This window comes from Physcomitrium patens, chromosome 7 (genome assembly GCF_059467195.1).
Source record: "Physcomitrium patens ecotype Gransden chromosome 7, ASM5946719v1, whole genome shotgun sequence".
Lineage (NCBI taxonomy): Eukaryota > Viridiplantae > Streptophyta > Bryopsida > Funariales > Funariaceae > Physcomitrium > Physcomitrium patens.
Genome location: NC_143416.1, coordinates 2,679,087 through 2,740,657, shown reverse-complemented (window position 1 = coordinate 2,740,657; position 61,571 = coordinate 2,679,087). Strand labels below are relative to the sequence as shown.

General features: G+C 31.5%; 6 protein-coding genes across 24 annotated transcripts; 2 read left to right on the top strand and 4 right to left on the bottom strand.

Annotated features, from left to right (window-relative positions):
- Positions 1-6,415: 6,415 nt before the first annotated feature.
- LOC112284815 (gamma carbonic anhydrase 2, mitochondrial) lies at positions 6,416-8,932 on the bottom strand. The gene is made up of 5 exons (XM_024525083.2): positions 8,726-8,932; positions 7,981-8,124; positions 7,288-7,413; positions 6,948-7,099; positions 6,416-6,791 (listed from the first exon to the last, which is right to left on the bottom strand). Exons 1-5 carry the CDS (start codon positions 8,838-8,840, stop codon positions 6,522-6,524), a joined length of 807 nt encoding a protein of 268 aa, XP_024380851.1. The 5' UTR covers positions 8,841-8,932; the 3' UTR covers positions 6,416-6,521.
- Positions 8,933-9,190: 258 nt separating this feature from the next.
- On the top strand, positions 9,191-13,831 carry LOC112284813 (uncharacterized). 11 transcript variants are annotated; one of them, XR_016504066.1, is made up of 12 exons: positions 9,191-9,818; positions 9,947-10,003; positions 10,171-10,230; positions 10,485-10,553; positions 10,847-10,939; positions 11,096-11,200; positions 11,534-11,611; positions 11,700-11,834; positions 11,992-12,097; positions 12,214-12,411; positions 12,569-12,687; positions 12,959-13,831. XR_016504066.1 is itself a non-coding variant. In XM_024525074.3 (11 exons), exons 1-10 carry the CDS (start codon positions 9,600-9,602, stop codon positions 12,405-12,407), a joined length of 1,140 nt encoding a protein of 379 aa, XP_024380842.1. In that variant the 5' UTR covers positions 9,191-9,599; the 3' UTR covers positions 12,408-12,411; positions 12,959-13,831. The 11 variants fall into 11 exon arrangements, 7 of the variants coding, with proteins under 7 accessions (XP_024380842.1, XP_090107820.1, XP_024380841.1 ...); XR_016504065.1 differs by having other exon boundaries at positions 11,522-11,611; XR_016504064.1 differs by having other exon boundaries at positions 10,473-10,553.
- LOC112284814 (glutathione S-transferase TCHQD) lies at positions 12,418-14,938 on the bottom strand. Of its 9 annotated transcripts, none has more exons than XM_073535231.2 (5): positions 14,803-14,938; positions 14,451-14,477; positions 14,123-14,230; positions 13,634-13,767; positions 12,574-13,519 (listed from the first exon to the last, which is right to left on the bottom strand). In XM_073535231.2, exons 2-5 carry the CDS (start codon positions 14,472-14,474, stop codon positions 12,931-12,933), a joined length of 855 nt encoding a protein of 284 aa, XP_073391332.1. In that variant the 5' UTR covers positions 14,475-14,477; positions 14,803-14,938; the 3' UTR covers positions 12,574-12,930. The 9 variants fall into 9 exon arrangements, with proteins under 9 accessions (XP_090107821.1, XP_073391332.1, XP_073391337.1 ...); XM_073535236.2 differs by having other exon boundaries at positions 13,634-13,781; positions 14,158-14,230; XM_090251695.1 differs by lacking the exons at positions 14,123-14,230; positions 14,451-14,477; positions 14,803-14,938 and adding exons at positions 12,418-12,514; positions 13,899-14,078 and having other exon boundaries at positions 12,898-13,519.
- A 1,724-nt stretch (positions 14,939-16,662) lies between these two features.
- Positions 16,663-19,892, top strand: LOC112284775 (SUN domain-containing protein 2). The gene is made up of 3 exons (XM_024525000.3): positions 16,663-17,771; positions 18,099-18,683; positions 19,063-19,892. The coding sequence occupies exons 1-3, from the start codon at positions 17,166-17,168 to the stop codon at positions 19,357-19,359; spliced, it is 1,488 nt and encodes a 495-aa protein (XP_024380768.1). The 5' UTR covers positions 16,663-17,165; the 3' UTR covers positions 19,360-19,892.
- Positions 19,893-20,433: 541 nt separating this feature from the next.
- On the bottom strand, positions 20,434-23,777 carry LOC112284777 (uncharacterized). Its single transcript, XM_024525001.3, has 7 exons — positions 23,149-23,777; positions 22,791-22,880; positions 22,349-22,429; positions 21,786-21,917; positions 21,448-21,669; positions 21,124-21,216; positions 20,434-20,871 (listed from the first exon to the last, which is right to left on the bottom strand). Exons 1-7 carry the CDS (start codon positions 23,488-23,490, stop codon positions 20,710-20,712), a joined length of 1,122 nt encoding a protein of 373 aa, XP_024380769.1. The 5' UTR covers positions 23,491-23,777; the 3' UTR covers positions 20,434-20,709.
- A 32,523-nt stretch (positions 23,778-56,300) lies between these two features.
- On the bottom strand, positions 56,301-59,898 carry LOC112285131 (uncharacterized). The gene is made up of 4 exons (XM_024525694.3): positions 59,207-59,898; positions 57,985-59,080; positions 57,245-57,739; positions 56,301-57,078 (listed from the first exon to the last, which is right to left on the bottom strand). Exons 1-4 carry the CDS (start codon positions 59,597-59,599, stop codon positions 56,552-56,554), a joined length of 2,511 nt encoding a protein of 836 aa, XP_024381462.1. The 5' UTR covers positions 59,600-59,898; the 3' UTR covers positions 56,301-56,551.
- Positions 59,899-61,571: the final 1,673 nt, after the last annotated feature.

Genomic DNA, 61,571 nt, shown 5'->3' with positions numbered 1-61,571 from the left:
CTATAATAAAGTAAAAATTTAAAATATTAAACATTTTTATGAACTTTCATGTAAGAAATTTACATAAAAATACTAAAAATATAAAATTTATTAATTGAAATAATCACAAAATTTCTTTTGATTTATTTCTTTATGATTTTATATAAGATTCTAATTTAATTGTATAAATTTAATTTAAATTCCTATTAATATTAGTTTTTTTTCATTAGCTATTCTAAAATCTTATATTTATCAAAACTCCATACACATTTTTTTTTAAAATTAAAAAAATACTAATATATGAATCTATTGTAACAAATCAAATAGAAATATAATTAAGGATTTTATACATACTATAAATAAAAAATAATAGTTTTAAAAGACCACTTTTACTTGTTTCTTATAGTGCCAATATATGCTTACTTATAACTATGCATTCTAAATTTTTATCATTCTATTAAAGAATTCAAACTTGACACTTCTGTACAATCTAACAATTGAAATTTAGCACCTAATATTTTTAGGATTACTCAAAATATTAAATCCAAAATATCATCGTTTAAACTTTATTACCATCTTTAAGTTTGTGAAGTATCACTTAATATTTTAGTGACATATGAAGTGATAAGAAGTCAACTTAACATGTCGAATTAATATTCTATGTCCATCTTTTTTCCTCTTTTGTACTATTTATTATGTCTCTGAAGAAGTATCCAATCCTTATAGATAGTGGCAAAGGAGGTCATTTTGGAATAAATGGATATGCATCAATGGTCAACTAGCTAGAAGATTAAACAAAATTTTAAAAGTTGGACAATTTGAGCAAGACAAAGGTATGTGGGAAGAAAAAAAATCAAGGCTAAAGCTTTAGTGCAATTGGCTATTCAGGTGAATAATACATCAAAGGGCAAATTAAACTTTTTTTTTGGTCAATATGCTGAATTGACTATATATTTTTAAGGCAAAATTTATAGCTACATATGACTAATCAATTGCTATTGGCAATGTGATCTATGATAAAAATTGGAAGTGAGGTATATGCATAATGGTTGCAAAGTTTAAAGACATATGTCTACTTAAAAAAAAGATATATGCTTCATACAAAATGAGGCCAAATATGATGTCTTTGTGCAAGAAAAACTCTACCATGATAATAGATTTAATATTACTAATGCCATTGCAAGATTCTATGGTAATATCAATGATCAATTTATGAAGTTTGTTGGTCAATTTGAATTTACTACTTGAAGAATTACTACTTGAGGATGCTTGGGAGGCTTTACTACAAAACAAATTTGATAAATTAGAGAAGGATGTATAAGGTGGAGCATAATTTCTTACTCCCTTCTATTTCTCCCTAGTTTCCTTCTATTTTACTAGCATTGCCTTTTGTAAGATGTCCATTACTTGGCAACACCATCACCTTCACCCCAAATAAGAGGAGTCATCTACTTGTTTTGGAGTGAGAAAGAAAATATTTGAAGGAGTGTTGTACAATAGCCAATACATTTGCAAAGTCATTGGAATTAAAAATTATTATAATGATAGAATGCTTGCCTCTACTTAAATAAGATAATGAGATAATTGAGGCTTGTTTAAAAAAAGAATTGGAAATGAAGGAGATTATAAAAAAAAAAAAAGATGACATTTGAAAGAGAGAAATTTATTGTAGAACAAGAAGAAAAAGAAGTGATTTAAAAACGTAATAGAAAAGACAAGTTCTTTAATCTAATCTAGTTTCAATTAATTCAAGGATAAAATATGTAGAAAATAGAACAAGTTATAGCCCTCGTAAAAAAAATATATAAATAAAAAATTAGTTTATGACTTCAATTATAGTTTACATTTCATGTCTTAAATTTTAAGATTTGTATTACAAGGTTGCACTATTGTCAATGCTAAAACTTGTTGTGTTGGCCTAGATTTGATTGCACTAGATTAGTATGGAGAGAGTTGAGAAAGCCTAGAATGTGAGGTTTTAGAAGCATTGGATTTTTGAGGTGGCATCCTTGTAAGTTGCTACATAAGAAAAGAAAACTTGATAGATTCTATCATATAAATTGAAATAATATATTGCATTTCTTACAAAAAAATTAGTCTTATAAAATTCTTATATTTTATTATATTTTATTTCTTACAAAATAATTGATCTTACAAACTAACAAATCTTACAATATTATCAATCTTATAAAATTATGGCACTTAGAGACTTTCTTGTATAAAATCCAAAATTAAAAAATAAATAAATAAAAATGGAATCCTTGTGATTCTATTATGGCTAGATTTAAACTAACTTACTTGGCTTAAGAAATAACTATTCTTGCTACAAAGACTTAAAAAACTAGAATTTGACTCTACTAAAATTAAACACTTGAAGAACGCAATCTGCCTAAGTGAGATATATCTTAGGAGTCAAAACTTTTTGAATTGCATAAAATTTTATTGTTCCTCTATGCAATGAAGTTACTAATACAAACTACAAATCTTGTCTAAAAAAATTGGTGCTATTCCTTGAACTCTCTTCTGATATAGAAGCCTTGATCTATGACAAAGTAAGTTGGAACATATTCCTATGACAAAGTTGCTTCCATTAAAGGCTAGTAATTACATTTACACTTCATTGCAATGTCTTTTATTTCACATCACCCTGTAGAATCTATAAGACAAGAGAAGGTATTTTGGAATAGTGTATTGCAAACCTGATGAAGAGCGATAGATAAAAGCCACAATGCATTATTTTATTTTTTTTACTTAAACAATATTCAAAGAATACTTCATATAATTAATTTTGATAGCTCAAGATCCTAAATCCTAAACCTAATGGAAATCTATTAATCTCAATTATGTATTAGTAAAACATCCAATGTATAATTGTATACTGCAACTTTGTTCCAATCTATTTTTTTTAAAAGAGAATCGCCCATTTCAACATATCAACAAATTTTTTTGATGGCTTTTAGCTAATCCTAGTAAATTTAGCCATCCATACATTACCCAAATTGGCAAACATGTTATGCAAAATATAACAAGCAAAAATCCAATCTACAATAAAATTCATATCTATTGTTTAATTCAATTGGATATGGATTTCTTTGAGTAAAGTCCATATTTCTTTTAGAATTCCAATGTAATGTTTATTTATAATCCTCACTTTAGCCAAATAATAATTGAATTCCTTGTTGATCAACCATTTGGTGGCTAGAGACTTATAGCTACGAATAACTGTCTAACTCATATTAGAGGCCAAATCTACTAGCAAGTACTATCCAAGATCAAAGTATTTTTTTGGGATTTTTGAATATCCCCATCTTCTTAAATACTATTGTATTTGCACAAGATCTAGGCCAATCAATGATTAGACCAATGATACAATAATCAAAGTCATAAACAACTTGTGCATTGACTCAATATTTCTTCTTCTTATCAAAAAATGCATCTTTGTCATTTTTAGAGAGCTAACTCAAGGAGAATTGTGTCCTATTGATAAGTCCAATACAATGTTCAAACCATAAAAGACTAAAAGATTGGCTAATTTGAAGCCTTTGGGCAATATTTGGCCACTGTAAATATTGCTCTTTGAATAAAAGAATGGCTTAAATCACATAATTTGTAAAGAGACACATTCTATTATTGCCAACATCTTAGGCTCTTTTCAATCTTCTAATAATAGCTCTATTCTTATTTGATCTAAGATGCTTGAGTACTATTGCCAATTGCCAAGTAATATTAGTTTGTGAATAATGGTTATTGTTTTTAAAAATGGGGTGGTCTTTGATGGTTGAAAGCACCATCTAAAAGCCTTGCCGCATTGTTCTTGCCGTTTGGCAAAACTAGCTATCAGATTCATTCATAAAATAATTCAAAACTCAATTGCATGATTTGGATATAATATTTTGAGTAAGCATCAAATTAAAGTTGTTAATTGCTTTGTGAACCACTTCAAGTTTGTCTACATCATTGAATTCAAAGAAGTCGTCTTGAAACTTGTTGTCAATTTCTTAGTATTATTCTTCAAACAATTCATCAAATTCCTCATCAATTACAAAAGTGGTCAACATTTCTAAATCTTGGAGGATCTGCTATTTTTTGGAGTGCCATAGCATGGTAACATTGCAATGTGAAATGGAATCAAAGAGGTTTAGGATTTGCTATTTTTCAAAGCATAGAAGCAAGGTGAAGTTGTAGTATAGTATGGAATCAAAGATGATTAGGATTTGCTATTTTTTTGAAGCGCAAAGGCATAGTAAATTAGCAATGTGGTATGGAATCAAAGATAGAAGAGTTTTGAGGCAAGCGACAAGGTTTTTGACATTTCATTTGTCTCTCTTTTGATATTTCGATTTTAAAATCATCCACTTTATAAAGTGGGTAATTTGGTGAAGTATCAAGTAATATTTTGAAATATCACAAGATACTCCAAGATCTCATCACAAGTAAAAAAATCAAGTTTGATCATCATTATTGGTTATATTTGCAAAACAAATTTAGTATTTTTAAAATTTGTCTTATTTTTTAATAGAATTACTTTTTGGTTAAATACTTAACAAAAAGTGGTATCATATTTTAATTGTATTAGATTATAAATGAAAATGTTATATAATATCAATATAACAATTCCTAAGACTTAGTAATATTACATGTATTTTAGGGTGGTTAAAATTAGATTTGATTTAGAATCAATATAACCACTAATTCCAAGACAAAATTATTATGCAATAAAATTCAAATATCTTAACCACCATCTATTTTATTTTTTTAATTAAGGTATTAAATATATTTTTTTATTATCAAAGAATATAAAATATAAAATATAATAATTAGCTAAAAATATTTAATTACTAAAAAAAATTATTAACTATCTAAAAAAAATTTAATTTTAATTCTTGTAATAAAATAAAAGCATGACAAGCTAATAAAAAATAACTTGTAAAAGTATTTATATTACTTTGAACTAGAATAAACATCTTATAAATGTCACCAAAGCCAAAAATTAGAAACTATCCTAAATAATTATTCTAATTTTATTTTATTTATGTAAAATAATATATATTTTTAATGTATATACTTACTTTTATAATATATATTACAACCTACTAGAGTTAGACAAGTCCTTCAAAAGATGCATTCACAAATAGTAGATGGCTACTTTGTATAAAATATACAAAATGCAAAAGCTTGAAAGCAAATTATTTGTAACTAACTATGTACAAACAAAATATGTGATTATTGTTGTACAAGTAATAATTGCCCTACTTTATGAAGGATAGCACAAATAGGATTTATTTCTATGGTAACAATTTTGTTAACTAAATTATTTATGAAGTAGAAGCTTAATTCTATTATATATATCAATTATGCAACAAGATAAATTCAAGTTTAATTTATTAATAAAAATTTTAATAGATTGTCAAAAAGATTGTTTAAGAAGAATGAGAAAAATTGGGCTAAATAGCATAAAATTAACAATTGCCCAAAAATTCCTACATAATTTAATTGCAAAATTAGATATTTTGACTTACAAATATAATCTAAATCAACAAATTTTTGCACAATTTTTACCAAAACAAGCAAAAGAGGGGAATAAAAATATATATATATATATATATATATATATATATATATAATAAATAAATAACTCACTTAATTTAGTGTTGGCATAAAACCACATTGTTTTTAAATTAACACACCTCATGTTTTAAAACAATTAACATCAACAACAAATTCATTGGATATACAAGTAGAAAACAAGTGCCTCACAGATACACAAAGTGAACAAAATAAGTCATATATAAATGAAACATCTGTTTCTCTTCTACACCTCCTTTAGGTATCTAACACTACAAGCATTAAGCGATTACAACTTTTACTGAAACCCTAAAATTCTCAATTTCATTTCCAATTTCTGCACACAGCACACATTTGCATTTAAAAAAGTGACATCAAACAAGTGACATTCAAACGCTCCCGTAGGAAACCTAATTTCAAAACATTATGTATCACATAACAAAATACACCATTTTCACATCTATGTCACTTCTGCTTCACATTGTGTAATGAGAGAAAATCCGGCCACGAAGCAAGGTCATACACAGACAATTGAGATACATCAAAAAAAGTTATGAAGTGTTAAGACACGTATAAAAATTCAAGAAGTAAACAATGCTGTTTTCATGTAACAAAATACTGAAATAATATCTCCGAATAAACGATCCCTCGCGATGTGAGGAATTCAAGTGGGGGTAATTCGAATCGAGGACGTAAAACACAGTCAAAGAAACACAAAACTTCACACGAAAAGGAGCTGCTTATCTTCCGCCTGATCATATTGTTGTACAAAAAGCCATTTGGGTTAGATCTCGAAAAGGATGCAATTTAGTAACAAACAGATTCATTTCTGGCACTGAAGTTAGGAACCTTTCCAAACCAACACCAGCGATTATCAAGGAAGTACGCATTTGGGTCAAAGTTTTATTAACGACCACGGAACACTTCCACTCGAAGAGAAGAGAACAAATAAAACTATGATAACTGACACGACAAAATTAATGGGGACCCTTGGAGATCATTTTGTTGGGGAAATGAATCTCTGGTCTCTTAGAGCGGACGATACCCAGGTGGGAATCGTAGTCATCAGACTGAATTTCCCACTTTCTTCTCAGAGCCTTGTCAGCCTCGATCTCTCCAGCAGTTTTCCGATTCTCCGAAGCGTGAACTTCCGCCAAATCCATGTAAAGAATGGCATTTTCTGAAAGGGATGATCGCTCCTCATCCGTGAGCTCCCTCAAAAACTTAGCAGGACTTCCTGCCCATATCTATAATCATCAAATAATCCACACACATGAAGTTACACAGATATCTTCCACTTTCAAAGTAAAAAATATTTCGAGACTTCCGACATGAAGAATCCAGACGCATTCGTGCACTGAGTCATTTTCGAATCCAATATAATTAAAAGGTGGTTAACTGACCTGGCCAGAAGGAACGCGAGTCCTTTGTGTGACTACGGAACCAGCCGCCACCATGGCACCTTTCTCCACAACAGCTCCGTCTAGAATAGTAGAGCCCATACCAACAAACGACTCGTCCTCAACAGTACACGCATGAAGTACAGAATTGTGCCCTGCAAGCCAACTTACACAATGTGATTGATGCATGCTTACCAACTGTCAATTCCACCTCAAAGAAATATAGCAGCGCAGACAAGAAGGCTTAAACCAACTTTACTCCGATTACAAACTAGACACCACATAAGTGGGAAATATAAAAGTACATGGAAGCATAAGAAGCACTTGTAGAACGCTGACTTACCAATAGTGACCCTATTGCCGATTACAGTAGGCTCAACATTGCCACTTACGTTGGTTTTGGCTACATGTACTACAGTATTGTCCTGAATATTCGTCTCTGATCCCACTTTGATATGATGAACATCACCTGCCACATAGTCACACCTTCGTATGTAGGTAAGGGGTGAAAACCAACACGCGAGAATGATGTCCCACATTAAGACGACTGGAACTACCATACAAAGTCCCAGTCTCGAATGGTTAGGGACCTAAATTATACGGCTTTCTTCTTCTTGAACTAAGGACTCTACGAAATTAACTTACAGTTCACGTCATATTAAGAAATAAACTGTGTGCTACATGTAATCTGTCAGATAACCAGCAAGAGTAACACTGTGTGAGCCAAATCTATGAGATGAGGATTCTAGCAGATGAGCACTGATTGAAATCTAAAGCAGTGTGTAACGACGGTATACACACGTGTTCAGCTCTGCTAGGATATACTAGGTTCACAGAAGCTGGCACCACCATTATCATCCTCTGAAAACTCCATTTAACATCTTCGAATCAAGAATGTGAGCATTTTCCATTCAAGGATAGTATCGCATGTATATGCTGACACTAAGATAACTACGATGTTTGAAAATGATTCAGCCTTGTGATACTGCCTCATAGCTTGAGAAACACACGGAGGATGGACGAATTAACTTCTTACCTCGTAGAACACATCCGTACCAAACTGACGACTGCTTTCCAATTTCCACTTCACCAACAACAGAAGCACCGGGGGCCACGAATGCGGATTCCTCAATGACAGGCTTCTTGTCAAATATGCTTAAAACGGTTTGATGCTTGGAAACTGCAGATCATATTTGTAGCAGCAAAACGCGTTATCAAACGTATAGGTCAACTGTATCCTAACCCAACTCATGCAAAGTTCACATAATAACAAAAAAACATACAAGTATAAAACAAGTTACATTCCGCAACCCGAACACTTCACGAACAGTGTGGACCAGCTCTCTGGCCCATATGCTAAAGACTGGATTTGAATCGGATGCCCATTTTCCCATGGTTTAACCAAAGAAGGAACTAACGAACGTTGCCCTAGGGAAAGGCATGTTCTGATCACATAAGAGCAAAGTTATATATATATTTTTTAAAAATTGCCCTCTCAACGGAACGATGAAGAAATTCAGCTGAAATTGGTTTCAGCCCCAATGCCATAATCCACACACCAATTGAAAGAAGCGGTAAACTAGACCCTCTAAAGCCTCACTCTACCCACTTGCCACGCATTTGCAAAATCAAACTACACCTGGATCACCTTCCGAGTCTGCACTAAAAAGAGGAACAACCCATTCCCTAATTACCACCACCGACTCCCACCCGATCAATGCCGCACCTGCAATCCAAGATCTCGAATCCAATCCAGAGACCTAGCCATGGGAATCTCTTACCCTCATCTTTGAACGTGTTGCCGCCTTGCAAGCGTGAACCGAGACGATCTAGAGCTTGGCCGGTGGTGCGCGCAGCCTTGCCCAGAGAGAAGACCACTCGACCCAGTGTCCCCATTGTGCCTCGCAGTTGTCGATGGTGTTGTGACGAATCTACAATCTCCTACCTCTCCGTCTCTCAGCAAATCCAACCCCCAGATCGGCGAGCTCGGTCCAAACCCTAATGCACCGAACCACTAACTAGCTCTTAGTTCGCCTTAGGGGACCCAGCCGGTGCTTGGGTCCAAGTCGACGAATGTCATCCGTATTTTCGATGAATGTTATTGTGTGTGTCTTTTTTCACATGTATAGTTTCGTTCAGTCTTCGTCCTCCGTCGAAGACGACGGAGTTCTTCGTTCATGATTTCTCGTTCGCCGGAGCTCCTCCATCCCGCGGTGATCGCCCCTTGTCGCAGAGAAATGGCGAATTCAAATCTTGTTGTTACTTTCCCTGCACAAATTCGGCAGTTGCGTCCCTCTAGCGACCCTTCTACTCCTTCAAAACCCCATCCCATCTGCTTTTTTCTTAAAGGAATTCTGCATTAGTTGATGGTTGTCGCCTCCATTTTTTTCCTCTTCTTTGGTGATGGCAAGTTGAGGAACAAATTTTAAGGGCTGTTTTTGTCAAGCGGGAGAGGGGCATGGGTGGAATATGCACGTCTGTGTGGTGAGGTGGTGTTGAATTAGAGCTCTGTGTGTGTTGTCGTCGTCGGAGGTGTTTCCTTGTTTGAAATGAAGCCAAACATGATGGATTGCTGTTGGTTGATATGATTTATTGTGGCGATAAGCAAAGGTATCCAGTTAACATTGTCATAAAAACCTTGTCAAAAACATCGCTATGATGAAGGCCTTAGAGGTCGACGGTGCATTAGGTCATGATCCTTCCCAAAAGGTTACACAAGAGATGCTTCGGGAAAAGAAGGATCACATGGAGGAGGTGGTTCCGCTTCAGGATCTGATTGCTCCGCTGGATTCAATGCCCCCTGTGGAATTTGCCTTTGCTTATGGCTCTGGAGTTTTTGCTCAATCCCGGCATGCGCGTGGGAGTTCAACTGATGTAAGCATTCAAGAAAACGTGTCTCAGACGCAAATTCGAATTAATTAGTTTATTAGAGTCTCAGATGCTCTTTAAATTTTTCATCTATTTGATTGTTGTGATGCCATGGTTGAGGATGGTATGGTTAGGCACCAATGGTTGACTATATTTTGGGAGTTTCTTCTCCGGCAGATTGGCATTCCAAGGCAAGAATGCATTGTTTTTCTCTTCTTTTTAATTTTAATTTTTGAAAGTAAAAATTCATGAACTGTTTTATCCCAAATTTTTATATATATATATGTTATTTTGGAGCTGGTTCAGCACACGAGTGACTGGAAGCTGAGTGTGGGGACTGTATTTGACGATTGGGCAGAATTTGGACAAAAATCCTCATCATTACGCTTCATGGCTGTCTTGGTTTGGTGGCAGAGCGGTATGTACATAAATTCCCTGTTTGAATGTTATTGAATTTTCATTGCTGTGCAGTTGATCGATGTATATTATTAAGTCGAATGAACACTCTTATTTTCTGTTGCAAGCCTTAATAATAGGAACTAGAATTCTTCTAATGTTATTGCAATACTATCACCTCTTAACTGTTGCAGTAGTCGCAGTAATCAGAAGAGAAAAGCAGTGATATATTGAAACTGCGTTCCTTTAATGGATGGCTGAAAGGGTCATGCGCAGATGAGCAATGTTGCTGAGAGTATGGGAGCGGGTGTCCATTTTAATGCATTTGTGCCGTGGAAAACAAAGGTACGCATCTGACTTTTGGAGAATATGTACCTGCCTAGCACATATTCCGAGAATTCTGTTAGTCTCTAGTTCATACCTGTTACATATTGTCCCGTAAAAGACAACCTGGTGGGTTTGTTCTTGTTCTGATCTCGTTAAACCTGAAACCCGTGGTCACACACTGATTCTTTCCTGCTGAATTTGGCTCTATTAGTTGGACTAAATTTAATTTGATTTACATCTGGTTGTAAGTGCATTTACTGCTGAGAATCAAATGTAACCGTGTCTAAACTGAATGGAACAATTGTATGCAGAAAATAAAGTATGGAGTGATCAGTGTTGATAATCTTGTGAAGGATGTTTACACATGGCAAAGACTATACATTGGTGGACGATTGCAGAAACCGGTGCGTGGGTTTATTATGAAGGAGAAGGGTCACTTGATCTTGTAGCATATAATTAGGTCAACTTATTGCTCTCGCTTCTTTTGATGCGAAGGAAACCCCCTTATTTTTGCTAGTATTCCTGCAATGATTGATACTTGCGGTGGAACATAATATCAGGTGCGTTTGTTGGTGGATCGGATTCATGGAGAAGAAATGAACCGCAAGAATTTGCAAGCCGCCCTGACAGCTGCTCTGCTTTTACTGCCAACCGAGTTTACTGAGGTATCGTAGTAAGCTTCATGTTTGCCAACTAGGCCACGTCATACTGACATCCAATAGAACTGTGAATTCTTCGTCGCAATTTGAACTGGACAACGTTAACAATAAATGGAGAGTTCTTGATTGTTGAGTTTTAGAAATAAGCGAACATCAATACTCAACTTAAAATTATCTAGTTTTATATGAAATCTAAGTGAATGGTGATCTCTATAGCGTTCCCAAGCAGTGCCCAATGTAAATGAGCGACCGTGTCGCTGTGTAATTTCTACTGTTGGAACTTGCTGTCATTTGCAGTTAAATTGGTGTTCAGCCTGTCTATGAAAGTGGTGTTTGCAGGAGGATTTGTATGCCACTATATGTGGACTTTCGTACATGGGTGATGTGCGCATGCTTTTTGCTGAAGACAGGCATAAGGTAAAGATCTCAATTTCTGTCTTATCCATGTATCCTGTTGTTCACGATCAACACCAACATCATATTAATGCGCTGTTTTTGCGTACAGGTTCGGAAGATAGTCCAGGGCAGTTCCACTCGATTTCACGAACTGTACAGAGATTCAATAAATACTTATGCGTCCCGGGAAATACTGCATTCTCCACCACAATTTTCACCTGATCTAAAGGCAAGATTTAAACAGGTTAGCGTCTGCATCGCAATTTGTTCATAAGAGACTTGTAAACCATATCTTCGGGCAACGCACGCGTAGAGTGTTTTGCATACATGCACAATCATTGTTCTACCCGCAGATAGCGTAATTCTGAGAGTTTTCAACAAACTTGCTTTGTCCTGCGCAGGCTAATAGGATATCCACAAAGTATGAGTTGTTGAGTTCACTCCCTGCTTGTGTAATGCAACGACTAGCTCGGCAAACAGGCACTCAGTATGATTCCAGCGTACTTGGTGAGCAGAACATAGATGTCATGGCGATAGCTAACATAAGAACAGAACAAAGACTTGTTTTTGTGTTTTTTTGTCTTGAATGTGGATGATCATTCTAAAATCAATTCTCCGTGCAGCAAATATGGCTATTGCCGAGGCAGTCGTAAATTCCAAGGAGGGCCACACCAAATTAGTCACTCGGGCAGTGAGCAGCATCGTGCGGACTTCAAGTTTCAGGCAAGTGCTTTCAGGAGTTTTAGCCGCTGGAGGTGTGAACACAGTTCGATACGTGGGGAGGAAAATAGCCAAGGCTTGGCAGTCGCGACAATAAAGTCGTAAACTTCTTTGACTGAATCTCAAATTTCCATACGACTTCTGTAATTGCAATCAAACCCACAACTGGATTTGAAGTACAACCTGTATTCATTGTAATTGTACCTGAGGGAAATGATGTAGAACAGGATAAGTGCTCACTCTAGCATATGTTACCAGATGGAGGAGTTTAGGCGTGAATCGAATTTCTTCTGTGGATTTAACTCGTCTCAATGTGCTGGACTCCGTTGGTATCCAGCACTGACTATGGTGCCTCGCAAGTAGCCATGATGTTCAAGGTTGTTGCACTTATTGCCGTTTATGTCCTTACCGACTAAAACTAGTGAGGGAATTACACCTTCTCTACAGTGCTCTCCACCGCACATTGGATTGGACTTTCAGTGTAATGTATCCACCAGCAAACTTGAGAGCGATTCAGCAAGGCTGCAACTTAAAAATCAGAAACACTCTACAGTGTCATTATCAATGGACAATTTAAGAGTGCTTACTTCACTTGCGATTGGCTCCTGATCAGCTGATTCCTAGTACCTCCTCGTGAAATTTGTCCAGAAAACTTTGAGCAACGCAGGCAAGACTACCCACATGGTTCCCAAGCTGGTGTCCGAAATGCCGAACACTTTCTTGTAGCTGGACCGGGTTTTCAAGTCCTGGTAGTATGTCCGGATGTGGGGGCGTGAATTCAGGTATTCTTGATCTTTTTTGGTGGAAAACAGGCGGTACACTACTGGCGTGAAGATGACATCTGCAACGGAATATTGATTTCCTGCCAAAAACTTGAAATTCCTCAGCCGCATCTCGGCCTCGTCCAACAGGGCCACTAGCTGCGCCATGTTGGCGTTCACTGTTTCGGCATCGTCTACTTCCCGTAGAACTTGTTTCATAGAGACGACCTTTTTCCTGTACACATCTGCCAGGTCGGGGAACCGTTGCGCATACGACTCAGCTGTTTTGATTTTGAACTTGGTGACGTACCTGAACATCCCGCGGGCAGGGCTGTTGAACATGGCGAAGAGGTTGCCGTCCCAGGCATTTACTTTGGTCAGCCACTCCGATACAAAAGTGCGGTCTACTGCATCACCTCCGAGAGACGACCCCTGACGATCCGCCCACCTGTTAATCAATGCAACGTCCAACACTACTTGACAAATCTGAATCACGGCCGCAGATTAATATAGGGATGAAGGAGCTGGTGAGTCAAGCTTACACAAACTACTTATAACTTACTTGACTATGTCCAGAGACTCGGTGAGTATCTCCTCCTTAGTCACTAGCGTCGGGCTCCAGCCGTGAGGGTTTAGCCTCATGTAGCCTGGCGTTAGAGATTGGCCATTGAAGATGTCGATATGTTTCTCTGTGTACTGCATTTGCAACACTGTTGAACTGCTGAATGCTGAGGATTCATCGTCTCTTTCTTGCATTTAATTACTTGCAGTTTGCCTAAATAGATCAATTCTCAATTATGGTTCCAGAGCAAATTTACCGTCCTTACCGTCAAGCTTTTCTCTTCTAAAGCAAGTTTGACTTTCGCTGGGTTGAATGCAAGAGGGTAATTGTAGAACTCGGGTATTTCTACTACAATATTCATCGCCATAGAGCCTGCAAACGACCACGCTCTCCAATGTCCAAACTTGATTGTTCGAATGCAACATTCGGCAATTGCAGTAGTCATTCCTATTTAAATTAGTGCAGGACGGATGCAGGGAAGGATCTTACCCTGTGAATTGGTTGCATTGGTAAAGAGGGATTACAGTGCGGTCCGATGTTGTGGCAGCAATTCAACAGATGATAGCTCAGTCGAATGAAGCTACTTGTCACCCGCTCCTGCATCATGTCTATCCATTTTGCGGCCCCGTCTTAAAGAAATGACTTGGATCGCATACGAAATCCTAAAGCAGGCTAAGAAGAATCTACACAATTTACCAAATTCTATGATCATTTTTTTCGATAGATTGATATGGCTGTTACTACAATGGGACTTCCGATGCAATATATTAAATAAACGAACAGAACGTCAACAATCCGATAGATGGGTTCATCTTACTTTTTGCAATTGCGTTAAATTCATCACCTGTCAATGAAGCAGAACAGAATAAACCTGTCAGTGTTGCGCACAACAGTGACAAAACTCGGCGAGTACACAATCACATTTGGAGCAGTCTCGGACTGACTGCGAGTTCAAGTCCTGTTGTATTTTTAATATCTAATTGATTTATCTCCTGTGAACGCTACGAAGATGCAAGAGGGACGAAAGGGGGAGAAGCGGTCGACAAAGGTGACGTCTCCTGAATCCATTAACGACTTGGAGAATCTGACGCAGTTGCATGGATTCTCATCCTTATTCAAACCATCATAAAGCTCATTGACTGGCATATTGCGACGCTTGCAAGCCATACTTGTTTCGATCTCTGGCTCTACGATGAAGAAGACCAATCGAACCAAGTGATACAGATCGTCACCCAAGTAGCAAAAAAAAACTGCTCGCCACCAACATTGATTAACCTCATCCACCAATCTACTGCAATCCAACGCATCGACAAGGTATCCATCATAATGAGCAAATTCTATTTCTTTTCAAACCCTAAAAATGTTGCGAACCATTTCATCCACAATATGTCAACATCTTAGATGCACTATTTGTGTAACATTCGTAGTCAGGCAACGGTCTTATCTATTTATTTGTTTGTTTGTTTTTATTTTTATGTCTCTTGTTTTCTTTTTCTTTTTCTTTTTATCGTTTAGTTACAATACTATTATTTTTACAATACACTGTTACATACAATAAGTAAATATACATACATATATATAGATATATAGATATATATGCACATAACCTTTGTGATGTATGTTTCATTCATATGTCAACCATGTTATATTCATAAAATTTTTGGTTTGTAAAATATGGTCCATATGGTTGTTTGTATGCTGTTAGTGATGTGACTTGTGATGTGTAAGTTAATATCAATCACATCATAGAAGAATGATGATCAACAAAGTAAGTAGAAAAGAGGTTGAAATTTTAACTCATGAAATACTTGGGGCAATTGTTTTGTGCTGAGCAATGGATAAATTGACAACATGGTTTTTTCAAAGTCGTACAGAATTGTTCAATTGATTTGGCAGTTACATTTGGGCATCCCACCAAGTACATGGAGAGAGGATTATACCCTCTTTACTATGATAAAATGCAAATTTACCCTATCTCCTTCGCTTTTTCTTTTCTATTTTATTATTCTAATAACTGTAAAAACATATATTTGTGTTTCCTACTTTTTAAATTCGTTTTTTAATCCTATTTACCTTAATTACTTATTCATAATAATAAGTATTGCACATGTCACGACCTAATCCTCTTTGAACAAATTTATAATTTGTTTTTCAAAAGATTTAGTAGTAACCAATTTATTTTATCACCAAAATTTTCACGAGAGAAAATCTGTAATAATTTTCATGTATATATATATATATATATATATATATGTGTTGATGATGTGGTAAACTGTAGAAGTTAAAATATGCCAAATTTTAGCATTTCAAATTAAAAGTTAGTGTTATTTTTTTTAATGATTTAAAAGTTAGTGTTAGGAATTCTCAAAAGATTTAAAAGTTGTGATCTCTCACATTCTCAAATAAATATAAAAACTCTTCAATTAATATTTTGTGAGCACATTATTCTGCTGTAAATGCATTTTACTTTTTATAACATGTCAAATTGATTATATTTTAACTGTTAACTGCAACTGTTACAGCGCACATGTTTTGCGACGCAGAGAGAGAGTGAGAGAGAGAGAGATGGAGAAGCGCCACAGAGAGGCTTGGCACATTCTTTGGACACAACCCAGAAGTTCAGACCACAATGAAAGAAGTTAAAAAGTTGGCATGTTTATTTTTTTGAAATCATACAAAAACATTAAAATAAACTTCTCTATAGAAAATAAGTGGATGACAACTGAATGGACAATCTGGGGGCTCTCAAATAAAAATCATTTTCCCCCTTTCGGATAGAATGTTAGAGTGACGCAGTGTCAACTACAAAGACTTCAACCAGAGAATCAACACCCCATTCAATAAATAAAAGAAAGAAAAGAAATACATACACATACAGACACGGGCTTGGGGTGTCCATGGACACATGGACACCGGCTTCGCCCACAACCGTCCAATGGCCCATTCCCACGGAATTCCGCAGCAAGATGCGGGTTCTATAGCCGCGGGCGAAGCCGGGGCGGAGGGGAAGGGAGGGGGTGCTGGTGCCGAGTGGTGGGTTTGAACGTTGCGGAGAATTCCGAGAGGATCGGTTGCGCGGAGGAAGTGGAGAAGTGGAACTGCCTTTGGCAAGGACAGGTGAAAGAAAGAAAGAAAGAAAGAAAGAACGAAGAAGAAGAAGAAGGAGAAGAGGAAGAAGGAGAAGAGGAAGAAGGAGAGGAAGACGAAGCAGGTTGCAGGCTTTTGTGTGGAGATTGGGCGAGGGATTGCAGTAGGGTTTCATGTGAGAGCTTCGAAGTTGAATGACCCAGGAAATGGTGTACCTGGGAGGAGAGTGTGTGAACCGCATTGACTGCGGTTGAAAGTCGTGTAGGTTTAGTGCGCTCTGAAATTGGGGAAGACAGGGAGAGGGTAGTTACGGCATTAGGTTAGCGAAGGTGTTGCACTTGGTTTTGGTAGCTGAGATTGGGATTGGCAATCTCTGCAAGCTTTTGGCTTAAAGTTTTTTTATTCAAATTTTAGGAGGGTTGTGTCAAGAGCGTTACAGCTCAAAATGTCAGCGGCAACTGTACCATCAACTACTACCGGTAATGCGCTCTCCGGGGGTGCAGCGCCTGAGAGAGTGGCCACCAAGCCCCGGAAGAGGACCACGCCAGCGTCGAAAGTGGCGTCAGAGGCCACCGAAGCACCCCTCCTTGCCGCTACACACGCCTCTGCTGTTACGCGTGCAAGACGAGCTCGAGAGCCTAGAACGAGTTTGGAAGAGGTTGCGATGGCATTTCCAACTCGGGACGCCAATGGTTTACACGACGACGACGTAGCCGCTGGTGTGACTCATGAAAATAATACTCCTCCCCTGACCCCTACGACAAAGAAACCTTCATGTGTTGTTGACACTGCGTCCGACAAAGCTTCGCCCTCAAAGCATAAGATATCGAAGCCCGCGATCCCGAAGGGCAAAGTGAAGAAGAAGACGTCGCTATGGGCCACGATGGGCCATTTATTTTCTCCCTCCTATTTACTCCTTTTTCTGGCCGTTGGTGTGGGGGCAGCTGTTTGGTCTCTTCGGCCCAAGGCAGCACTACCCGAGTGGTATGCTTCCTCTAATGAAGTTGGGAAATTGGAGGAGTTTATGACCAAGACAACGAAATGGATACAGGTTAGTCGATACTCGCTTCGTACTTATTTTGTTTTCTTCTGAAATTCGAAATGTTGGAGTCAATCCATCTTTGTCTTTTGTTTCTACACCTCTTTTCCTGTTACGCGGACTGGTGTTTTCATCTGGAGAAGAGTTATTTTCTTCAAATCGTGGAGCCAATGCAGAGCCACTCTTTTTGTTTCTCAAGGATTTTTCGTAGTTTTGATCTCCATCTTTCCTGCATGTCGGATGTATGCGTTTCAAAATGAAATATCCTTCGCTTTGCACAGGTTAAACAGGAAAAGCGGTTATTTAATATACAGTTGCGTGCAATTTATGTATTTGTAGGTACAACTAGAAGTTCTTGACATGAAAATCGAGAAAGGATCAAATGATTTACGAAACGAATTTAAAGAGAAACTCGACTCTCAAGTGGCAGAAATGGAATCTGGAGTGAAGGATTTGAAGGCCCAAGTTGACCGGCTCTATCAAGGCGGAGGTCCATTGAATCGTGACGAAGTCATTGAGCTTGTGAAAAAGTTCATGGAGCACCGTGCCTCTGATAGCACCGGTAAATCGTTCAGTCTAGAAGACGTCCGGTCTATTGCACGGAAAATAGTGATGAGTGAGGTTGAGAAGCATGCTGCGGATGGAATCGGGCGGACTGACTACGCTCTGGCCAGTGGGGGTGGACGTGTAGTGGATCATTCAGAGGGAGTGTTTCTGGGGCGAGGTCGACAGTTGTTCAGCATGGTGTTTAGCAGCATCCTTACAGGGGAGGCTAGGAAGCATCCACTAGCGCAGAAAGTACTAGAGCCCAGTTTTGGTGAACCAGGCGAGTGCTTGCCTTTGAAGGGAAGTAACGTTTTTGTGGAGATCTCTCTTCGGACAGCCATTCTTCCTGATGCAGTTACTCTTGAGCATGTCTCTAAGGTAAGACATTACGAGAATCCTCTGTTTACGATACGTCTTGCTACCACGTTGTGAGAATTTTGCCATGGCGACGGAGGGTTTTGCGTAGGTTGTATCGTCGGTTTATCCGGGTATCATGTCGTATCGAGTCGAGCTTGTTGACCGTATCCACGATAGTTGGGGTATATTTTGGTTCACTTGTACGGTGTGCGGTCATAGACATGGGACGGGAATATCAATTAGTGTGGGAGTGTAAAATTACTTAGGTTTCTTCTAGTTAATGGGCTTACACCCGAGTGTAGTTATGAAGCACTTAAACGATGACTGCTGATATGGTTCTGTGCAGTACAAATGTCGAGCTTGATTAACATATATTGACACATGACCGTGTGTGCTACAGAGTGTGGCTTACGATTTGTCCAGCGCACCTAAAGAGTTCCAACTCTATGGTTGGCGTGAGGCTCGACCAGCTGATCGAAGTGCTCAACCTTCACCAGTGCACAGGCTGCTAGGGCAGTTTGTTTACAAAACGGATGGCCCTAGCAATATTCAGACGTTTCATCTTTCTAAAGAAGATGTTGGTGATGAACCGATAAACATGGTCCGACTCCATGTATTATCCAATTACGGAAGTACCCTTCATACTTGTATATACCGAGTCCGTGTTCATGGTGTAGATCCTCAGGGAACTCTATAAAGAAGTTGATGCAAAGTCACAACACTTGTAGGTTTTTCTCGTCATGTGTACAAGTACATTTTTCAAGATTACCAAGGTAACAGATGATGGAGTGGATTTCCTAAGCGTTTTCTTGTGATGACAAGGGAGCATTTGCGGTACTGGCCTTTTGCTGCAGCAGAGGTAACGTGTTTTTACATCATCGACCAAGTTACGGTGACACGAGCATGGTGGCTACCCGTGTCAATCGAGCCTCGACTCATCGCTTTAGTTAGGCTAGTTGTCCACGATGCTGCTTTGCTGTAGAATTCTTAAGGCTCGACTGATTAGAGCGAGACGGTTGATGCCGAATGTGTACGATAAGGATAACACTGTCTCGAGGATTAAATTCCATGTGTCCTTCTCGAGATTAAACCCCCAGTGGGGCAACACGGTTGCTTTGTGAATTGGCGTTGATCCTTCACAGGCTTCCATGAGAGTGATAGTTCTCCAAGGCTGTGATGTGGCACCTTTAGAAACTGTGAATCATAATCGAAACCATCAGTATGCTGTGAGTGTTGTTGAATGGTTGCTTTCAATTCGCAAAAACAGAACCGTGCCACATTTGACATCATGTAACACGTGAATATTTTTTGTCGCATTCCATTTAGCCCCTAGCCGAAGAGCCCTCAAATCAATGCATTAAGCTGCAGTTTGTAGGTTATTGCATGTTCAGATGGTATCTACTGCACTGTTAACACCCAGGATGGTAATATAGTGATGTACCTGCAAAACCTCATCTTTGATAGTGTATAGTGGACGTTTAGGGATCAGTGACAGTAAGGAGAAACCAAAAGTGCAGGCAAGTATGCAATATGATAAATGAAGGTGGATGTGATCATTTCGTTTCATCTATCGTGAGGTGAAATAGATAAGGATTTTCTAAAAATAGAAATACATGTTTTAAGACCAGTTCTCGTCAGGGTTATCCTACAGGCCGCGAAATTGGGACACACGACCAAAATGGCAGTTGAGTCGCCTGAGTGGCAGTTGGAACGAGTCAAGAAAGATTGAAATTGCCAACTAACCATACAACAGATCACTGCTAGACAAAGATAAATAATCGGCAAAGGCCAAACACTTACATCTGTGAAAACGTCGTTAAGCCACAAGTCATTTTGTCACAGTTTGAAAATATCACTAAGCCAAATGTTCCCAATAGATTCGTACTCCAGTTGTATCAAATTCTAAATAAACAATGATACCTAGCACTACGGAATATAATTTCTGAACGTGATAAATTTTCATTTGCAATACACTAGTCTACATCTCGGACATTGATGGCAGATGGATGCTCTACGTAACCCCAACTACCACAATTTCGTTGCTGATTTACAAACTCTCTCCAGGTGGCAGCTCAGCGAGCTTGGGAGGCATACCCAGGACCCGTTCCATGTCATATCGAACTTCAATATTTCGGATGCTGTAACCCACCACCATTAGCCAGTAAAGTATCCTTGCCAATTCAGCTGCAGTAGTTTGTGTAGCTGCCCTCTGTTCAATACATGATACCACACAGAAGGCATGAGAAACCGAAGTCTCCGCTGCATGAAGAAATTAATTGCATATGCTAGGGTTACAGTCGTTCTCCTCTGAAAAGGGGCGCTCCACAATTACAAATATAAACTGGGTTCGATAATACCTTGTCCCTACACGTCGTCCATTACACTCTCTAACAGAAGACTTATTAAACCTACTGACTCAATATGACACCCAAAAGCAGGATGAGAGAATGTATTGCGGAACCTTGAGCTTGTCTGGTTCAGCAACTCCAATCAAACGTGCTACAAAAGTATTCATCGCCTCAAGAGCATCTTCGCCGGCACTAGATGTCAACTCCTGAACGTACAAACCAAAAGTTAGTTACCTGGCAATCAACTGGAGTCTACGCTTGACAAATTCCATTACCAAGAACACTGGACATGTTCCAGTGCCTTGTACACGAGGACAGGGTTGGAGGTGCCACTAATACTCTGATCGATTACAGATAATCCATTCAGTATATACGAAATGAAAATCACCCAACAAATCTAAAGAGACCAACATTAATGAGTGTTATTGGCTCGTCACCTGCAGGTTCTGAGGCTGTAGTGATTTCAAGTACTCCAAAAGTTCGTTTTTGCCACGCCCTCTCAGTTCAAGCTGCTTCCTCAGCTCCTCGACTTCGTTTTCAAGCAACTCGATGTACTCAACTGCATCCACCCGCTCTGGAATTTCTTCATCTTTACGCCATCTCACCACCTCTCCACTCACTGTTGATTTTTGAGTCCCGGGTGCATATCTAGAGTCAGACTGAACAACAAGTCACTGAGTTAACCTACTGCATAAGTAGCAAACATTCACATATCAGCAGCATGATGCGGCATCATAATACAACATTGCATCAACAAATCGTAAAAATAACTCACTGTAACATTGCTTGTAACTGGAAGAGCGGCCAGGCTCAAGCTCTGTTGCAATTCTAGTCGATACTGAGCGTTCCTGAACATGTATCCAGTCATCATCACGCTGTACATGAGCTGCGCTAGGTTCTCAGCTATCTGCACAATGTTTCAAAATACAGTAAACTCCTGTTAGTACCAGATTAAGCTAACACTCCATGTGACGGCGTATAAAACTGCTCTTCAGGCTTACCATACATATCTGATTTTACTATTATCCTCAACAAAGCATGTCGTAAAAACTTCGTCCTCAGGACAATAAGTTGGAGACCAAGTACATAATGAATGACAACCAGTAGTAGATTCTGATGTAGTATTAGCTTTGTACTTCTGAAGATATATAGCCTGAATCGATAAATTAGATGGTCAACCATCGGCATAAACTTGTAGCTTTTTAAAAGGATGTACTATTCATGACTCGTTCCTCTTAACCTTAAACAACTATTACAGAAGACTTTATAGCAAAATATATCCATTTCACTCGAAAGCTTAGAGAATGTAAGGTGATAGTCATGGAGTACGAAGCTTACTGTCGAGACATGAATATCAAAAAACTGCGGTGGAAGAGTACCCAGCATATTGGTCACGGTTTGACGCATGGCTTCTACTACCTGCCGGCAACTCAAAAGATAAATACTACACATGTGACTTGTCGGCATTTTAGCATACGCTTCGCAAAGTGCAATCAGCCGTTTAAACCTCCTTCAGTTTACCAGAATTTCCACTTTCCAGCCATTCTCTCGTGAAAAGACATGAAATCCTCAGATGGAGCCTAATGTTACAGTAGAATACACAGAAAGCTGCAATTATCTACTTCAACTGCAGACTTAAGAATAAACCCTACCCAAAGCATCACAAGAAAAACATGACGAAAATAAGCACAGCCAAACAGGAAACAGCAATAGAACCACGTAAGACTCGGCGCCAAGTAACCGCTTCGGCCCGAAAAGCCACGAAGCAAAAATGATCTACCTGAGCAGGAGCTTTCTGAACGAAGCGCTCCATAAATTCTGGTTGCACATTCTTCACATACTCCTGCAGCATGTCTCTCCGGCTTTTGTACTGCAACGGTTTCACAAATTTAAAACCCTCAACTCCGACAGGCCCAAAATAGCCCTCCCAATAACCATACACTCAAAACCCCGCTATGATAATTCAACACATTGTCTTAAAAAAAAAAAACCCTCGAAACCACTCCACTGGTCACGAATCCGAGTGCGGAAATTCCTTAAACTCACACAAATTCCTCCAATCCTCTCCGCTCCCCCAATTTCAATAAACCCCGAGATTCCAAAATTGTTCAAAAAACTCCTACGATACCAACACTCACAGCGGAATCTACATTCGCAGCCGCATCACTCTCCACAGACGCCACCTCGTCGCTGCTCTCCGCATCCCCATTCCCGCTGCTGTCGCTGCCTCCTCCACTCGCGACAGCGCTCACCAACAACACCTTCCGCTTCGGCTTCGGCGACACCAGGGGCAATCTCAACAAACCACCCGCGGCCACAGCGCAATTCCGCCCGCGCCCCTGCGCCCGCCACCGTCGCCGCATGCACAACCCGGAGGACAACGCGAGCCCTGCATTGGGGTGCACTGTCGCGGCGGGCACGAGGTGGCCCGAGCTCCCGGGCGCGACCATGGCCTGCAAATTCAGCGACATAGCCACCATCTCTCTCGCTGTCAATCTCAGTCAGTGTCGCTCTCCCTCTGCCTCCCCGTCTCTCTCCCAATGCACCCTCCGAGTTCAGAGTTCAGAGTTCGGCGATGTGAGCTTTTACTGGGCAAATGTGGCTGCGTCTCTCTCTCTCTCTCTCTCTGTCCCAATTGCAAAGGGAGGAGAGCTCCGGCGATGGGAACGGGTCCCGAGCGATGGACAAATCTTGGTCCCGCTTCACTCCACTTGGCTTCATTGCCTTCTTCCTCTTTGATTGTTTTCTGTGGCGTCTTCACAACGTTGGTGGTGGACGACGAAGGATAAGGGAAAGGAGAAGGAGACGGTATTTAAACCCTAATTTGTGGCATTTTAAACACGACTTTTGGACAAATGAATGAATGGGATTCCTCTTATCCCATGGAGTCCTTTTTTGGATTGTACTTGAGATCCACCATACATGGCAAATTTAAAATTTTGTTTAATTTTTTTGTGCACAATTTTTTTTTGTTGTGACATCTTCCAATTATATATGAAAAATTCAAAATTAATTATTGTTGATTACACGTATTTCTACAAGTCTCTTGGTCTAAACTTATATGTATATGTACATATATATATATATATATATATATATATATATAATATCTGAGCAATCATTAAATTTTTATCATATATATATATATATATATATATAGTAAATTACTCATTTGTTTTCTTTGAGCTTAAATATCTATCTAATACAAGTCATGTGATGAATTGATTCTCCTTGCAAGGAAAAGAAGATAACAATGAAATGGAGTTATTAAGATTATTGAACAAAAGGATAGGAGTAGAATCTAAATATGAAGTATCAAGAGACATGATTAACAAAAATTATATTAAGATGTCATTTTCTTGCATAGACTTAGATTTGCCTACAAAATTAGACTCATACAACATAATTCCATCAAGTTGTTATAGTATAAAAACTAATTTAGAAGTTGGTTTTACAAAGTTTTTCTAAATCAATTGTAGGTACTATTTCAACCAATATTAAATTTTTATTTGATGCAAATGCTATTAACAAATTTAAAGTAAAAAAAATGGAAGACTTCCACACAAGTAATAATAGGAATATTTTCTTAGGCATACTATGCTTGAAACTATTTGAGTTTTGTATACCATTCTTATTCAATTTCATATTGTAATCTTATCCATATGTGATAATTTAGGTAATATAATCATTTTTTTATGTAAATGCAATCATACTTATGTACATGTAACTTCTATGCTTTTAATTATTGTCATTCTTTGTGAATGTGTTATGCATAGAAATACATATAAAAGTGGCAAATATTGGTGTTGGATTTGAAGAACACATTTCTTTTTTAGAACATTTCTTTTTTGGATTATTTGGAGATAGTTTTGCAATTTTAAAATTTTGGATTTTTCTTGACAATATGTTTACAATCGTAGTAAAAGGAGAAGAAAAAAAAATACTTAAAAAGAAATTCTAATTACTATCTTTTGAAATTTCTTAGTATCAATTAATTGTAAATATTCCTACCTAATCATATTGTTATGTGTATAAATACAAAACTTATATTAGGTATAAATTTTTTTTAAATACATGTTTAAAAAAGAAATCTAAATCGATCTTATAAAAAAAAAATATTAAAAAAACATGTATATGAAAACCTAAATTAATAACAAAAGTTTTTATTTTTATTTTTTATTTTTTATTTTTTATTTTAAATTTTATGTAATTTGTATACCAATCTTAAAATCACTTTGAACTTTGAATAAGTTAGAGTAACCATTTATCTAATTTTAAAATACATCTATAGCTATTGTATAATAATTCTAATTATTCTTATGTCCACAACATACTTTTTATAATAAAAATTAAAAAATTATTTTTTAAGAATTTCTAATAATTTTTAAAATTAATCATAACATGATTTTTTATAAAAATAAAGAAACAAGCATAAGAATGCAATATTTAAATATTTAATCTTAAGATCTTAAAACATTGTATATTCCTTTTACTTTAGTTCTTTGTATATATCAAAGAATTAATACTTTTGGTCTTATGGATCAAGTATAAGTAGAACCATTTACTAAAATAACAAATGTAAAACTAATATATGTTAAATACTTCTATTAATTGTATTACTATTAAATTAAAATTAAAATTTTGTCATTAATCTCTATTATTTTAAAATTTATAATAAGTTGCACTAAGTACTTCTATTAAAATAAATCTGAACATTTAAAGTATGACTCTTTAAGATGGAAATCTACATATACTCAAAAATCATAAGTACTTAATGTTCACTATTAATGAATCTACATCTTATATTCTATGATATCTAATATTTCTTTCCATGTTATAATATATATACATATATATTTTTAATCCTTGTAGCATCCATTTCCACCTACTCCATTCTTGATACAATCTTGATAACCTAACAAATCTCAATCATATCTTTGTTATTTTTTTCGATATTCAATATACTTTATTTATTTCCATAATCTTCTTTATTAATAAAATTCATTCTAATCATCTCTTTAAAAAAACATAATATAATACATTATTATATTCAATTTATCTACTTATTTATTCTTATACTTAATATTTTTCAAATTTATCAATTATTAAATATTCATTTATTTAATTTGAGCTCAATTATGCAATTAAAAAATAAAAAATAAAAAATTTATATAATTACATATATAAAATATAATATAATATTCTATAATATGATAAATTATAGATCTTTAATTAAAATCAAACTATTAAACAACCTAAATCACAACAATTTTTAAAAGTACCAACTTATTTTTTTAAATTGCTTTTATGTATTGGATGCTTATAAAAAATAAATTAATATGATAATAGAATATAAAAATTGAAAAATTGTGATTTTTCGGAATAGTAGTTAGAACATTAAATAAAAAATATTATACAATGACATAATTAAAGGATAAAAATAACTAATAATAAGAAGATCTTAAAAAATAATGTAGTAATTATACTTATATAAGTTAAACATACATGATCATTTTATTCTATTTGTTAGTAGTTTCTAAGTATATTTTTATCCTTACAAAGAAAAATCAATAATGTAAACCTTAATCAAATTATTTGGAAATACTTCTGAAATTCATTATCAAATTTATATTTAGATAAATAAAAAATTTGAGACCATTTAATTAATTTAGTACTAATTTTAGTATTTAAAAAATTCATATAGAAATAAATCATTTTAATTTTATTATATTTTATAAGATGATGTAATTCATTTAGAAATAATGTCAAATTTAAAGAACAATTTAAACTAAGATGAATCAAAGATGTAATTTTTTTCTATTTATATAGAAATGATATCAAAATTTGACAATAATTTATTCTAATATGAATAAAAGATATAAGATTTCTTAATGTTTTGATAATGACGTCAAATATAAGTAAAAATTTAAACTAAGCTAAGTCAAAGATGTATGGTTTTCTAATTTATGTAACAATAATTAAGCTTGAATATTATTTTAAATTAATATAAATCAAAGTTAAGGTATTTTTTGATTCTTTTGGCAATAATGTCAAACTTGAAAAATTATTCATATTAAAATGAGTCAAAGAACCAATAATTTTTTTAATTTATTTGGAAATTATGTCAATTCTGAATAATCTTTTATACTACAATAAGCCAAAGATGTAAGATTTCCCAATTCGTTTAATAATGAATTCAACCTTGAACAATTATTTATATTGAGATGAGTTAAATATGTAAGATTTCCTAATTCATTTGGAAATGATGTCAAATTTGAAAATTCTTATAAAATAAGTTCTAATAATGCAAAAAATTTAGAATAAAATATTTAAAATTTTTCTTGTAAAACTATAAGTTTTGAAGTGCAAGAAATTTTTATATTCTAATTTATTTATTTATTTATTTAATTAAGTAGCATCTTTATTGCTATCTTTAAAAGATCTTTATAGAATTATATTTAAATTTTAATATTTGGAAAAAAAAGATTGTTTATTATATTTGACTAGTATAATAACCATTCTTAATCTTTCAATTAAATTTGTTAGTGTATTCTCATTAACATCATACTTCATCAACCAAAGAAAGACAACAAATTTTTTTTAGTATTCTTAAACATGATTTTTTGATTGCAATAAAATACTCCTTTCAATTATAATACAACAATATAAAACTAAATAGTAGTTTAGAATATCTTAATATATCTTTTTATTAAATTATTATAAAATAAATATATTTTAATACATCAATATCTTTAAAAATATATGATGTAAGCTATATAATATAAATATATGTCTATACATATTGATTTGTTTTAGAATATTAATTTCAAACTCTTTATATAAACTAGAATCAAGTAAAATACCTTTTTTGTAAATTTATGAATTGGCTCAATCTTCATATTCTAAATTTGTATTTCATTATATTAATTTTTAATTTCAACTATCTTTTGGCCCATGTCTTGTTAATTGACCAGGAATATCTATATTTCCACCAATTTTATTGTCATTAATAATTTTTAAGTTAATGTATCTAATATAGAATTTACATCTTCTACTAAATTCTTTTTAATATTGGTCTACATTTGTAACACTCTTTCTTTCAACATACCAATCAAATACATATCAATATAAAAATATAACATATGCCCAAGAAGATGTTTTTTTCCTAACATCAATTTATGACATTCTAAAGTTAATTAATTTAACAAAAGTATATGGAATGATCTTGTTTATAAGTTTGTTTTATATAATATTAACTAGATATTTTTAAGCTTTAGATCACACTAAGCAATTTGTATATTTTGCAAATAATATATACTTCTTGAAATTTAATCTATAATATAAAATAAATATTATTAATAATTTTTTCTCTAATATATTCCTTAAGCTTGTTTGTTTTTATTTTGTAACTAAGTAAAATATTCTATTTGTATTAACTTCAATATTATTTGAAACATCTTTTAAAACACAAAAATATTTGTTGAGGTTGAAATGACTCAATCTACTAAAAATTCTTACTTCTTTATCAAAATATACATTAAATGTAATATTGATGTTTTTAGTTGTACTTAAAAATGCCAACTACCCTCAATTTATAAACTTTTGTAGAAATTCATCTATTGATGTATTCTATAATTTTTAGACTTCATATTTCAAATAAAACTTTTGCAACATTTAGTCCTCTATCTTATATGCAATGCAAGTCCTTCCATCTTTGTAAAAGTTGTTTAATTATTCTAATACTTTGAAAATGCTCTTTTGCATTGTATCTAAGACAAGAGCTTAAAAAATAATAATAAACAAGTGAGATGTATCTCAAAAAAAAGTAGCAAAAAGAGAATGAAGAAGTATATATATTTAAAAAAAAAAATGGAATGATTATTGTCAAAAATAAGAAGATTCTTATAACTAGATTAGAAGCAAAAAATGTATTGATAAGAATGAGATAGGCCTTACTCTAGTGTCTATATATACTATCTAATTAGGAGCTACATTGTAGTGTTCTACAAAACTTCAAATATATGTTGAACTTGCAAAACATGTATCCAATTTTGTAAGACAAGTTTCCTATATCTGTATCACATGGTCAACTTCAATTTTATCAAAATTTTTAATATTAGAAATAATTGATAAAGCTCTTTAAATTTCTTTTAAAAAATAATCAATAATATATATATATATATTTTTTAATATTATAATAAGTTTTTAAATTCCAAAATAATTTTTAAAAATTTTCTATATTATTTAATTTAAATATAGATTATTTACATCAATTTTGTTGACCACATTATATACAAATAGTAAATAAATTTTAATCACTATAAGAATGAATTTAATAAGTATAAATTTATATATAAAATTATTATTTTTATAATTTTATAATTATTAAAGTATTTCTATATTATAATCAAGATTTTCCTAAAACTTAATACATTAATTTTTATTGAGTATATCTTTTACCTTCAATAAGTCTTCTATTTATTTAGTATATACTTCATATTATCTTCAAAAATCTCCAACAATATCTAGAATTTGAACTATAATATCAATATCTTTAATATAACTATTACAATCATTCAAAAATAATAATTTTTTTAATACTAGAAATAACTAAAAAAAATAAAAATTTATATATACTTTAGAAAGAAGTTTAAAAAATAGACCATGATAAGATAATGATAAATATTCAAAATCTATACTATAATGATATTAATATTCTTTTAAACTACACTTTAAAATATTTTTTTATATATTTTTTAATTTATCATATATTCTATGTTTTTTTTGGTTTTTAATTTTTTTTTTAAAAATATCTATCACATTTATAATAATTTTTTTCTAATATTTTACAAAGTTTTAAATATAATACATGTAATAAATTAAAAAAATAAATCAAAGTAATAATCATACATACTTAAATTAAAATAATAATTCTATTTTATTTAAATAAAATATCTAAAAATTATAATAATACATCATTTTTTGATGCATTTATAATAAATCTATAGAATTACAATCATATTTAATATCAAATTAATTGAGAATAATACTTTCAAATTTAATTTATATAATTGATGTATTACATGAATATGCTTAAATTACTATTTTTTTAAAAATAGATTTATGTACCTCTTTTACAAAAATTCAATTTACTTATATTTCACACCAAAGCTATATCCAATAATATAAACTTATTAATTTTAAAATTTGGTGTTTAAATGGCTACAAATAAAAAACTCCAATTTTAAATAAGGCTTTGGAAAACCTCCTTCAAGCTTATTAGACATGACTTTTAGTAAATAAGATTTAAATGTTTTATTATTCATCTCCATCAATCCACATAAATGGTCTACCTATCTTTTTTTTTTATTTCAAGGTCGTTTTTCTAATTTTTTATTTAATAAGACTTATATGGTATGTATTCCAAATACAAAATATAAGAAATAAATTAGACTTTCAAAAACCACTAATATCTAACAAAGATGACTCTAAATATGTAAAAATTATTATCAATATAAAATAAACTTTAAAAGTCATTATTAAAAATAAATAAGCTTATATAAACCTTAATAATAGCTCTTTTAAATAAACTCTTTAATAAGTAATCATCTTATCATATTTTGTAAATTATCATGAAGATTTATAGTAACTCAAAAAACTATTTCAATGTTAACATATTTTGGAAAGAATGGTGTATTACAGATGAATTGTAGTGAATAATGATATGAGATTTTTATAGCAAATAAAATATTATTTTATAGCTACCAAATGAGTCAAAATTGAAAAGAATCCATTAAATAATTGTTGAGCTATGATCAATCTAATTTGAAACAATATTGAAACATTTTTTTGAGTGAGGTATTCAATTATATATCAATACTTTATAAGACCTCATTTGGCCTTGATAATTGCTTTTGACCTCATAGGCATACTTTCTATTAACTTTTGGCACAAAATTACTGAAATATTATTTCATTCTGCAGCTATTTTTTCCTATAATTTCTAAACTCTATTTGGTAATTCCCAAACTCCCTTTGGTTTTATCTTCGAAGTGTTGAATTAGCATTTGAAATGCTCCCAAAGATATTTAAGGGAATTAAGATCAAGATACTGAGCAAGCCAATCTATTACTTTAATTCCATGATGATCAAACTACTTCCATGCTAGTTTTGAGTTATACTTGGGTTTGTTATCTTGCTGAAAAATCACCTCTTCTTTAAAAAATACCAGATTCTTCAATGCTAAGAAGCAAGTTTTTTTCAAGAATTTCCACAAATTGCTTGGCATCCATCTTTCCTCTAATCTTTGCCATCCTTTCAACCCTATTCCATCTCCTATAACTTCATACTATCATATTTCCACCCCCATGCTTGATTCTTTCCTGGATCTTCTTATCAAGCAAGGATTGATTCTTTTGTTTCTACACCCACTTTTTGCCATTTGATCCAAATCTATTGATGTTTTTGTCATTTGACCAAATAATTTTTTTTTTAATCTTTTATAGTCCATTTCTTGTATTTTAGAGCAAAATCCAAGTATTATTTTCAATGGCAAGTTGATAATAGAGTTTTTTTTTTTTTTTTTTTCTTCACCATGACTTTCATATTCCATTTTTTGAGAACATTTCAAATAATTTGGATTGACTTAGGATTATTAATAATATTGTTAAGACATTTAACAACCTCAACAATATTTTTAGCCTTTTTAGTATTGATTTGGCAAATGATCGTTCTTTCATTCACTACAATGAGTGAAATAGAACCAATCTATCTCAAGTGTTTAAGACTCTTTTAATCCATAGCAATATAAAATCTCATCATAAAGTAAGATAAAATAGGCTATAATAAAATTGAAAAGAACTAAATAGAATAGAAGACAAAAGAAAAAATTGAGCAATTGGAATTAGAATAAAACAAAATAAAATAGAAAGATATAAATCCAAATTTTATTTAGAAAAAAGGTCCTAAGCCATACCTAACCAAATGCCTCAAAAGGCCTTAGCTAATCTTATTTATACTTTGTTCTAGCACCCTAGAATTTCTAGAATGTTCCTAAATAATAGATTTTATTTATATAACTGTCCTAAATTCCATCTAAAAGGTTCCATAGTAGACCCTATCTAGATAACCACCCTAAGCCATTTCTAGAAGGTTCTATAGTATGTTCCATTTAAATAATTGCCTTAAGTTCTTTTATAATTTTTTATAGTTGATCCTACATAATCTACTAACCTAGCCCTAATTCTAGAAACTTCCATAATTTTTCAAATATGGTTCCAATTATCTATTTCTATGTATCATCAATTCAATTATCTTATCTATACCCTATTATAATGAGCTTCTTTGATCTATCTAATTTAAGGTTCTTTCTATTAAAAGTGATCTTTTTTGCTAGTCTTAAGATAATAGCATTATTGTAGCAAAGTTCAAAAGCAATTTGGCCATAAGTTTTTTGAAAATAAAAAAGATCAAAGGTGATGTTGTTTTGGAGAAAGCAAGGAATGGGTCTTATAGTTATTTAAGGAATTGCCAAGGACATAAGAATCTAACAAAGAAATATATTAAGATTAAAGTCAAAGAATGAAATTGATGGCAAAAGTGGTTCCAAAGACCCTTATTTATAATATAATGAAGGTTATAGAAGTCTATGGTATTTTCTATAGAAGTTTCTAGAATTAAAAAGAAGCTTCTAAAAGTCTAAAGAGGCTTTTAGAAGCCTATGGAACTTTCTAAAAGATTGTGAAAGATTTTTATAAGTATTTAAAAGATTCAAGAAATTTATAGAAGATTTTAGAAGGTCTTAGAATGTGGTAATTTGAAATATGTACATTCCAAAAATTATAATTAAGAATGGTATTTTTATAGGTACTAACGAACATTAATGATGTCATTTGATTAGTAATATTATTGTCATAGTAAATCTGATGACAATAGAATGCTATAGTATTGAATAATTGATAGAATCCAAAAATTAGACCCTACATTCAAAAAATTGTTTTAATACTATTCCAAATTAGATTGATCATAGCTCCATAACTATCAAATGGATACTTTTTAACTTAGGCTCATTTGATAGCTATAAAGGAGTGTTTTATTTGTTATACAAACCACGTGTCATTATTCACTATAATTCATCTATAATACACCATTCTTTCTAAAAATATATCAACATTGAAACAATATTTTGAGTCACTATACAAGGATTTATAATAAAATAAATCTATTAGAAAATAAAAAAATCTCTTATTTTTGCAACTATGATTTTTTTTTCTAAAATAAATATATATTCTTATTAAATTTAAAATCTCTTTACTTATATGTATGTATGTATATATATATATATATATATATATATATATTAGACCAAAGTCTTATAACTTTTTTAATAAATATGGTTTAAAAAAAAATATCAAATCTTATAAATGGTGTTATTAGAAATAATATCTTTTTTTTTACTACTATGATATACAATAGGAATAACTAAAACACCATGAATTAGTATAGCTACTATTAAAGCATCAAAAACTATAAATTTTCCATAATTCAACAGAATGTTTTCATAGAAAGAAAGATTTTAGTAAATATCATGAATTTTAATAAAAAAATTATAATAAATTTAATAAAAATAAAAAATATTATAATAAAATATAAAATATAGTAGTGTATTTTAAATATTTTATATTTTTAAGTTTTATTATAGACTTATAAGCAAAATATCTAATAATATTATATTTGAATATATTAAATAATAATTAATATAAATAAGTTAATGATGGAAATTAAATAATATATATGTACATCATGTATAAAATTAATGATGTTTTATGGTTTTTAGAAGTTGGTAAAAAGAAAATTAAAATATGTAACAAAGATAATATAATTATAATTAATAAAAATTATATTAAAAATAATTATTAAAATTTTATCTATAATTTTTTTTTATATGATTATATATATTTATCATTATAAAATATTATATATATATATATATATATATATATATATATATATATATATATATAAGCATGTTTATATGGTCGTCAAATATATTTAAAAATATTTTTAAGAATATTAATAACAACCAAATGTATAGATGATTGTTGCATATTAGAGTTGGATATTACTATTAGCTTTGAAAATCTATACATCAATCTAGTTCTATTTTAAAATTATAATATTAAAAAAAATTATAGAAAATTATAAAATATATTTTACTTTTGGTTTATAATATACTTCAATTAATATTGGAGTATTTTTTATAATATACTTCCATATTGTTCCATATAACCAAATACATCTTACTTTTGGTTTATAATACACTCTAACTAATATTGTTCCATATAACCAAACATAATTTTCAACAAAACCTATAGCTCCCAAAAAACATTTGACATAATTAGTTTGAAATCAAAGCTATATAATTATTAGCAAATGTTTGCATTAAAATATAAACATAAAAATGACTCAAAGAATGCTTTTTAAGGATTCATGTAACTTAATTATCAATTCCTAATAATTTGATTTATAAACAATAGTCACAGAAAGAATCAACTCTAAGAGCAAGAAGAATGTAGAGAGATACACAAACAAGATGTATAGCAATCCCATATGGTACAGTTAATTTATGGTGATTTAATTAGAGGGATCTTCTTAAGAATTTTTAGAAGTCCAATAAGACTACAAACAAGTAGTACTTATGAGTTTTTATTTATTTATTTATTTATTTTTGAAAGCTACATTATGATTCTTTTCTCAAGATTGTTTCTTGAAATAAAAAAATATATTTTTCTTTTAGGCAAGAACTAGTATATTGTAAAGAAATGCATTAGTGAGAAAAGATGTGCTTGTAGCAATATTTTAGATTATAAAATTTTTGTCTGCTTCTATCTTTTTTAGTTTTAGTTTTACTATCAACACCTTGTTTTTTTCATAAATTTATGTTTTTCACATGCTATTGAAACTTTTGCACAATTTGGATATGATTAAACTTGCAAGGTACTTACTAAGGCTGAGTTGTCTACAAGAAGTGTGAGTGTAAAATTTACTCCTCAACTCAATTACAAGATGGCATCAATTAAAAATTGCTTGTTATGGGTGGTGTGAAGTGGAAGTATCAAGAATAAGAATAAAATAATCAAAACACAAAATAAGTGGAAGACGTGCAATCAAAAAATTGTATACTATAAAACTAATCACGAACTGTTTATTGAGTTTTTATCCAATAAAAAAATAAAAATATTTTTAAAAAATTTTATTTTTTTTTATCTTTTCAATGGTATAAGAAACATGTAAATCCGATTTACTATGACTAAGTTATGAAGGTTTAATAATAATAAGTAGATAAATAAAAAGTTAAGTAAATAATTTTTACTTCAAGGATAGCTTACTTAAGAGATCAAGAGTTTGAGCCTCACCAAGGCTCATAAGTAGTGTATATAGGTGTCTAAGAGAGGCCAGAAGGCCTTAGTCTTATATTCATAACTACCTTCAAGGTGCTACAACCCATATGGAACTTGTGCACCTCTCTTTTTATAAAGACTACATTAGCTACTCGTCATCCTATTTTCTACTAGTAAAACCAATAATTTTGTATTTTTGACTTTACTATAGTATTTAAAAACACACAATTAGCTTAAGAACCTCATGTGGCCTTCAAATCTTACTCCATTTCTTCATAATGGCTTCCGAAGTGGTAAAATTTATTTTTATCAAAGTCTTGAAGATTGCTCTAAAACTTCTTAAAAAGTTCTAAATAAATTCTAAAAATTTCTATAATTTGATTTTGTAATAGTGAGTTGGTGAGGTTATCTAAATTATGATTTGGATTTTTTGTTTTTTTTGTTTTTTTTGTCTTTTTTTTTGGATTTTAAATAATATTTTATAATTATTGCTAATAAATTATTAGGATTAAAGAAAGGATTATTAGAGTTTTATAGAAATGATTTTTTTTAATATTTGTAGGGCTTATTAATCTTTATTAGGATTATAATGTAGATTTAGGATATTTGTTTTAAGATTTTTTAGGATTTGTTTTTAGATATAAGGTTTATTATTAGAAGATTTGTATACTATTCATATAAGGTTTAGTAGTTGTAAGAGATTATTTAGGATTTATTTAAGTATAGGATTTGCTACCTAAGATTGTGAAGTTTGGATGAAATAAAGACAAGATAGTATTATCATGGACATATGCATATAAGCCAGTAATTACATATATAAATAGATAGAAGTAAGTAAAAATAGATAAAAATAAGTTAATTCTATAATATTTGATATGGAAGCTTTTTAGAAGCTTTATAGATGCTTCTTTGACTTTATAGGGTTCTTTAATTGACTTTTTGGATTATAAACGTGGTCAAAAAGTTGGCCATGTGCCACACATGTTGTTAACTTGAAGACCAAGCTAACTATGTGGCTTACATGTAGAAAAACTTGCCTTGTAAATCAAGGCATGTGTCCTACAAAGTCAACACATATTGGAGGTCCTATAGAACATTGCCATGTAGCCCCTAGTTACATAGTATATATAAAGATAAGAGTGAAGCCTTCTTCACTCTTGACAACTCTTTTCTTGCTTCTAGTCTAGTTTCAAGGGTCTCTAGTTTTCTTGTCTTTTGGCAATAGCCAATTGAGTTTCTTTTTTAATATACATATTGAGTTATTTTTATTTTGTCATCTTTTTTTGAAAAAAGTCTCATTTGTTTATTTCTTTTTATCAAGTTCTTATCGTTGACAGATTGACAAGAGTATACTTACAATATTACAGCTTTGTCTAATCTTGATTAAGAGTGTATTACTCTTTTTTTTTGATAAGACATGAGCGTATTAGAAGTTGCAGATTACCCTCTTCTAAACTGATATTGTCCTTAGTATTTTCTTTGTTCTCAAGTCTTTTCTTCTATTTGTCTTAAGTAATATTAGACATCTTTTTTTCTAAGTGTTATCATGGCAGAGCTTGCTAAAATAAAGAGTACAATGGCACAAATGTAGGAGCAATTGAGAGAGTTAATGCTTGCAATATATCAATTTAATTTTCCACCACAAAGAGCAACAAGATTGGCAGGAAGTGAAGATATAGAAATAATTGGAGCTCCTTCAATATCTGCACCAAATCATGTCCCTTCTCCTATAGTAGAATGTCCTTCCAATGTTAGAAAACCTGAAATTGCCCTTCCCGAGAAGTTTGATGGAACCAGATCAAAGAATAGAGGATTTATTAATCAAATACAACTTGTGATTGAACATCAACTCCAAAGCTATCCAACTCCAGGATCGCAAGTTAGATTCATTGATACGCTTCTTTTAGGTTGAGCATTATCATGGTTTTCATCTTTTTTTGAACAACGAGATCTAATATTGCATAATCTAAAGGTTTTTTTTGGCAAAATTTCGATCCAAGTATAGAGATCATGATGCAATTTGTATTGCAAGCAATAAAATCCATATTTTGTGGCAAGATACTTGATCAATAACGTTATACACTTCATAGTTTCGACAACTTGTAATTGATATCAAGTAGGATGATGCTACACTTGTTAGCCAATTTCTCTACGGATTACAATATAAGGTAAAAAAATTAATCCTCAACTTACCTGGTCTTCAAACATTGAGTCAAGTAATTAATTTTTCTGTGAAGTACAACAATCATCTTTTTAAATTTCGATCTGAGAACCATACAAGTGGACCTCAACATTACAATAATTCAATGGCAACACCAATATCTCTTCAATACATATATTCAGAAGTAGAAGATATGCAAATTGATGCGGTACATTTCAAACGTCTTACTGAGCAAGAAAAGACTTATCGTCGTTAAGAAGGATTATGCTTATATTGTGGAGAATCTAAGCACGCTGCTCAACATTGTCCAAAGAAGTGACGCAACCATAAAATGAGGAGTATGGCAATCAAAGAAGATAGCATGTTGGAAAACAAATTTGTCCAGCTACAATAGGGACCATGCCGCTGGAACCTTGTACAACACCTAGTGAAGGTCCTATTCTCTCTTCAGAACCCTCTCCATGTTTTATAATAAATATTATTTTAGGACCTAAATATCACAAAGCCTCTATCTTGTTAAATTCAAGAGCCTTAGCATATTTCTTAGATGAAGAGTTTGCTAAAAGATATAGCATATTTTTACTAAAGAAAACTAAATCTATTTATATAGAAGTCATAGATGGTCATCCGTTTTCTTCAGGAGATGTTACTCAAGAAATCCTTCCTATAGAAGTAGCAACTAATGGTCATAGTAGCTTTGTAATATTTAATATCATTAGATCTCCCTCCAATCCAGTCATTATAGGTTTATTATGGCTAGAAAAATATAATCCTAAAATAGATTAGACTTCTCGTAGTCTTGACTTTTCTAAAAGTATAACTAAGAACATAGTTAATTAAGTAGTAAGTCATAAGTTTAGTATAATTAAATCTATATTTGTAGGTGCAAGAACTTTTTTGCATGCTACAAAAAAAAGATCATCTTTTGTCATTTATGCCACACGTGTTTCTACTAGTCAAAAGACTTCAAGTGGCATTCCAAGCCAATATCAAGATTTTTAAGATGTATTTGAGAAGAAGAATGCGGATACTCTTCTGGAACATCATTCTTCTGATTGCTCAATTGACTTTCAAGAAAGAGTACAATCACTATTTGAATCAATCTATAATTTATTACAAAATGAATTGGCTAATCTCAAGGAGTATGTTGAAGAGAATCTGGCCAAGAACTTCATATGCCATTCCACATCTCCAGCAGGAGCTCTAATTTTTTTTGTGAAGAAAAAAGATGGATCATTGCGGATGTGTATCAATTATCAAGGACTCAACAAAATCACCATCAAGAATAGGTATCCACTATCTTTGATATCTGAACTCCTTGATCAATTGAATCAAGTTAAGATCTATACAAAAATAGATCTACGAAGAGCATACAATCTGGTATGCATCAAAGAAAGAGATGAATGGAAGACTATGTTTCGAACAAGGTATGGATATTTCAAATACAATGTCATGCGTTTAGGACTTACAAATGCACCAGCAACATTTCAACATCTAGTAAATGATGTTTTATGGGAGTTTTTAGATAATTTTGTTGTCTGTTACCTAAACGACATCTTAATCTATTCTAAGAACATAGAAGAACATGAACTTCATATTTGTCATGTATTACAAAAACTAAGAGATGGGGGACTCTATGCCAAGATAGAAAAATATATATCTCACACTATTCAAGTCGACTTCTTAAGATACATCATTTCAAATGATGGACTTATGATGGATCCTAAGAAAATTCAATCTATTATAAATTGAAAGATCTCAAAAATGGTAAGAAATGTCTAATGTTTTTTGAGATTTGATAACTACTATCGGATCTTCATCAAAGACTTCTCTTAAGTTGTGATTCCACTTATACGTTTGACTTGTAAAGACAAACTTCAATAGAATCAAGAAGCGGAAGTAGCATTTGAAGCTTTGAAGACTGCCTTTGTTTTGCACCATTCTTATATCACGTCAATTTTTCTAAGCCATTTTTTATGGAAAGTTGCATCAGACTTTGTTTTCGGTGCTGTATTCTCATAAATGGGAACAAATGATAAACTTCATCCAATAGCTTTTCATTCTAAAAAATTTTCAGCAATCCAAATCAATTACAAGATCCACAATAAAGAACTTCTTGTAATCGTGAATTTGTTTCAAGAATGGGGCCATTATCTCGAAGGTGCTTCTAGCCTAGTCACCATGTATATGGATCACAAGAACCTTGAATATTTTATGTTAGCATGTATTTTAAATCATTGCCAAGCCCATTAGACTATGTCTTTGTCAAGATTCGAATTCAAGATCACTTATCAACCAGAAAAATAACAAGATTTGTCAAATACACTCTCTAGATAATCTTACCTAATATCAAAAGAAGGAGATATTGCTTTTGATCAACAATAGACAATTCTCTTGAAGCCAAAGCATCTTCATCTTTGAGCAATGAAATCAACACTAACTGTTGATTCAACTTTCATTAAGCAAGTTCAGTCAAGTATGTCTTGTGATTTTCTTATTCATGATATTAAGGAAAATCCTTCAAAGTCTCATGATACTTCTAAGTTTGAATTCAAGAACAATCTACTATATTTTGATAGATGCCTATAAATTCCAGAAGGTGAAGCTCAATTACGTGTTCTTCAAGCTTGTCATGACTTTCCACCAATAGGATATTTTGGATACAATAAGACTTTGGAGCTTATATCTAGAGATTTTTGATAGCCACAAATGTGAAAGGGTATGAAAGACTTTGTACAATCTTATGATGTTTGCTCAAGATCAAAAACTCCTCGTCATCGACCTTACAGACTTCTTCAGCCATTATCCATTCCAGAACAACCATGGTCTTCTATTTCTATGGATTTCATCATGGATCTTGCAATCTCAGGTTCTTATGACTCTATATTCATGATAGTAGATCGTTTTACCAAGATGGTATATTTTGTACAATATACAAAATCTATCACAGGTGAAGAAATAGCTAAGCTTTTTCTTGACAATATTAATCACTATCATGGATTATTCAAGGATATTATATCAGATAGGAGAATTCAATTTGTATCAAGATTTTGGCGGACTCTTTTTAAGATTCTAAAAGTGGATATAAAACTATCTTTAGTATTCCATCCTCAAACTGATGGACAAACGGAGCAAGTTAATCAAGTTTTGGAGCAATATTTAAGATGTAGCATCAACTACCAACAAGATGATTGGACAACTCTTTTACCATTGGTAGAGTTTGCTTAGAATAACACAGTACATTCTTCTACAAAACAAACACCTTTCTTTGCCAATTATGGTTATCATCCACGACTTGATGCTTTTGACTTTTTAAAAGTTGATAATCTTATGGCAAAAGATTTGGCAAATCATTTGTGAGAGCTACATGCAACAATGAAGGCGTAGTTAAAAGAAGCTCAAGAACAACAAAAGGTCAATGTGGATGTCTATCGAAAGGAAGAACCACCATTCCACATGAGTGACAAGGTATGATTACTTCATCGCAATATCAAGACCCTCTCTTCCTTATGACAAGTTGGACTATTGAAGGCTTAGACCATTTTCTATTTTTACACAAATTAATCCAGTTACATATCGTTTATACCTACTGGAGTCAATGAAAATCCACCTAATATTTTACGTATCTCTTTTTGAACCATATAAGATAATAGACATTCTAAGAAGAAGACAAGCTCTACCTCCTCCTATAGAAGTAGATAATAATAAAGAGTTTGAAGCGGAAGAAGTCTTAGATTCAAAGTGGCGTGAAAATAAATTAGAATATCTTGTCCATTGGCACGGATATGATATTAGTAAACGCACATGGGAGCTAGTAAAGAATCTTACAAATGTAGCAAAGGCAGTGGAGGCTTTTTATTAATGACATCCATCAATATCAAGTTCAAAACCTTTTTTATAAAAGAAACAAAATCTAAATAAGATAACATTCTACTTTCAATCTTTGTTTGTAGTTTCTTTGTAGTTGTGACACTAAGGACATGGAGAACCAACAACCAACAAATTTGACTCAAGAGCCTTCATTTGCTAACCTGCAAGATGAGATATTACAATTGTCACAACCTTCAAGACAATGCAATCGAGATGAAGATCTTCAAAAATGACATGTTTTTCCTCAAATAGATGGCGAAATATAATGCATTTGGTATCATGACCTTAGAAGGGACTCCCAATGTTTGGTGATTTTACTAGAGGTAAGAACAACTTTTGATGATGTTCCAAATGTTTTATTTGAAGGAAGTTATGAAGGCCTCAACAACGATCAAATAACTAGGTGGTCTTCTTGCTCTCATATGAGGCACTATCAATGGTTGAGAGGCCCTATCAATCATCTTTGAAGAGAACAAAGATCAGAGTAAGTCGCAAATACAATTTGTTGCATCATAGATTTTCTCAGTAGATGATGACCGCTCTTTGTGGAACTTGTCCTTAGAAAGGGAAGTAATGTCATAGACATACACATGTAAGCCAATAATTACATATATAAATAGATAGAAGTAAATAAAAGTAGGTAAAAATAAATTAATTCTATAATATTTCCTATGAAAGCTTTTTAGAAGCTTCATAGATGTTGTTTTGACTTTATAAGTGTCTTTAATTGACTTTTTGGATTAGAAACGTGGTCAACAAGTTGGCCATGTGCCACACATGTTGTTAGCTTGAAGACCAAGCTAACTATATGGCCCATACATAAAAAAACTTGTCTTGTAAATCAAGACATGTGTCCTAAAAAGTCAATACATATTGGAGGTCATATAGAACATTGCCACGTAGCCCCTAGTTAGATAGTATATATAAAGACAAGAGTGAAGCCCTTTTCACTCTTGAAAACTCTTTTCTTGCTTCTAGTCTAGTTTCAAAGGTCTCTAATTTTCTTGTCTTTTGGCAATAGCTATTTGAGTTTCTTTCTTAATATACATATTGAGTTATTTCTATTTTTTCATCTTTCTTTGAAAAAAGTTTCACTTATTTATTTGTTTTTATCAAGTTCTTGTCTTTGACAAGTATTAAATAGAGAAATGACAATTAAAAAAATAGATTAAAATATGGAATTTGGTAGATATATTGATTATTAATTATATATAATATTAAGATTATATAGCATTAGTTAATTATATTGAGCGTATTTGTATCTTATTTAATTATTTTTTTACTTGTAGATGAAAATATGTATGATGAAGTAATTAAGATAATAGCCATTGAAGATCTAGGCCAAAATATAAGTTAAAATTGAGTTAAGATTGAGATTAGAATTATATTTTTAATAAGCTTTGTATTATTATTATTATGAATTGGAACAAGCTTTTTAAAATATAAGTTGTGATTAAATATTAGATTTAGAAATTTTTAGGATTATGGATGTATTATTAGAATGATATATGTATTTATATAAGATATAAGTTAATATGCTTTATATAGCAATTTAGATAAGAAAATATAGAATATTTTAATGAATAAAATAAATTTAATATTCAATTATGAATGTGCAACAACAGGTTGAATTTTGAAAAATTTGTAAGCAAGTTATCATGGCATATCTTTTGGAGTTGATTAAAAAATATATTTTGGTACAAAATTATGTATTATATATTTAGAAAGAAAGATATTTAACTAATATGAAACAATATAATAATTATTTATAATATTTTGATATAATATCAAATATGGAAGGTATTGGTAGAAATATTTGGAAAGAATGTCAAGCCTATATTATAGTATTAAAGGTTTTATGGAGAAAGAAGATATGTTGAAGAAAAACTAATGTACAATTTTATGCAAGAATATTAAACATGACTACTTGATGACTTACAACAATGGTGGATTGCAGTATGAAGTATTATTGAGGGAGTTATTTACCACATTGAATAAAATTTATTTATTAGTGAAGAATTATAGAAAAAAAAATTGTGTAAAATAATAATGATTTAATTATAGAACAAAGAGACTTTTAGAGAATTACTTTTGGACTTGAAATATTCTTATGAAATAATAAACAATGTGATTTTTAAGAACTTTGATAAAATATTTGAAGAAAAATTATTTGATACTTTTGAGGTTATATCCTATGATAAAGTAGAAGGTGATGAAAAACATTTACATGGGAGATTGACTCTTTAAATAAAAAAGAAGATTTAAAAAAATATGGATTGGAAAATTATCTATTACAAAGCTTGAAAGACTTGTATTATATAGAAGGTAGAGAATTGGATGATTTGAAATTTTTATCATATATAAAAAGTGTTGAATTCATAAAACTCATAAGCAAAGAATCCTGTAAAGAAGTGTATAAATTAAAGTAGTTTGGACTTTTATATACAACCAAAATTATGAAAATTATGCATATTCAATCTTTCATAAAAAAAGAAAGTATTTTAATAAATCTGAGCCATTTAAACTTGATATTATATTATTTTGCAATCAAGAGAAATGTAAATGAAAATAATGGATGTTTTGTATCAAAAATAAAGAATAATTATGTTTATTTGGAAATGAAATTGATACAAATAATTTTAAAGAATATATTATAAATAAATAGAGAAATATCTTATATATATATATATATATTTTATTATTATCATGTATCAAATTACAGAAGGTAAGTATTACTTGCATGACATATACATTGTACATTGTAAATTGAAGCTTAACAACATTTTGGTGAATGTTTAAGAAAAAAAAGTCATTAATAAGATTGTTTGACATTCTATTGTAAAAATAATTAATTTTGGAATATCTATTGAAGTTGATAGTAATACAAAAGTAATAGGAAATAATTATATTTATGGTAGTACATCTTTTTTAACTCCCGAAGTATTGAAAAACAAATATAAAATAATAACAATGTGTCCTTTTGAAGGAAATGTGTTTTCATTTGTAATGGTGTATTCTAAGATACTTATCAAAAGAAATCTATTTGATGTTTGTAGAAAAAATGAGATTTTGGAAAGAATAAAAAGAAATGAGAAACAAGGATTATTTGAAAATTACAATGCATTGACTAAGCTCATCAAAAAATATTGGAACTTTAATTTTTTATATGGATCCAAGTTTGCAAAAATTTATGAAAAATTGATTGTATTGAAGAAAAAGATTATGAGTAGAATTTTTGTAGCAAAAACACCATTTTTTGGTGTATTAAAGGAAAAAAGTCACAAAAATATAGAATTACAACAAACACCTAATAAAGTGCTAGTTCCACAAATATTTTGATTAAATGAAATAAAAATATATTGAAGTAATTTGAATTTTTATTTATACACAAACTTACTTGGGATCGTTATAGTTTGGTATCTTAATAAAATTACTATTTTGAATATCTAGATTAGAATATAGTAAGTACTTTATGTATTCTTATTTTATTTTATATATTAATGCTTAATTTTATTTCTAATTTTAAGATGACATAATCAAGAAAGAAGTACTTAATAAAAAGAAATACTTACTAAAAATATCAAATTTATATACAAGCAAAGTAAAGGCATTGTATCTTATTGAAATGAGTGAAATAGGTAAGACCACAATAACAAAGGCCGCATTAAATGATGTGAAGTACAAGTATGATATTTCATGTTTTTTTGAATGTATTAAATGTAGTAGAAATTGTTATAAAACTCCTTGCAACATCTTAGAATAATTTAAGGTTGAAGAAAAAGAAAAGAATTTGAAGGAAATATAAGAAAGTTAAATTATTTTTTATCAAGAACAAAGTCATTATAGTCTTTGACAATATAAAGAATTAAAGTCAAATTTAAGATGTTGTACCTATGAATGATTCTTTTGATATAAGTAATGATTCAGATATGGATAAGAAGGTTGTTGAAATGAAAATAGAATATAAGAACACACAAATATAGAATATGAATAAAAAGCCATTATATGGAATTAATGAAAAGGTAATGGACTTAATCATTATCCAAATGGTTTGTATGGAATTAATAATGATAGAAAAGAATTAAGATTTGAAGAATAAAGATGTAATATATTTGTATCATTTAAATATTATTGTGTATTAGAAGTATATGTCAATATAAAGATGTTTGTTGATTTATTTAATTTATATTTTTATGATATTTTTGTATACATCAAGTTCACTTCTAATGCAAAGGATCTAAACTTTTGATGTATTTGAATGATGTTATATTATAGTTGAAAGAACTAAGTTGCAACAATATAAGTAGTGAGTTTGATAAATTAAAAAATATATACTTTTCATTATTTTGATTGTTAACTTATAATAATGGTGATTTTACATCAAGAGATGGCTTCAAAAGATTAGATATATTTTTGAAGTTGACATGACATTCAATCAACTTAAAATGTTTTATTTTAAATATATCTTATAAAGTTATCATTTATAAAAAAATATTAGATAACACATGACATATGCTAAATCAAAAAGATGTTTGGAAGAAATTTAAGACCTTAAATGTCTTGTACTTAGAGAATTATACTTTTATACAAGAATTTTTAAAATCATTCTTTGAAATGGATATATTATTTGAACTTGATTTAAAAATATATTCAAAAATGATATTATTAGTAAATAAATTATAATATTTGATATTATTAAAAAAAATTGATTTGAATCAATTGAAAAAAATATCCAAATCTAAAAAGAGTCTTATTTTCTTGTAAGATCTTAATTTGATTAATTGCTATAAATTAATTTCAATGTTCAATGAACTAGGCAACCTCAAATCTTTGACTAATATAGATATAAGTAGGTACTCAAGCTTGACAACATTGCCAAATGAATTAGGCAACTTTAGATCTTTGACTACCTTAAACATGTCAAGGTACTCAATTTTAATATCATTGCCAAATGAATTTGGTAATTTCACATCTTTGGCTAATTTAGATATGATTGTATATTCAAGCTTGACATCAATACAAAATGAATTGAAAAACTTTAGATCTTTGACTACTTTAAATATATCAAGATATTCAAGTTTAATATCATTGCTAAATAAATTAAGCAACCTCACATCTTTGGCTAATTTAGATATAAGTGTGTACTTAAGCTGCTTAAGCTATATCTTAAACATGTGAAGGTGCTGAAGTTTAATATCATTACTAAATGAATTAGACAATTTCACATCTTTGACTAATTTTAATTTTACTTATTGCTACAAGTTAATTTTAATATCCAATGAATTAGGCAACTTCAAATCTTTGACTATCTTAAACACGTTATGATGCTTAAGTTTAATATCATTTCTAAAAAAATTGGACAACCTCATATCTTTGACTACCTTAATTATGTGGAGTTGCTCAAATTTTACATCTTTGACTATCTTAAGTATTATAGAATGCTCAAGCTTGATATTATTGCCAAATAAATTCGACAATCTTACATCTTTGACTACCTTATACATATTAAGGTGTTCAAGTTTGATAACATTACCAAATAAATTGGGCAACTTTATATCTTTGACTACCATATATATATCAAGATGTTCAAGTTTGATAACATTGCCAAATAAATTAGACAACCTCACATCTTTTATTATTTTAAACATGTCAAAGTATTCAAATTTGATATCATTGCTAAATGAATTTTGCAACTTTACATCTTTGACTACCTTAAATATAAGTGGATATTCAAGCTTGATAATATTTTCAATTGAATTAGAAAATTTCATATCTTTAACTATCCTTTATATTGTAAGATGCTTAAACTTAACATCATTACCAAAAAAATTTGGCAAACTCACATTTTTAAAAATCTTAAGCATTTCAAGGTATTCAAGCTTTATAGCATTCTTAAATAAATAAGGCAACTTCACATCTTTGACCACCTTATACATATTAAGATACATAATTTTTATATTATTATCAAATGAATTATGCAATCTCACATCTTTGACTACCTTTGATATAAGAGTTTATTCTAACTTAATATCATTGCCAAATGAACTGGACAATTTTACATCTTTGACTATTTTTGATATAAGTAGGTACTTAAGCTTGACATCATTACCAATAGAATTGGATAACCTCACATCTTTGATTATTTTTGATATATGTAATTGATGAAACTTGACCTCATTGTCAAATCAAGTAATCTCACATCTTTGACTTCCTTAAGAATATGTGACTTTTAAGCTTAACATCATTATTAAATGAATTGAACAACATCACATCTTTTATTAGGTTTAGAATATGAAAGTGCTTAAGCTTGACATCAGTACAAAATGAGTTGAATAATTTCTAATCTTTGACTAATTTAGATATAAGTAAGTGCTCAAGTTTGACATATTTATCAAATAAATTAGATTTTTTAGAATTTTTACTTAAAAATTGATTTTTTTTTTTAAAATTTAAAAGACTAATTATTAAAATATTAAAAAAAAATGATACAAATCAATTTCATTAATTTAAGTTAATAGATAGTAGTAGAATAAGGATATGTTTTATTTTTAAATAAGATAGATATCAAAATATGATTAATTTTATCTTTAAGAAATTTTTTTTATTTTATTTTATTAAATTTGAATTAAAAAAAAACATATGTAGCATTAAAGAAAGGTTTTAAAGAACTAGAACTTAGAAGAGTGCATAGTAAGAAGCAATTAAACCAAACAATAGAAGGTTACAAAGGTAGAAGTTAACTTAACAAGACAATGAAATATATGCTGCTCTTTTACAAAATATATTTTTGTTATAATAATAAAGTTTTATTTTTGAATATACAATATTCTTATGTTATAAGTTTATTTTTTGTAATATAATTATTGAAACTACTTAATTTTTTTTAACTATATATATATATATATATATATATATATATATATGTGTATGTATTATGGTGGATAAGCTTATTACATAATAAGCTATTATTAAAATAGTTTTATTAAAGAATATAGACACTTTTTTAGCTTTTATTTGGTAAAGAGAGAGGAAAAAGTATTTTCTTTTATAGCATGATATATGTCTTATTTAGTGGATGCTTAAAAATATTTTTGAATTATTAATGAAGGTTTTAAAAATTTTAATATTTATCTTGATAAAACCAAAATTTCATATATATATATATATATATATATTCAAATATTTTTTGTGCATGTAGAAATTTTCTTTTTATATTTTTTTCTCAACAAAGTCACTATGAGTAGTTAAATACTATGAATTCAAAATATGATTTAGGTATAATTTTTATTTGAGAAAAAATAATAAGAATATATTATTATCTAAGAAAGCTTTCAAAAGAATTAATTTTCTATTATCTAAGGTTAAATTAATTAATTAAAAAACCAATAAATTTTATATTTATATTTATATTTTTTAAAATTAAAGTTAATAAGATTTTTTAATTATTTATTATTAAAAAATATGATAGAAAATTATATATATATAATTAAGATACAAAAGTGTACATATAAAGAAATATAAGGAGTAAGATAATTCTCACCTTTAACATTTATTATTTATGAGTAAAAGAAATAATTTATGATGCCTTTAAATTTGTGCTTATAAGATTGTATCTTGATAATTTTATCATTATGTGATTGGTGTTCATAAGATGTTTATAGAAAATTAGTTGTTTAAAATTAATATTATAAAATTTCAAAAACCATCAACTCTATTTACCATAATAATATATGCATTAACACTTTTTTAAGTTCTAAAGCTCAATAATTCTATCAACTATATAATCTAAGCTACTATATTAATATTTTTTTACTTTAGTTATATCAAACCTTTGATCACAATCAGTCTACTATAATTAAAATATTTAGGTAATAATCATCTATAAATTATATTTTAATTATATTTATTTTAATATTATATACAAATTATACCATCAAATTTTGAATTCTTAATTAAAATCAATAATAGAAAAATCTCTCTTATAATATTAAAAAAAAAATTAAAATATAGAAGTAGATATAAGTTATAATAAAAAATTAATTATATCAATCTAAATAGAATTTCAATTTTAAAATAAGTACAAGCTTTATATAATAAATTGATTGATAATCATAAATTAGGTAGTAATAACTTCTAACCAAATGGTGGTTGAACTTATTTTTTGAAGGTCAATTATACAATTTTAAGATTAATATTTGTATAAATATAAATATATATATATATATATATATATTTTTTATTTAAAATAAAATTTCTGAACATTAAATTAATATAAAATATTGTTTATTATTATAATTAAATAAAAGAAATTATATTAAAGATTTTTTATTTTTAGACTATCAAAATATATTTTTTTATACTTTATTTATGATTATAAGCTAATTAATCTATTTTCAAAAAAAATAAAAAAATAAGTCTAATATAATATAATTGGATAGAAATTTATTTTAAATTTAATATAAAATACTACTAAATTATTATGACAATGCACTACCATTTGTAATGAATTATTTAATTTTTGGTAGCTCCCTCTCTCTCTCTCTCTCTTTCTCTCTCTCTCTCGCTCTGTATACATATATATATATATATATATATATATACAATACATACATCTATAAATTTTACATGATAACGGTTTTTGAAATTAGAATTTAGGATTTTAAAATCCATGTATTCAAATCAAAATTTTATATTATTTTAAAATTTAAAATAAAATAGAATAAAAATTAGTGAGTCAAAAAAGATCTAATATGTTTTAAGATATAATCACAAAACCATGACATAGTCATACAATAAGAAAGCTTAAGCATGCTATATAATATAGTTTTGAAACCAAGGTGTGGTCATAGAGAGGAAGAAGTTGTAATGTGTGTTGCAGACAAAACATTTGGTTCTTGCCTTTCATTGTATGTTTGATCATAATACACTATAAGTTGATTTCATAAGGAAATAAAGATATCTATTGTTGCATTAGAAAGCCATTACTTATACACAATATACAATCTTCCAATTATATAATAATTTGGATGTTTTAAATATCATTTTTCAATTGAAGTTCCATAAGTTCAAGCATCATGAGTTATTACTTCCAACTTATCTTAAGAGAATTCTTTGACTTAGTTCTTTATAGATAATGTATATATAAACTATATTAAGAAGTTAAATTCATAGCAATTTTATTACTTATGCGCAACTTTGTTATAGTATTATAATTTCTATAAGCCAAGGTTTTTTTAGATAATATAGTAACAAAATGAACAACTCGTTGATTGATTCACCCTTCGCTCTTGCAATTCTTCCATTATTGCAATCACTTCTCTTGAAGATTCTCAATTATTTTTAATTGATATTATTAGATGGAACTATTTATTTTACAAAGTACAAAATAGTCCAAATGGGTTCAACTACATCAAAATATGGATAGCAATTTCAGTATGGTTGGGTGGTGCATTCATTGATCTATGAAAGAATGATGATCATATTGTCTACTTTAGGGCTCAAAAAGAACAACATCACTTTCAATTTCCAAAAGCTGATAAGGCCTAACATCTATTGTTACAAAAATATATGGGCTTTAAAATCCTTCCTAAGAAGCTCCTACCAAAATATTCCAAGTAGGTAGACATATAACATGTGGAAAGAGATACAATAACATCATAAAATGATCTACAATGTATTTATGTAGCTATAAAAATGTACTTTATATTTGATTTCATATATTTTTATATTCCAAAATCTTTTCAATTTTTTGATAATTTTTCAAACTTGATTACCAAATACAAAGAACAAATTTATATACAAATGACTTTCAAAAGTAAACCACATCAATACATATTACCAAAACTTATTTTGTTTGAATTTTTAAAGAATAACCAAAAATTAACCAAAACTAACATTTGAAAGAAATCATCTTTAGATATAATACAAGCACAAATAATACGACAAAGAACTTGTAACAAATTAGTGAGCTGTGATTTATAGAGCTCAGGTTTACATTTCCTTTCAGCCAACATGCCTAGCAACAAATAAAAAGTAGGGCCTCTAAAAAGGAGGATAACATCAAAGAGCCCAATTGTCCAGAAACAGAAGAAGAAAAGAAAAGAAAAGAAACGAATCCTTGAGTACTGACTAAAGTTGATTCCTGTGTCCTTCCTTGATCTCCATGGGCTAGACATATCTAGAAGTTGTTTAATGAATCACACCCTACAAAGCAACATTTTAATTACTTTAAACGCTTCTATGGATCATATAGAGACATCGAGGAAAATCTATGTTGCAAAATCAGCGTCAATTCCTATTAGGTTTAGTTGATTGAAAGCGATGACCCACAACTAGCTTAATTCCCACATCTTTAGTATTGCCATAGCTTTGCAATGTATGTACAATCCTTTGCCGTAGGGGAAAGCTTACGCTCAGAATGTTCGAGAGCCACTGGCACAGCTTTAAGAGGGGGACATAGTTTGGGGTTGTAGAGAAGGTACTTCATTCAGTGGACTCTGCATCCAAGTGCAAGGGCTCTACATTTCTTATGAAATAGCCTTGACCCACTTTCTAGTATTTGCACTGGTACCTTCAGGAATGCGTCTTATCATGTCTTATCAGAGACAATTCAATCATTCTTTAAAGTCGCGGCTCTAGCTTCCTCAGATGAAACAACCACAATTTGATCAGGATCATCTTCCATTTCTTTTTTGTCCAATTCTTGGGAAACACAGATGGCTGAAAGTTGAAACTCATATTCATTGGTTGGGCCTTCCTTATGATGGATTTGTGCATGTGCTTGTGCTTGAATGTCTCTAGCTGAACCTGAACCTGAATCTGCCAAGACATTTATCTACTCAAGTTGATGTCAATTTCACATCGACAAAGCGAGGTTGCCAAGAAGTAAGAGAAAAATTTTGGCCCCAGCCTGGTGTGACATAAGACTCCTACCATACAGCGGAATAAATGTAATACAAAAGTCTAGCATTATCGAGGTGCAAGAGAGAAGTAATACCAATTTCCGCACTAGCAGTGTAAACTTCTTTTGAAAGCAGTTTCAAACTGTCCTCAGTCCTGTTGATATCAGCCACTAGAACACTTTTCTCTCAGTTGATATCAAACTCGGAAGATCTTCTGGATACTTTGACATAATCTATTTCTAGATCTGCACTACCCACTTCCAAGTAGTATTTGATAATATGAAAAAAGTGTTCATCCAAAAGGATGTCCCAGTGGTCAGCAGGTGTTCCTACTCTTGACTCGGTATTAGTCTGAACACGCGCGTGATTGCAATACAATGAATCCTAGAAAACAGAAATAAATTACGCGTACGAAGTGTGAAACAATTATTTATGTGAAAGTAGTATTATCCACAAGTTTGTGGTACGCTTGATGTAGAATGTAAACTATACAGTTCATTAGAATATTTTCATTAGGTTGGTTATGTTAAGCTCAACTAGTTTGCAGAGCCTTCTTTAATAGAAGACTCAATCAAAACAATTAACGCAGGTCAATTCAAACCTAAGAATATCATCCATATTGTAGTCAGTCACTTTTGACGTGGTTAACAAACTTTTGTACTAAATAGCTTCCAACAACACAAATGATTTACCATTGCAGATTCCACTAGAATAGTACCGTCTCCATCGACGCATGCAAACTCAGCCTGTTTACCAGCAGATTGTGTTTACATTAAGCAGTGCTGGATTACAAAAAGATCAGTTCAGCTTAAAGAATTCATGTCTGAGCACTAACATAAGACACCGCAATCTATTATTGCAGCTTGTACTAAGTGTAAGATCAATGAATTACGAAGCGAAAGCTTCTTGCATGAAACTTTCGACAGTTACACTATTTCTTCCCAGATTTTGATTAAAGGTGGACCAATACAAGTAGTACAAACTTATGAAAATTATGAGGAAAGTAACTAAATTTAAAGTTTCGGTTAATTCCTGCAGAGACGATTTGTCGGTACCGTAGCTGAAAGATTAAGAACAAATTGTTTGTTAGATTCCAGTTGAGGGAATAACACACACAAACTGATATTTAGATAGAGCATATGTAAAGGCGCAATTATTGATATACGTTGGAATTCACTTGATTCAATCTAAAGGAGATTACAAAGCTAACGCCATATGATGGAAGGTATCATGTGATATGCAGTAGAGATTGTAAAACTTTATCCCTTCAGGCAGCTTCACAGTCTGTGTCTTATCCTCTAAGTCTCTTGGTCCCACTTGACAATATCCTCATTTAATGGCAAAGGTATCTTGGTTTCATTGAAGTTCAACTAAAAGAATGTTTGGTACATATGTGTATTACCAACGAGAACCGAGGCACACTATCAAGTGTAACAACATTCAATTAGAGCCAAAAACAACACTCAATCCAACATTGTGCCAAGACATCAATAAATTACTATCAATATTTATAGTATACAAATTTCATGGACATATAAAGAAAGTAGATTTTAGAGGGTTCTAAAATGTTCCAAAAGATTCCATCAAGTCCTAAACGATTTTAGAAGGTTCCTAATGATTCTAAAAAGTCTCTAATAGATTCTAGTAGATTCCAAGAAGGTTTTAAAAGGACTTAGAAGGTCCTAATGAATCTTAGATGGTTGTGGAAGGTTGTTAGAGACTTGCTTCACCGCCTAGTATCAAAAAAACTTCTTAAGGAGCTTCTTTGTACCTAATATATATAGGAGTTGAAGTTGAGGGGATCCTTAGTCTTAATAATGCAATCTCTAAGGCTCAACTTGAATCTTTTGGTCTTGTTCTTGTATCTTATTGTAGCTCCTTGTTTGTGATATAAAGTGAATCTCTTCTATTTTATTTCTTTAAATTCTAGAAATCTTATCCTATCTAAGTGATATATTTGTAACAAAAAAATATTTCTTTTATTGTTAATCATTATACAGTTGCTACATGAATAATAATTTAAAAGATAGTTGAAGGCTATATTGGTGGAAATTGTATATGATTATTTTTGGGCATAATAAGATAATACAAAAAAAATAATTTAGAATAATATTAACTTAAGATTAATTGAACCAAGTCCATACTTATAATACATGGTAAGAACATATTTTATAGTGATATATGCATCACAAATTTTACTAAGTTGGTCCAAGATATGTATATTGTTATGCATTTGCAATACATCTTTGCATAATTATATGTAGTAATAAAATTTCAAAATCCCTCCACTTTAGGAATTATAATATTTAGTTGCTAAAAAAGTACACTTGATAATAATTACAATTTTTGCCTAGTGAAAGCAAGATAAACATAATAAATATTTATTTAAAAAAAATCTATTATATAATTCTAGTCTTAATATTTTTTTAATTCAAAAAAATAAAATTCAAATTGCAATATTGAATTTAATATTGACAAGAAAAAAAATTATTGAAAATATTTTTAAATATTTTCTAATCCAATTTATAAGTGCATATATATAAATTTTATTCCTAATATATGTTTATTTGAATCATAAAATAGTCAAATATGTATATCAAAGTCTTGTATAAATGATAGTAAGAATGATTAGTTGCTATTAGATTATTGGAATTTTTTCCAATAAATTACTAGATTTTTAAAATGTAAAATATTTATACTAATTTTATGAAATTAGACATTTTTATACCACAATTGTATCCAAATACTTATAAGACATTTTGTATAGTTTTTCAATTCATTTGGCAATGATTTTAACTTTGAACATTCTTTCAAGTCAAGTTGGATTAGTAATAAAAAAATCTTTTTACTTTTATTAAAGCTAGTTTTAATTCTTAATACTATATGATATCAAGATTAGTCAATGATATAAGGATTTCTAATTCCTTTCACCCTAAAGTCAAACTTGAGAAAGAAATTGTATTAAGATGCACTAAAGATGTAAGGTTTTTTAATTTATTTGGCAATGATGTTAAATTATAGCATGTATTTAATGCAAAATGCATAAAAGATGTAGGATTTTTTTTATTTCTTTAAGCTATAAAATTAGACTTGAATACTCATTTATATTAAGATGAATCAAAGTTGTAAGATTTATTAATTCTTAAGGCAATGATTTTAAGCGTGAACATTCTTTTAAATCAAGATGAGTCAAGATAAAATATTTTCTAATTCTTTTGGCAATAATGTCAAACTTGAGCACATCTTCATACTAAGATGAGTCAAAGATTCAAGGTTTTTTGATTCATTTGGCAATGATGTCAACATTGAACACTCATTTATATTAAGATGAACTAAAGATGTAAGTTTTCCTAATTTATTGGGCAATGATGTCAACCTTAAACACTTATTTATACTAAGACAAGCCAAAGATGTAAGCTTTTTCAAATCATTTAGCAATGATGTCAACCTTGAACACTTGTTTATACTAAGAGAAGTAAAAAAATTAAGATTTCCTAATTCATTTGGTAATGATGTCAAATTGAAAAATCTTATAAATTAGATTCTAATAATGTAAAAAATTGGAATTAAAGATCTTAAGGTTTTTTGAAAAACTATAACTTTTGAATTGCAAGAAATTTACATGTTTCAATTTTTTTCTTAAGTTATTTATTTTTTATCATTTTTATTTTTATTTATATATATATATATATATATATGTAAAATATCTTAAGAATATATATATATATATATATATATATAGCTTTTTTTATAGAAAAAATATTAGTTTTTTAAAGTATATAAATTTTTTATATAATTTAGAGTCAGATATCTTTGTTGTAATATACCAATTATTTCAATTGGTGGAATAGTTCAGGTTTCGGCTGGGATCGACTGCCCCGTGAATTTTGTTACATACATTGACGCCATGGATGAGAACCATAGAATGTGAGGTCTACCAAGTATAATTCTGACACGAGCTGAACCATAATTGAGTGGAATTCTTTGTTTAGAGGACAGACGCATCCAGAAGCCAGTACGGGCACAGCCAACTAGATTTTGATCACTGGCTTTGACGGGCCTGTTTCAAGTTCCAGAACATGACCAGAACAAAGTAGAATGACAGAAATACTACGAGTCCTTTGAATGAAATCCGTTCCCAATGTTGTGCTAATTTTAACTTCCTTAAGAAAATATAAATCCTAGAAGACGAGATCCTGCACTACATAAGTCTATGTCTGTTCTGTACGCTTTTTCATGAGCGAGTCCATGAAAGGAATACCTACTACACTTAAGGACGGAAGCACATGAGAGGGCCCATCTAGCAAGGTTCCCCATGGAGCTCTACTTAGAGCGCTAAGGACCTCTACAGGAGCATCTAGGTTCTTCTTTGGTTGCACTGCCTTGCCATAAAGAGCAGTGAAACCTGAAGAGACATCCACAGGCTCCGCTACATTCCTAACTACTGAATGTTCTTGTTCAGGTTGTTCCTCATCTGTTTGATATGGATTGAAGACAACGAACTCCCGACTCCCGGTGATATAAGTAAGTTTCCTTTTAGAGGGTACCATTGAGTCAACCATCATGCTGTTATTTCTTTCCTCATTACCAGAAGTAGCGGTTTCAGCCAACGATTGTGGGACGGGGTTGAACATGAGGACACCATTGAACGCATCACGCACTGTCCAGAATTGCAGTGGCGTTGGCGTTTGAACATCAAACAAGGCTATGACGCCATCCTTGTTCCATGGAGTCCATTCTGCATACACTCCAATGAATTAGTCCAACAATTATAACAAGGAAAACAAGTACACAAAACGTCATATTCACAAGGAAGAAACAGGAAAGATAGAACTTCACAAGTGCATTCATTGCTGAACATATTAACGAACTTAGCGCGAGAAAATCAGAATGCAGAGAACTACCTCGATCCCCAGGATCAGCACGCGAGGGACCAATCAACACAGCAAAATTCGCTTGAACAGGGTCTACAGTCAGGGACTCCACGCTGGTTGACAGAGACCAGCGCACTGAGAGAGTCGACAGATCCCATACAGTCAGCAGGGATCTGAAATGTGAAGAGCCTGTGACCAAGCAATTTGATTGTTTCACAAATGCCAAGTGATGGATAGGGGATAGTGGATGCGTGGAGGAAGTGAACGTATTAGACAGCACTCTAACCAAACTATTCGTGGCTGGATTCCATAGTGTTACCAACTCCGAAGCTGCAACTGCTAGAAGGCTTCCATCCGGCGAAAATGATGCTGCTAGCATGCGTCGTCCCCTGTAAGTTCCCACTGAACGACACCTCCAACTAGATTTGGAAGATCTTCGGGCTTGTGGCACCCACACTTTAAAATTCGTGTCAGAGCAGGTCACAGCCATTAGCTCAGATGGGTGAAATGAGAGAGCGGATATATCTGCACAAACGAAAAAACAAAAAATTAATTTTTTTTAAATAAACAGAACGGTTTTACAACTAAATCTTCGTTTCGAAGCCCTAGAAATTCAACCATCATGAAACTCAACTGTCTTAGACTCTCTCTCTCTCTCTCTCTCTCTCTCGAAAATAAAATACGGGCAGAGCTTCTTGAGCAAAACTCAGTTGCAAAGGAGCTAATTGACTAATACCGCCTAATATGTTTGCACATCACAACATACTAACCATGGGGCTCATCAATCAGCGTATTCACAGTAAATCTGATCTTTCCAGGTTGTCGCTCCCAAAATTTTAGGCAAGCGCCACCACCTATGCCTTGCTGTGCAATACGTAAGTCAACGGTTGCCAAACACGACCCATCCGCTGAGAAGGCTACGTGAGTAACACAAGTGGAAGGCCCATCATCTCCCATCTCATCACGACTACCAATTACGTAATTACGTGGAGTGACCTGCACTTCAGCAATATGCTTGTCACTAGCAATATCATAAAACTGCAGCGACAGATTGTGAGTAGCTATCACAATATTTCCTTCTGCCGGGTCAATAGAGACCATTAAGGGAGGCAGCTTCAACGACTTCGGGGTTGGGAAAGATGGAAAAATTCCTTGTATGTGTCTTTCAACTTCCATGGTACCAATGTTCAACAGCTTAACTGAGTTATCCTCACACGCGAGGGCATACAGAGATGGATGTATGGAAGGTGAGATAGCGGCCAAAGGTCCCCCTAGCCGTGGTAGATAATTGCGCTTCCCTGTTTCCAGCTGCCACATTACCAGCACTCCTTCCATTCCACCGGACATGAGATACACCCCATCGACGGTAAACACAAGAGACTTCACTTCGCTTGCATGCCAATGATACGTTGTCAAAGCTGCTGCGTCATCTCTTTTTCGAACACCTCCCGAGGCCTGCCTCTTATCTCCTCCCCCAATGGCCTTCAGCGATGATTTTTTCTCTGTCCTCTCAACTCCATCAGCAATGGATGCGAATGCCCTATCACCGACATTCTCCCAAATCAGAATACGACCAGTTACGTCTCCTGCAGCTACCCTAGTTTCCGAGGAATCAAACGCAAGAATAGTCATAAGTTTTGTGTGGTGCAATCTTAGGTTGGGAACTGTTCTTCCATCCTTAAAACCATTCTGTGGCACCATCCATATCCACACTCTATTAACATCTGTCATGCCAATCAAGCCACCTCCAGGACTCACGAATAGAGGTCGAGGTACTTCTGTCTTCCCCAAGTGTGCTTTTATTTGTTGTCCAGTTGCAAGGTCATAGCTAATCACCCGACCTAGCATCCCATCCTCCTCCTTTCCCTGCAGAACATACTCCACACGCTTTCAGAGTTCATACCCGACAGAAGATTATAAAACTGATTAATCAAAATTCCATTTCAACACAAGAAAAACACCATTGATCCCCACAGCATGATCACCACTGACCTCCTTCTTCCAGCCGACAGACATGAACGCAATTGAAGGCCTCTTCTTGTCCTGTGGTTTTTCCTCCACCCCCCACGGAGTACACAGCGCGGGTATAACCATAGACACAATCGGATGCCCGACCTCTACAGTCCTGATCAAAGCCCCAGCAGCAAAGTCCCAAAACCGGGCGGTTCCATCCATCCCCGCAGTCCAGCAATGGCATATCGATGCTACCGGCACTACCACCACACTGGTTACAACCCCTGTGTGCCCCTTCAACACGGTCAAAACCTCGCCTGTCTGCACGCTGTACACAGTCACAGTGCACGCCGTGCACACAAGCAACCTCTTGCCATCCCTCGAGAACGCAGGCGCCCTCTTCACCAAATTGGCACCTCCTCTATTCACCATTTTCAATCAATTCCCTCTCTCTCTCTCTCTCTCTCTCTCTGTCTCTTCCTCGCTCTCTCTCTCTCTCTCTCTGTCTCTTCCTCGCTCTCCCTCTCTCTCCCGTACTAATCCTGAAGTCTACAACCTCCCATCAACAATTCTCATGTTACACTTGACAGCGGAAATAAACATAAAAAATATAAAAAAGAAAAGAGGAATAGGAAGAAAGTGACGAAGAAGAAGAGGAGGAGGTGGAGGAGGAACCAATCCTCCAGCAGCAACACATTCTTCCAACTTTCAGCAACACCGAAGCTTGTGGGTCTGAAATTAGGGTTTCACCAGACGTAACTAGGGTTTTAGCTAGGGTTTTAGCCTGAACCCCACCTCACCTGGATGGATGAACCCTAAACCCTATTAATTTTCTTTTCCTTGGTTCCTTTGAGCTTTTCGGTTTCATTTTTCTTTTCTTTTATTTATTTTTTTTTTATTTTTTTTCTATTGCCAATCGCAAAAGAGATGAATGAAAATTTGTGATATCTATTTTTTAACTGTTATTGCTGCCAATTTAATGTGCTGTTTTGTTTGGATGCCTCGGCTGCATTTTTACTTGTTGTTTGATTATTTTTTGCAATATATCTATAAAAATAAAATAATATATTTCATTGAAAGAAAGTAATATTCAGTGAATTTTCCATATTAAATCCTGCATGATTAAAAATAAAAAAGCAAACATTTCCACATATAAATGATAAGTGATTAATAAGTATATAGGTAATGCAGTGCATCACAATAATGATTACAAAAAAATAAAAGATGTGAAATCTTATGGTTAATAGCTGAGGTACTAAATTTAATTGTGTTATAAAATTTTCAAATTATATGTGTAAATATATTATTGAATATGCACATGACATGCATAGAAAAGTATTGCAATATAATAGTAAACCTTTGTTTTTTCATAGATTCAATTAATAAAGAGCTTTCTCTAGATACCTTCCAAAGCAAAAGCTTTAAGTTATTAGCTATTTTATCTTCTTTTTCTTTTTTCTTTAAAAATATGAATATATCATGAACAGTTTTTGAAAATAAATTTATAGATTATATGATTGATTTGATATATATATATATATATATATATATATATCAAATAATAATAGTTATAATGATAATAATAATACTAATAATATAAAGATAATACCTTGAGTCAAACTTTGAAACTTTTATATGAAAGTAATCGTATATACATATATTTTTATATACAGTCTCATCTAATCTCATTTTATTTTATTATTAAACTTAGAATAATAAAGAATCAATACTTGCCTGTGAGCTATTCTAAACTATGTTACATAGTTGTAAAGTATCTTCTTAATACATAAAATATGTACATTTAAAGAAAATAAATTTAATCACATTTTCAAATACATTTAAACCATTTTTGTAGATATTAATCTTGTACACATAAATCACCATCTAAACCTGTATTAGCTCTTATTTAATGCAATCCAGTCTTTATATTTGAATAACCGAATATTTTTGTGTATAAAATTGTTTAGAAGTGGGGAAAGATTGTATGAATGTAATTTATAAAATCATCAATCATACATGAAACAAAATTTAATGAAGGAAATTAAAATATCTTATTTATTTTTTTATAAATTTATACTTGATTTGATTTTTTTTAAATGATTTTATTCAGTTTAAAAATAACACCACTTTTTTGAATATTTTTTATGTCTAAAATTGAAATTAAAACACTCTTGTTTTAAAATTTCAAACTATGTACATGTTTAAATAAAAATATAATAATAATTATTAAATATTTTTAGTATAATTTTATTATTTAAATATGCAACATGTATCCAGAAGCTACTATATAATTTTATAAACCACAAATGTTCTTGTCTAAGTTTAGTTTTTATAATCTACTGTACAATCAAATTAATTTTAAATAGCTTGTATAATTTCTTCCATAAGATTTTTACTGGTGATA

Coding starts and splice junctions, on each gene's coding strand:
- LOC112284815 (XM_024525083.2), bottom strand. CDS start 8,840: ATGGGGACACTGGGTCGAGTGGTCTTCTCTCTGGGCAAGGCTGCGCGC. Junction 7,414..7,980: donor GTACGGATGTGTTCTACGAG/GTAAGAAGTTAA, acceptor ACTATGTGGCAG/GTGATGTTCATCATATCAAA. Junction 6,792..6,947: donor CTCGCGTTCCTTCTGGCCAG/GTCAGTTAACCA, acceptor TGATGATTATAG/ATATGGGCAGGAAGTCCTGC.
- LOC112284813 (XM_024525074.3), top strand. CDS start 9,600: ATGATGAAGGCCTTAGAGGTCGACGGTGCATTAGGTCATGATCCTTCC. Junction 10,004..10,170: donor CGGCAGATTGGCATTCCAAG/GCAAGAATGCAT, acceptor ACGATTGGGCAG/AATTTGGACAAAAATCCTCA. Junction 12,098..12,213: donor GTATGATTCCAGCGTACTTG/GTGAGCAGAACA, acceptor TTCTCCGTGCAG/CAAATATGGCTATTGCCGAG.
- LOC112284814 (XM_090251695.1), bottom strand. CDS start 14,078: ATGACTACTGCAATTGCCGAATGTTGCATTCGAACAATCAAGTTTGGA. Junction 13,768..13,898: donor TAGAAGAGAAAAGCTTGACG/GTAAGGACGGTA, acceptor TTGCAAATGCAG/TACACAGAGAAACATATCGA. Junction 13,520..13,633: donor GAGTCTCTGGACATAGTCAA/GTAAGTTATAAG, acceptor ATTGATTAACAG/GTGGGCGGATCGTCAGGGGT.
- LOC112284775 (XM_024525000.3), top strand. CDS start 17,166: ATGTCAGCGGCAACTGTACCATCAACTACTACCGGTAATGCGCTCTCC. Junction 17,772..18,098: donor AGACAACGAAATGGATACAG/GTTAGTCGATAC, acceptor ATGTATTTGTAG/GTACAACTAGAAGTTCTTGA. Junction 18,684..19,062: donor CTCTTGAGCATGTCTCTAAG/GTAAGACATTAC, acceptor TGTGTGCTACAG/AGTGTGGCTTACGATTTGTC.
- LOC112284777 (XM_024525001.3), bottom strand. CDS start 23,490: ATGGTGGCTATGTCGCTGAATTTGCAGGCCATGGTCGCGCCCGGGAGC. Junction 21,918..22,348: donor TTGATATTCATGTCTCGACA/GTAAGCTTCGTA, acceptor AACATTGTGCAG/ATAGCTGAGAACCTAGCGCA. Junction 21,217..21,447: donor TACAGCCTCAGAACCTGCAG/GTGACGAGCCAA, acceptor TTGTACGTTCAG/GAGTTGACATCTAGTGCCGG.
- LOC112285131 (XM_024525694.3), bottom strand. CDS start 59,599: ATGGTGAATAGAGGAGGTGCCAATTTGGTGAAGAGGGCGCCTGCGTTC. Junction 59,081..59,206: donor CTGTCGGCTGGAAGAAGGAG/GTCAGTGGTGAT, acceptor TATGTTCTGCAG/GGAAAGGAGGAGGATGGGAT. Junction 57,740..57,984: donor GCTGATTGATGAGCCCCATG/GTTAGTATGTTG, acceptor TCGTTTGTGCAG/ATATATCCGCTCTCTCATTT.